This window comes from Apus apus, chromosome 4 (genome assembly GCF_020740795.1).
Source record: "Apus apus isolate bApuApu2 chromosome 4, bApuApu2.pri.cur, whole genome shotgun sequence".
NCBI lineage: Eukaryota > Metazoa > Chordata > Aves > Apodiformes > Apodidae > Apus > Apus apus.
This window is the reverse complement of record NC_067285.1, coordinates 87,213,073-87,285,161: the sequence shown is the minus strand read 5'-3', so window position 1 is coordinate 87,285,161 and position 72,089 is coordinate 87,213,073. Positions and strand designations below refer to the sequence as shown.

The 72,089-nt window shown below is 41.9% G+C and overlaps 2 protein-coding genes across 2 annotated transcripts; one reads left to right on the top strand and one right to left on the bottom strand.

The window, feature by feature from the left end:
• Positions 1 to 15,524: 15,524 nt before the first annotated feature.
• Positions 15,525 to 47,173, bottom strand: CHIC2 (cysteine rich hydrophobic domain 2). The gene is made up of 6 exons (XM_051619688.1): positions 46,855 to 47,173; positions 40,874 to 40,928; positions 40,582 to 40,737; positions 27,057 to 27,113; positions 26,831 to 26,890; positions 15,525 to 24,005 (listed from the first exon to the last, which is right to left on the bottom strand). Exons 1-6 carry the CDS (start codon positions 46,971 to 46,973, stop codon positions 23,955 to 23,957), a joined length of 498 nt encoding a protein of 165 aa, XP_051475648.1. The 5' UTR covers positions 46,974 to 47,173; the 3' UTR covers positions 15,525 to 23,954.
• An 18,373-nt stretch (positions 47,174 to 65,546) lies between these two features.
• GSX2 (GS homeobox 2) lies at positions 65,547 to 66,541 on the top strand. The gene is made up of 2 exons (XM_051619686.1): positions 65,547 to 66,012; positions 66,201 to 66,541. The coding sequence occupies exons 1-2, from the start codon at positions 65,547 to 65,549 to the stop codon at positions 66,539 to 66,541; spliced, it is 807 nt and encodes a 268-aa protein (XP_051475646.1).
• The last annotated feature ends 5,548 nt before the right edge of the window (positions 66,542 to 72,089 follow it).

Sequence of the window (72,089 nt, the reverse complement as noted above, 5' to 3'; positions counted from 1 at the left end):
TGTGACCAAAAGCTTGCTAAAGTAAGTTGAAGTAGTAAAAATATTTGCAAGTCAACCTCCTAAACAAATGTGCGATGTGTTTCTGATTACAAGTTAGCATATACACCTCACCATAAACCCGAGCCCTTAACCTGTTACCTTTGCTGCTGCCAATGTGATGAATCCCTTCCTGCTTTCTGAAAAAGAAGTGGTGCTTAGGACCAAGGTATTTTCACATCATCAGAGAAACACTCATTGCTTTGCCAGTAGATATCAGTGTACAAGGTCAGAAACTGGGCACAGGGAAAAAGAAAAACCACCCCTACCACCAGCCATTTAAAACTTCAGTCTATCCCTGAAGCAGCTGTAGAAGTGCAGGCAAGTAGCTCAGAAATGAGAAGCAGCTGGGTTCAGTTCCCCAGTCATCTTTACAGAGCAGACAAGGAGAAGGAGGGCCTCAGGGTTTTATATAATGAAGTGGGGTTGGGGATGGTGGGAAAATAAGTGATGCTGGAGGAAGGTGTAGAGTTAAAAGGCTGTCAGTGTGACAGCTGGCCAAACTGTCTAAAAGACCCTGTGGTTAGTTACTAAAAGGTTATGAAGGAGTATCCTCAGTTAAAAACAAACAAACAAACAAAAAAAAGTGTTACCCAGCAGAAGATACTGAATTTGGATGTGTGAGCAAGGCATCATTTCTCTGGAAAACACCAGCAGCAGCCTGCTGATAGTCATGAGTGCAGAAAACCACTCTGGAGGTGGATCTGCCTATTTTGTTTATTCCATCTGCGTCTTCCAGGGCACGCTGCAGATGGGGAGATAAGAAAAGATCAGAGGGATTTTTTTCTACCTGCCCTTTATCTTCCCAGCACACAGTCATGTATCTGTAGTTGCCATATGTATGGCTAATACTGCAGTTTAGAAGAAAGGGAATGGGTTGAGATGCAGTAACAGTGGGATACCCCTTTAAAAGTGAGAAGCATTTTTGCTTTTATTGTTATTTTAAATTACTATTCTGCATTATCCTTATTATTTGCTAGTGATAAGTATGCATTCAGCATTCTTATTGTGGCTACTCTTTCATAAGAATGTATCTTATGGAATCATTTAACAAAGCAGATGACATGAAGGTGCTCTCTTAAGGCAGAAGACAAATAATTTCCTGTTTCACATAAAATGAATTGGAAAAAATAGTATCATGGCCAAGACGCAGAAAGAATCAAATATCAGTTTATATGCATTATTCACAACTCATTCTTAGGGCAATGAATGAGGCAACACACTTCCCAATATGTCTTTCCTCCATGTATTTGGTTTTGCATCATTTGCAGAATCAAAACGATTAAAAAGTACTTTGCCCTCATGGTCCCTGTGGGAATTCAGATGCTCAAGTAACTCTATCCTTTCTGGAACACATTAGTTTCACAACAGGTAAGCAGGAAGTGAAGACATTGAGTAATCCAGGAAGCAATGCAACACTTCTCACTGCTGGATGGGATACATGGACTTGGTTTGAAATAAAAATATTCTACCTCTCTGTCCAAAACTATTTTCTAAAATGTTGTAAATGTACACCTGCCAGAGTTAAAACAGACATCTCCAAAAAGAGTCTCCAGCAGCTCATATTAATTATGTACTGCTTGCTAGGAAGAGAAAGCTCATACGAAAGAAAGATCATATGAACTATTATGGGTACATTCCCAACTTTTATCTCCATAGAGTATTCCTAATTTCCACTAGGCAAGGAAAAATATCCATCTGCTAGTATTTGCTATATATTCACACCATAATTGAGGCTCTTTAACTATAATGAGCTGCGGGTCATATTTTACAAAGAGACAGGAAAGTACATGCAAACCTGACCAAGTGTCTTCATTTAAAACAGCTCTGTCAAACCCAGGTCATGCAGTCTGTCATGGAAGAATACAAACTTAGAAGATCTGTTTTCCAGTCTTTGGCTTGATACAGCTGTTAGTGCTGTTGCTAAAACCTAGTATTAATCTTTGAAGATAAGCTGCCCACATGTCTTTCTGGGGTTAGCCAGGTGGTCATAGCACACTCCTGATGCACAACTGCAGTGTTAGTACAGGCTGAGTGGAACTAATGAGTGGAAGTGTGGGTGGGATGCTCAATAGCTTAAACATTTGTTTCTTTTTCTTCTTTAGATGATACTGGTGGTCCATGCAGGCTAGCAACCTTTCACTTCAATTAACCTTGTAGGTGTAGGATTCACACGTTTTTTCTTAATGAGTCGATAGTAATGGGAGCTTGCCTCACCATCAGATATGCCATACTCATAACTAATTAAATCATAACTAAAAGTGTATTTTGTACTTCACACAACAGTAAAAGCATGCTCAGATTTCTTGTATAGTTATTCTTGACATGTTTATACAGTCACTTTAGAGGGTAGATACTTTCCCAGACAGTATTGCAAACCATCATTTAATGAGGATATACTGAATATTTATTTTAAATTGTCCTACAAAATAGCTCTATATTTAAAACTTAAAAGCTATAACTTATTGGTTAACTTGGCAGTTGGACAAGAACCTTGCAATGCTTGGCACATTCCAGACTAATATCTGATTTTTGCTGTAATCGGTAAGTTACTACTATTTTTTCTAAGCTGTGTCACAGTGCTTAATGATGTTATCAACAGCCTGAGAGACAGCAACAGGGAACACAAGAGCTCTCCCAGGAGGGCAAGAGCACAGAACGCTAACAGTGAAATAAGTGAATGAGAGCCCAAACAATCTGGTTGTTTTCTGTCGGAAGCAGGCTAAAACTGACTCTTCCAAAGAAAACAAACCCAACCTTTCTGTTCCTCTGGCAGTCTGACTTGTCTATACAAAATCTGTTCACATCACACAAAGCTTCATGAAGAGAAAGAAAGCCTTCTTTACCTCCAGTAAATGTCCACTAATTTTATGAAGAAAATCTCTCTGTCTGGGTGTTTTGTAGACCTACATAAATCACTATCTTAAGCACTTTACAACTTTAGTTATCACCTCAGCACTTCAAAAATGTAAGTTTAAATACAGAAAATTTGCTCAAAATACATTTGTGGTCAATTCATATTTCATTTATTATACTACAAAATTAAACTGTAACTAAAATCATATACCCTTCATTTTGCTAGGTATTTTGTACTCTTCCACTATTTGTCTTTTAAACTTTGTCAACAGTAAGAAAAAAAAACACCTTAGACCGATTTCCTAGGAAAACAAACCATGTACAGTCACAGCAGATCTGCTTTGGCTTATGGGCTGAACCACAAGGGTTATATGCTTCATTGTCACTCATATCTTTCAGCTTATGTTTTCCAGAGTTAAATTCCTGAGTTAGACACCATAGTTCCTGCAGAAAATAATGTAACACATTGTAAAGAAAGAGTTAGGGGTACCTGAATGGGACTTGCAACTGCCAGTATGCTGTTTGGAGAGAAGCTGAAGACAATACTCTGGGAACACCAGAGAGAGAAGTATGGTTGCTATTCAGCCCTCTGTAAAACACAGGCTCTTCCACGCAATTTGAGTTCATCTCCTCTCTCTGAGGCTGAGACTTACATTCTGGAAATCCTCTTCTAGACACTGGCACCTGGGCAACATTTCTTGTTTCAAGTTTGGTAGATGAAAAGCGGTGGGACGTGGCTCTTCCAAAGGACACACAGATGTCCTTTGGGATGGCTTAAGATGATTTCTGAAAAGTAACTTTCCACTTTGATTCCACTCTTTCATCTTGCACATCTCTCTTCTGCACATAAAACCTGACTTACCAGAGCTAAGACTGTCCCCTAGCACTCCTTTGCTTTGCCACTACCCAAGCACATGGAGTACAGAGAGAGCCCATTTGCATCAGTTACTTTTTATTTCCTATGGTCCCAAAAAAACCCCATGTCACCTTTGACTACTGTAGTAACGGCAGCATTCATTATCTGTACTGTTCATTAGTAAAATGATAGTGATATTGTATTTTGTCTGTTGCCAAACTCTTTTATTCAACATGAATAATATGGCAAAAGCCTGTTGTACATTTACATAAGTGGCAACTCCATTTACTCTTTGTTTTTTATCTCTACAGCCAAAATGCCTTCAAAATCATTCCTATTGCTGATAGGAAGAGGAAAGTAACTCTTTAAACCTTCAAAACTCAGTATTTTTCTTACATTTTCCGTCTCTAGTGAACAGCACTGAAATGCTTGCTATATAACAAAACAATCTCAATTACAAAGTCTAGCAGCTTTGAAAAAATCAATGCTGTATGTATGAAAAGGTTTTGTCTTAGTTTGGATAATGAGAACCAACCACAAGTCATGGCAGCAAAGCATTCATTTTTCACATTCTCAGTAGGATGCCAACATGGGAAAGCAAATAAATCAGGGTGTCACTGTAAAGCAGGAAGGTGTCTGCCCCACCTCCTACAAGGTTTCCTTGTGACCATGGAGGTCAGTAGGTCTGCTGACGCAGGCGGTGGCCTCAGAAGACACACACTTTGCAGTCAGTAAAACCACACAGCCTGGAAACTTGAGATACAGCACTAGGATTTTACATAATTTCTTATTATTTCTGTTGCAGTTCCAATTTTTGGAAAAAAACTTCATCAAATTCATCCTTCCAGGATCATATTAATGTCAGAGGTGTTATAGCATCAATTATTTCAGTCCTGAGAAGCTAAGTAGCATTGGGCCTTAGTTATTCTAGGTACTAATGGCATTTATTAGTTCCCTGACATGCAGAAAGGTTAGAGTCTTACTCATAAAATGCCTATCACCAACTATCAGGCCTATTTGTATTTTGATCAAACAAGGAAAATGAGATGCCCATAAAAACCCACAGACACTATATGGTGCTTCCAAGCCACATTATTTATGATAATCAGCAGCTGTGAAAATGAAGTTCATGCACAGAAATATAGAAGACATCTCTCTTGGCAATTGTTCATCAGACCAGACTCTGGAGTCAGCAGAGGATTGAATGCAAATGATACACCACACAGCAGCCCACTTGTGTGCCTGTACCCTGAGGAAGGGTGGGCACAGCCCTGACTTTCAAACAGGGATACATGAACAGAGCCAAGACGCTGAAAGCCATCATTATAAAGCCTGAGACAAAACGAAACAACAAAAACAAACAGTTGGGTAACCTTTTTGAAGTGGATGTGCTGCTCTTTCACTGTTTTCTGAATCTCCTTAAATTTTGATTGGCTTTAGATTTGAAAGCAATTGGCAGACAGTCAAAATTTAAAATTGATTAAGTACAATCAGTCTGTTCATGGGACAGTTGGAAAAGAAAATAACAACCTTTCAGACAAAACTGTTCTGAGGAAGCTAAGCCACCATGTCAACAGATAAGAAAGCAAACAGTGGTACTGAAATGGCTGAAGCAAACTGTAATTAAAAGATGGTTTTGTCCTGGAGGAGTTGTGGCAAATTTAGAGGGCTCTGTATTGGGTCATATTTAGGATATTCTTTTATGCTTCCAAAACATGTTGAGAGCATAGCAAGGTCCATAGGTCATACCTAATTTGTATTAATCACATTAGTCCAGAGGAGTCACTTGAAAAACTGCAGCTCATAGTGTGAAGGAATTACATGCCCTGTATTGATCCAAGAATTAAAAAATGTCAGCATAGTCTAAAAAGATGACCCCAAACAATAAAAAGCCTACAAAATACTGTTCAGATACCTTTGGCCTGTGAACAAATTCAAAAAGGCATATAAAATATGCACAAGCTAGCCTCTCCTTGGACAGATGTGGGGCAGTGCTGCATCACCTTCTCTCTATCACTCTCCTCTGGGAAAGAAAGCAGCGAAAATAACCAGCCAGTTGCTGGGTCCTGGTTCAGTAAAGTATCTGGGCTTCTAATGCCCCCCTGGCTCCCAAGGGCAGCCTGTGAGATGTTAGTAGACTGATGAGGATCATGACTTCTGCAGTTCTGGGACTTGAATATCAAATTGTATCTACTTTTGCATCTGTTTATCTGGATGACATCTCTTTTTTTTTTTTTTTTTTACTCAAGATTTGAAAAAAGTGTGAGAGACAGAAAAACTAAAGGGTTTGTAACAGTGCCATTCAAATGGTGACCTATGTGAGGATTTGGAAAACTCCTCCTGTGTTCAACAAAGCAGACAACAAGATTTGGCCATCAGTGGGACCAGCCAGAAAAAGAGAAAATTTTTTTTACAAAGAGTTTGATAAGACACTGGAAAAAGTTGCTCAGAGAAGCTGTGGATGCCCAAACATGAGAAGTGTTCAAGGTCACATTGGACAAAACTTTGAGCAAACTGATCTAGTGAAATATGTCCCCTGCCCATGGGAGGGAGGGGTTGGACTAGAGGCTCTTTGAAGGTCCCTTCCAACCCAAACCATTCTGTGATTCAGTGACTTTTCCATGATGAAGAATTAACATAGTGGTACCTTAGTAAGAAGGGTTTAGGACCTATAGTTACATCCCGTCAGCAAATCTAGGTCTCTTCACTAGCATCTATCAAATAATACACAAGTAATTAACAGTAAAAATAGCAATAATAGCTTAATTTCCCTTCCCTGCCAAGGAGGGACCTGGACAGGCTTGATCAATGGGCCGAGGCCAATGGTATGAGTCAGGTACTGCACTGTGGCCACAACAACCTCCAGCAGCACTACAGGCTTGGGGAGGAGTAGCTGGAGAGAGCTCAGCAGAGAGGGACCCGCAGGTGCTGATTGACAGCTGGCTGAACATGAGCCAGCAGCTTGCCCAGGAGGGTCAACACCATCCGGGCCTGCATCAGGAATAGCGTGACCAGCAGGACCAAGGAGGTGATCCTGCCCGTATACTAGGCCTTGGTGAGGCCACACCTGAAGTACTGTGTGCAGTTTAGGGCACTGTGGTATAGGAAGGACAGTGAGGTGCTGGAGAGGGTGCAGAGAAGGGCGACTAAGCTGATTAGTGGTCTGGAGAACAGGTCTTATGAGGCTGAGGGAGCTGGGGCTGTTCAGCCTGCAGAGGAGGAGGCTGAGGGGGAACCTCATTGTTCTCTACAATTACCTGAAAGGAGGTTGTAGTGAGGTGGGTGTTGGCCTCTTCTCCCTAGGGACTAGTGATAGGACAAGAGGAAATGAGGTCAAGTTGCACCAGGGGAGGTTCAGATTGGATATTAGGAAAAATTTCTTCACAAGAAGAGTGGTGAGGCATTGGAACAAGCTGCCCAGGGTGGTGGTGGAGGCACTGTCCCTGCAAGTATTTAAAAAATGGGTGCACATGGTGTTTTGGGAAATGGCTTACTTGTTAGGGGCTGCAGGGTGGATGGTTGGACTTGATATTGAAGGTCTTTTCCAACCTTTTCTATGATTCCATGACAGGTAGAGGAATAAGATTTCTAAGCCTACACCAGAATAATTGATACTCCTTTTGGTCAGCCAAGTGAAAACTCCTAGGGACACCAGCTGGTGTGCCAAGGCAAAGGCTGGCCTTTTTCTAAGCAGGAAAGTAGGAGCAGGGATGGTATTAAGAATCTATTATTATGGGTTAACCAGTTGTTTGCTGGAGTAATTTGAACAGGTTGGGGCAATAATGGGAGGGCAGCAGGCAGTGTGTGGAGCTGGGATGGGGACAGAGAAATCCGTAACTAACGGGCACCTTTTCATCTTTCTCACTATGTTTCCTTTCCAGTGGTGCCCGGATAGGGGACAAATCATCCCATAAAGAGTAATCCTTTAGAAAGTACTCAAATATGGCTATTACTTACCTTCCTGATTAGTAGCAGTCGCCACCTGCTACTTCTTCACATTGTCCAGCATAATGGAAGTGTTCATTACCCTGCCTGTGAAAACGTAATGGGAGGGGAGTCCCTCTTCTCTGTTTTGGCAAAAAGAGCAACGGTCTCTCCTTTTCTCCTCTAACTAATCCCAGACCATATTTATCCAAGAAAATAAAATGCTATTTCTGCTGACAAATAGTTGGATGAGGCAGATTATGACTACTAAAAAAAACCAACCCACAAAAGCAATAATTCCAATCTCTTTGAACTAAATTAAGGGTTCCTGCAGCAGGGCATTTTTATTGCCTGGCCATGGCTTTGAGATCCCAGAAAGCACTAAGCAAAGGCAATATATTCAATATTTTTGACACCTCAAACATGCAAAGACTTTGCAAAGACTTCTGTTTTCTCCAAACCTTACTAGCTGAAGCTGCCAAGAGAGCTGCACATGTTGCCTTGAAAGACAGCTGTTAAAATAGTCTCCTTTGATCAAAATTCTTCCATGTTTATAGCAAGAGCAAGATAAAGTATTATAGGATTTTCTTATCCCAGACTAAAAATCATATAAAGAATGAAACTTGCAAAACCTGAAAAGTGCATTTGTCATGAGCGGGCATAACTTTTGAAATGTCAGTTAAAAGGAGACATCCCATGAATAGACTATGAGGATTTTCAGACCTTCTATTTCCCTAAAGTCCTCCTTTGTTTTACACTGGGAGTGGTGGTGTCTCTTCCTAGGGAAGCACAGGCAGGCAGTAGATTAGTCCTTATTTAGATGGTAAGTTCCAGCCTATTTGAATTGTATTAAGCATTCTCCTTACTACTGTGGGATTTGTCATAAATCTTGAGTAAATATACTTAGCACAATCTCAAAGACCAAAGTTTTGATTTCTCAGAGGGCTCAAATCTTTAAGCCTTAAAACTTCTCTTGTTTAAGACAGATAAAGCAAGAGAAGCTACTTGTCAAAACAAACATGGGGGGAAAACCCTCAGTACAACCCTAGACATTATCTCAATGGGAAGTGGCACTCATTCAGGGCTTTTCGGTAGCATTCTTTGCCCAGGAGTGAAATCTATTATAGGAATTAGTACTGCCCCTTAAAATGGTAGCATCACTAAGCAGCAAATGAATCCTACTCTCTTTCTCTCTGTTTTCCTATCCATTCTCCTTCTTCTAAATAGTATTCAAAGGTTTCTTCAAAGGTCTTCATCCTATCTTTGTTGCCATGGTCTCTCACAGAGTTGAAACAACATTTTCAAAACTAATGCCTGCTCTAAATGCATTGTTGATGGGATGCTGAGTCAGTTCTCTGCCAACTAGGGTGAAAAAAAAGAATTTTTGAAAATCAGTTTTAACATTGAATTAACCTAAATGGGGAAAGGCAAGACATCTATATGCTGCTGGAAAAGATGCAAAACTCTGCAGAGATGAGACGCCTTATATTTTCAGAGAAAACCAAATTGTCTTGAGGCTTTTTGGTCAGCAATCCTGGTTTTACTCTGTTTTTATTCATACCAGACCTGAGAAAGACAATCACTTCTCAGAAGGAAAAAAAAAACAAAAACCAACAAAAGCCCACAGAAGAATTCTGTTGATTAACACACACCTCCCCCCCAACTAAATCCCTGCTGGGGGGGAGGACAACAGAAGATGCTTGGTATGCATTAGCAGTGACAGGCAGGGCTAACTTTGGCACAGCTGAAACAAGTAGGGGGAAATGATGAAGAAGCACCATTATTTCTAAAGGAACTAACAAGGTATTTCACTTGTATTCAGTTTTTCTGTTTGCCTCTTTTGCTTAACTACTTGCACATACTTTGAAACAAGGTCCATCTCAACATGTATTTGTAAAGTGCATAGGAAAGAAAATTTACTGTCCTAGTTAGAACTTTTAAGCTCAACTATAAACAGGAATATCTATTTGCTATGTAAATTAGAACACTACACACTTAATATTTGCATTTCAAGAAAAGACAAGATCTTTGTTACATACTTGGTAACATCAACTTCCAATTTTTTTTATCTGCCTGGCTTCAATTTTTTATAGATCCTTCGAATATTTCTCCTTTGCCCATGGTCTGTCATGACATGCTAAATTCTGTATATTTGTTCACTATTCTTAGGGGAGGAATTTGCATGAAAATTCTGTTGGTCTCATTATATGCCTGAGCTAGAGAAACTCTATTCATATGTCTGCAGCAAATTTCACCTCTATGAAACAGATGATGACTTTGCCAGAGACTTTCTAGACATTGTAGCAACTGAAGGTTTTACAGCCTACATTTGTAATATGGCTCATAAACTGAACTAAACAGGGAAAAAAAAAAACACAACACTTTAGATCATTACAGTGCTTTTGAAAACAACCCTTCATCTTCAGGAAAAAAACACAGTTTAATGGGGAAATATGTCTGCAACAGATTATTAAGGGTAAATGCAGCCTCCTGTGCTACTTTTATCTCGACATGTTAGGGAATTCAGGTTGTGAATGAAGAAAAGCTCTACAAGGAAGGATCTGAAAACCCAGCGAAAGAGCACACTGTGGGTCTCAATCTCTGAGATTAAATGGGTGACTGAATATTGGAATATTGTGTATACTCCTCCTGCTCCTTTTTTCCTTTTTTTTCTGTGGCCACCTTGCTTTTTCTCCCCCATGGTTTCAATTCATGTAAGTCTTGCCTTTTCACCTATAAATCCTTTCCCTCCTGGTCTTTGGAATTTCCTTCCCCCCCAGTGCTATTTGTTTTACCTTGCCCAGTTTGCTAATTTTCATTAAACCTTACTTTTCCATGTTCTCCTAAATTCCACCCTCCCAAAACTTTTTTGTTCCCCTTTTCTAGCCTGTTCTTGGCTTTGAAGTCTTTTAAAATGCTTTCTATAAACTGTTGCTGGGCCTTCCATGACCTTTTTAAGGCTTCCTCTATTTATTTCCATTCTCTAATTAGCTGTATCAACCCATCAATCCTATAGCCTAATCTACCATGCAACCTTCTTCCTACTAAACCTACCTCATCCTCTGAGATAATTTCTCCAACAAATTTCCTTTTTGGGTACCAGTGCTACACATCTGCATTGATCTTTTGACTTTCCACCAGTTATTCATTTTCTGTCCAATAAACGCCTCTTCTGATGATTGAACTCTCTAAGTTTCTCACTATGTATTTCATTATCCTCATCTGCTTCCTAAATGGGCTGCCCCCTTTTTTTCCCCATTTGACCAAAATCTCCCTCTTCTCCATACCCATCATAATAGCATCAGAGATCCTGGTGACATGAATAAAATGGAGAACACTCTTCCTGCTTGCCAGCCTGGGTTTTCCCTGCCATCTTCCCTTCTTGTAGCTTGTGGACTTTCTATGAAAATGGTATTTTCTCCAGGAAGCTGTCAGTGGGATTCACAGTCAGTGGGATTCACACATCCATGAGCAGAGAAGAGCAGTGTCTCTCGTGGTGCCTGCTGGATGTACTGCAACTGCTGACTTTCATTCCCAATGGGTCACACCAGAAGAGGGAAGAGCTTTTACCCTCGTCCCTGTCTGTAAAACACAGCTCTTCATCTCTGGCAGATTCGCCAGCTGCTGTGGCACTACCTCCACCAGAAAGCAAGGCAGGATTTGGCTCCAAATCAAAGACCTCGATGATGTGTCATACAAGTTAGCACGAGAGGAGCTAGCATGAGTGCCTGTCTCTGCTTGGAAAGGGCCAAGAGCTAGAATAGCAAGGGTATTTCAGGTCAGGCCTGAGGCGAATTAGCAGACAAGTTGTGAAGCTTACACAACATGTGGCCACATTATGTGTGGCTCCAGTCAGCGCTAATAGCCTGTCATTGAGCTCCATGTTTAAACAATTTGAGCAAACAGCAAACACAGAAGATGGGAGGAGGGGAAAAAAAAAAAAAGGCCTTCGAGGAATAAGAAAGATCAGGCTACTCAGAACACTTGGCAAGCAAATATTGCAGTGGTGAGGACAGCACAGGACCTAGTAGGCAGTTAGGGACATGACCCAGTTCCTATAGTGCAAAAGTAACATAACACAAAACCAAAAAAATAGACAAGTTGTCCAATTTCAAAACTCATTCAGCCAGCAATTTTTAGAGCTACATAGGAAACTGATTGTTGGTTTAGGCTATGTCTGATCATGTCAGTTATCTAACAGAAAAAAATAAATACAATTTTGGTTTAGCAGCAAGGAAAACAAAAAAGGGTAGGAAAGGAGGAAAAAGAAAATTTTTAGTAACAACAAAAAGTAAAATTCAACCACATCTATATAAATAACATCGATGCTAGTGTTGGGAAGTAAATATAAAAACATTTTAAAATTGAGGATCTTAGAAAACATACTCCACTGTTTAGTATGAAAATAATGGCCTTTTGAGACAGTACTATTAGAGAATGTATTTAATCCAGTGCAGAACCATCCACTCTACCATGGGAATGCTTAGCTCAGTATCTGGTAGGTTGCCAGCCATTTAAAATGTTTTTGTGTTGGTTTAATGATTGTTCTCATGAGCACTGATGGTAAGGCTTGACATTAATTAAAATACTAAGTCATCAGAGCTTGCATTGTGGGGAGACGGAGAATGGGCTGGATCCAATTGTCTTCAAGGTTTCTTTGGCCTTCCACAGTTTTCTCTTAGATGCATCATACATGCCAAGTATCCTCTTAGCTGAGGTATAACAATATAAATGGACTGTCTTCGCAAATATAATCTTTTTAGGCTTTCCACACTTTCATTTAACTGATTAGAGGACACTCATTAAAATCAGCTAATCATGTAACATGGCTGTGTTCTGAATGCTAAACAAAATGCCTAAATGAAAGAGAATCTTAAAACACTGTCTCTTTTAATTTATTTCTACTGTATACTCAATGGTACTCAATACAGTAGGAATTCTGGACCCTGTCCTCATTAACCTCAAAACTCATTACCCTGTATAAAAACAGGCCCTTTCTTTAGAGCGTGTTGGAAAGGTATGAAAAAGCATATTAAAGATAATGTGTTTGGGCATACGCTCTTGACACACCATGAAGGATTTTGCTTAGAACTGTGAAATTAATACAGGATAGCACAAAATCCTGAGTAAGATCTGCTGTTAAAATGATCTTTGCATACTTTGAATAGAATACCTATCCTTACACATTTCTCTCATTTTATTAAACAACTACTTGAGATCCAGATCTTCAAAGGTACACAAACAGGAATCAGTCACTTAATATCTCCAGTCCTCAAAAGGTCATGGAGAGAATGAGTAAAGAGGCCGAGCTTTTCTACTCCTCCCATCTATTCAGCAAGCCTGAGTTCCTGCCTTACTGGCACGGGCTTAATAATGTAGAGTGAGAGTGCAAGAAGGAAACTGTATGCAACATATAATGTGATCGATAGGCTAAGAATGAAGACCTTGGGCTTGAACAACATGGAGCAATATGAAGCAGCAAGCCAAGCCTAGATAAACACAATGGGATTTTCACAGTGAGTAATATATAACATAAAGAAGACAGCTGGTCCCAAGGCAAAAGGTAGAGCAATCTTTTCTATTTTAAAATATATTTTCTCTTTTGAATCAGAAGTCAGATGATCCTGTGACTTTGGGTCACCTCCCCATCTCAGGGAAAACCAAAAACCTAAACAAGGTGCCTGAAGCCAGTTACTTTCCCAGCTCATTCACTCACACATGGCATGGGGCTCATGCCGCTTCCCTGTGACACTGAAGGGCTGCGTAACTTCCCTGCGTAACACCCAAGTTCTCATCTTTGAGTACGTGCAGTGCAACCACAAGACACTCTTTGCAAGCACAGACATGGCTCAGCAAAGGCCCCTTTACCTTCTCTGCAGATGTAGACTCAGGCCCTCTCCCAGTGGCAAGCAGGAGGCAGGTCACCAGAGGCAGGAGATTTCTGTGACAGCAAATCCTGGAAGATGGGAATGCTCTTTGATCTCAATGCCAAAGGCAGAACAACTCTACTTCAAAACACGAAGCACAGATGAGCAAAGGTTGCAGTACCTTCCTTGCAGATGCAGGCCCAGGCCTCGTCCATGCCATCCCAACATCAAGCGGGTGGGCGGGAGCTTAGATCCCTCCCCATAGGCAAGGAGATCTCTGTGGCAGCAAATCCTGGAAGTCAGGAAGGCTCTTCGACTTTTTTTGGTGTGAATGCTTTCTAAATAATCTTTTCGTATCAAAAAACCTACCAGGACTCTGAGTCCACGTTCAGAACCAGAAGTTCGTCCATGTAACATGGAAGAGTGAGGGGGTTTTGGGAGGGGGAGAGCGTTTGCTTCAAGGGCACCACGGCGCTGGAGTGGCAGAGACTAGGCCCCACGGCAGCCCCGGGACGGAAAGGGCCCCTCTCTGCCCCCAGGGGTGCTGCGGGGCCCCGGGGCCTGCTCCGTGGTGGCCGTTCGGAAGCGGCAGGGTAATCCTCGGAGACGGGCGCAGCGAGTGGGTGGTCTGGCCGGCGGGGCTGGCGGCGCGGGCTCTGCCCGCTGCCCCTGGGCCGGTCCGAGGCCGCTCCCGCAGCTGGGCCGGAGGCGGCCCGCAGACCACGGCTTCGGCACATTTCTTCATTTCTCACTTGAGTGCCCTTCTTTAGTTCCCTTTCAACTGCCCACTTTATATCGGCTTCATTACACCACCGCTCCATTTGTAATGTAAATGGGGAAACTCAGGGAAGTTTTTCTTTTGGCCTTGTCTACGGAAGAATACCGAGAGGTATTCAAAACGTATTAACACAAATCAATGGCACCAATAAAAGCAAAATCTCCTTAGCAACATAATCTTGATTGCAAAAGGAGAACTGAGAGCATTTAGCAGAACAGTGGCCCACATGGAATACGCATTTGTCTAGAAGAATGCAGCACAAAGCCTAAAAGAGAGATGCTGAAAAAATCCAAAATTAACTCACACTGAACAGTTACTCTTTTTTTCAAAAGTACACAATTGGCTACATTAAATCTATCGTGCGCTTTTCTGCTCAGCAACATTGTATCATACCGCTTTGCAAGCCCAAATTACAACACCCAGAATTCTTCACAGCGCCTAACCAGGAGCACCCTCCCCACGCACACACACTCTTATCCACGTGCATATATAACACACGTCCACATATATATACATAAAACATATATCATACACATGCCCGCACATTATAAAGAGGCTGTTAAGATTTCCATACTAGAGTAACCAAAGGGCGGTAAAACGTTTCATGCAAATAAAACTAACTGGCTGATGAGAACCAAGACTGTCCAGAGAGCACTGCAGAGCCCAGGACTCGCTTTGGTTGTTCAGGTTAGCCAACATTTCGTATCTGACCGTCTTAAAAAATACTGGGATTACATACATGGCAATGATTCTTTTCTAAGCAAATGGCGGCTGTCTTAACTAGACGGAAAGTATATATTATTTGAGTGCACTAGTGTATAAAAAAAAGCCTACAAACAGCTTCAGCGTTACTATTCAACCCTAATGGCAATACATATAAATCCTGCTACCATTAGGGCTTGAAAAGCTTAAAGAAATGCACAGACTCGATGAAAAGGCAGTTTGAAACACTTAAGGCAGGCAATGCCTCTAAATTTGTTAACTCTAGTCCTAGAGTCACTTAAATTACCAAAATAATTTTATTTCTTTTTTTTTTTTTTTTTAGTTTTTTTAGTTTTCTAATTTAGACTTAAAAGTATCAAGTGGAAATTAGAAGAGACCATTATATCCTAAAGGAGAAGCTTGTGGAATTTTTCTTTCTTTTCCTTCCCCTGCCTACCACCCCCACAACGTATTAGGTAGAGGAAAAAGAGCAAGGCTTAGTAGATAGGTTAACAATTATTTTATTAGTTTATAATACATACAACTTAAGAAATGCTTAAAAAAAATTATATTGGAGTCCATTCCAATTCTGGGTCAGGTCAGGAAAAAACAATCCTGATGTAGTAAATACTATTCTATAATTCAACAATAGATTAACTTCAGTAATTTAGCAGACACCGTTAAATACTCTTAAATATGCATATTTACAATTGTTCACCCTTAAAAATATAAAAATTAAAAAAAATCACCTTTTCTTCCTATCTTCTCCTCCCAAAGCTGCACACCTCGTGAACACAGTACTGGCCTCTAGGCTTTCAGCCTTTCACTTGGACTTAAAATATTTGAAGAGGAATGTTACAATAGTGGAAATCACAGCAACCCTATCTTTCTAAACTCTTCATGAGGAGACACCCAACAGGCAGAATTACTATCAAGTCTCTATTATATAAAGAGCAGCTTCCTTAATATCCAGTTCTAGGTTAAATTATTACTTACAGATTTTCTGCCTAACATAGTCCAAAAAATTGTTTTTTAAGTTTGCCTTCTTGAAAGACAACATCCCTTCAGTGGCTTAATTACTACCACTTCTTTGTACATTTAGCGGGTTTTTCCCAAGTACATATAGTTGATGCAATTCCCTGCAAATTCTTTTAAAGCAATATGAATTACACAGGGCTACTTTAGCACAAACATTTAGGCACTGTTTTGTAGTTTACTATTCTCTTTAAAATTTACGTTTCCAATTAGTTTCATATTCTGAGTGCCATTCTCAGTCTTTTCTGAAAACAAGAACTCAAGTTACACTTTTCACATCAGGAACTACTCTGCATTCCTCGTAATGTCACTGAACCAAACTGTTCGTTGAGAAGACAAACAAGTATGTATAACACCGCATATCCTAACAAATTAGAAAGCCTGTTGCAAGTACAGAAGGATCAGAGATAAACATTTAGAGTGGATGACTGAGACATTTATATTGGTACAATGAAATCAGTTTAAACACTGAATCACTAAAAATAGTGACTACTTTGAAAATTTTCTAAATGTAATTTTAAAAAAGAAAATACAAACCCAAGCCACTGTAACAGAAAAACTACCAAAACAAACAAACAAACAAGTATGTTTCCATAAACATTACACAATCTGCTATCTGCCCTCCAAAAGTGAGCATTTGTCAATAGTTCCCTTCTCTATAAAAGCTACAACTAAAAAAGTCTATCTTACCAGAACTTAGGTTATCTTAACTGGATCTTACTCCCGGTCCTTAGATATACTATCACATGACAGGAGCTGCCTGGACAAGTCAAGAATTTTCTTTGGAAACAATTAGCCATACATTACAGCCTCCAGCTCAGGAAAAGACTGTTTTGTAATGACTGTATAGCTCTCATCAGCCATTCCTTTTTGGCCTTGATATTTTAAACTAAGAGATGCTGAGTTTAGAAGGAAGCTTACCTCAAAATCTGCATAATAGCATAATTGTCTATTAATTATAGCATAACAAGAAATGCAATAAAACACTTGTTAAAATAAAAACATAATTAAGACAGTCTACATAATTATTGAAATGGATTGCTAGCTTTTATTTTCATTATTCAACACCATTTCATACAGCTCAAAACTATTTTCCATCACATTCAGGTAATTCCAAACATAATCCTCAAATTCAACCTTTTGGGTGTTGCTTCTCCTAATTCCTATGTTTCATCCTTTGCTTCACTAATTATTCCCTAGTGGTCTGCTGTATTCCAAGGAGTCAAGTATGCATTAATATTTTTTTTAAAGAAATAAATCTTAATGAAATACTAATGTGTTAAATGAAGTAGAATAATATTTTAAATGACATCTTCCAATAAAATAAGAATGTTTAGTTTATAAATTATGCATTATCCAGGTGTCATGTGGTTGAGATACACACACCAGGACAAGTGTCAACATACAAAGTTTCCTGCACTGACTCATTTTTTTAAATTTTAAAAAATAGTCTCTAATTCAGCTCCTGCTGAATGAAACAGCAGTGTGTAAAAAGATGAAGTTCAAAAATTAATGAACTACAAAATACTGTTACCAACACAACAACCCAAATAGGTACCTGTAACTAATGAAGAACAAATACATTTTCAGCAGTGAAAGTTTTTGCTCCTAGAGTACTTCTGCCCTGGAAACTTTTCCACTTAAGAAGAATGTTTTCTCATTACACCAGTATCCCCCAACTCACCCAGCCTACAGAGAGAACTATACAAAGAATAAACACAGGAATTAAGAAGATAGCACCATTATAAATAATCATGCTATCCAAATCAGCAAAAAAACTCATTTATCCTTATCCAACCAACTTTGACATTCAGTAGCCTAATAATACAGAGTAAAGAAAGCTCTCATAGCTGTTTATTTGTAACATTCATAATGGTCATGCATATTACAATCAGTTTTCTAGGGTGCCATTTGCAAAGTAAGCCTTCATGCAGATAGGTATTCAGGTCATTAACTCCATTTTCCTATTTCCTATTAGTCCCTGAGAAGTTAATATTTCTACCTACACTATGGCTGTTAAAGACATTATAACAATCATACACTTAGATGTCTGTGATGGAAATGCAATGTGGCTTTAGGGAGAAGCACAGAAATTATAGCAAATTAGCAGTGATGAATACAGGTCTTATTTCTAAAATGCCTTCTTTTCATAAGTAAAGTTGCTGAAGAGCAACATGAAATATTTCAGTCATGGATAGAAAACTAGCCAGTGCCACTTACCCTTAATAAGTTGCTACTATGAATCCAAGTCATTTGGGGCTCTGAGACCTCTCTAATTGAGCACTTCCTTAACATAAAATCATTTGGATTTTGACCTAATGTAGGGTCATCAGGATCCTTCTTTTAATTACTCAACAGCAGTGCTGGAAGAACTTAAAAGAACCAGGGATTTTCTTTGCTTAACAAGTCTTTTGCTTCCCAATTAACGTGATCTCTTTAAATTGTTCAGAATTCAAATGGGGATTTTTGGTGAACAATTTGCATTATTGCCAGCTGCTCAAAAACCATAAGCAATGGCTCCCAAAACAAGGGAACTGATTTAAAATTAAGACATTAGGGTGGGGGGAAGGGAATAAAGAAAAGTTCTTTTTCTACGCCTTCTGGCTTCTAAGCAGTTACAGATTGCACTTTAAAACTCTCCCCCCCTACAACCTCCATGGTTACATAATGACTTTTAGGAAAAAAAAAAAATAATGAAAATTGACTTTCAAGTAAGCATGTGTGTCAGAGTATTACATTTAAACAGCAAGATCTTGAGATTTACAAAAAAGTATAATTTAACGAATTGATTTAGAGATTATAATTTACATCTTAGTACTGTAAAAAGTTTTTACAATCTACTCTACTTGGTTTTGAATATCATGGGAAATTTCAGATTTGCCACAGAAATTTCTGGATTTGCATATATAGTTTATTAAAATTACTATTACTGAGCTATTATGAAAAAACTATTGACTTTAACTTATGGTGAAGTTTGCCAATCCCAGTATAAACTTTGAATCATAGATGTTTAAGAACAGATGAGCTCCACAGAATTCAACATGTAGGGTGCAACAGAAAGCCCTTCTCCTTCAGTACTTATTTCTATCACTGAAAGATTAAAAATAATATATTTAAATTATATGACAGTAATACAGAAATTTTTATTGGCCAGTCAAAGGTTACTACACCTAAAAATACTAATTAGTCTTCACAGGGAGTCACTGGTGCCTTTACCATTAGTTTTTCAGGCTCGAGGTGAAACAGACGTAAATTAGTATTGTCACATTGGAAACAGAGATTATCTAGAATCACAAAATCATTAAGGTTGGAAAAAACCCTAATGATCAACAAGCCTAACTGTCAGCCCTACAGCCCCTAACAAGTAAACCATTTCCCAAAACACCATGTGCACCTGTTTTTTTAATGCCTCCACCACCACCCTGGGCAGCCTGTCCCAATGCCTCACCAATCTTTCTGTGAAGAAATTTTTCCTAATATCCAATCTGAACCTTCCCTGGCACAACTTGACCCCATTTCCTCTTGTCCTATTGCTGGTCACCAGGGATAAGAGGCCAACACTCACCTCACTACAACCTTCTTTCAGGTAGTTGTAGAGAGCAACGAGGTCTCCCCTCAGTCTCCTCTTCTCCAGGCTGCCTCAGCTCCCTCAGCCTCGCCTCAAAAGACCTGCTCTCCAGATCACTAATTAGTCCTTCTCTGCACTCTCTCCAGCAACTCGATGTCCTTCCTATACTGCAGTGCCCAAAACTGCACACAGTGCTTGAAGAGCAGCCTCACCAAGGCAGAGTATAGGGGCAGTATCACCTCCTTGGTCCTGCTGGTCACACTATTTCTGATTCAGGCCAGGATGCTGTTGGCCTTATTGGCCACCTGGGCACACTGCTGGCTCATGTTCAGCCAGCTGTCAATCAGCACCCACAAGTCACTCTCTGTTGGGCTCTCTCCAGCCACTCCTCCACAAGCCTGTAGTGCTGCTGGAGGTTGTTGTGGCCAAACTGCAGTAGGAATCGCTGAGTTGCAAGAAGCTGAACAAATTAGTACAACGCAGTATTTATTTTAGCCAGAAGTAAGCTATCTCCTGAAGTCCTACTATAGTTTCTGGTATGCTCAAAATTGCAAATTCATCCTTTGCCAGCTGGACAAAAAAAAAAAAAAGCTAACATGTATCTCTCACGAGCACATAGAATAAACAGATTAAACATTTTAGAAACAAGACCAAAAGAAAATCCTGATGACTTCTACAGGCATTAAATAGTTGATTAAAGTTCCTGCCATGTTAAATTTCCATCGTTGTAATTAATTAATTGAAAGGAATTATATGAAACTCACCTTACAAGGTGCCTGTACTACCTCACCAGGAGAGTAACATTTTTGAGCAAAACTCATCTGTATATAAACACAGGGACAGGAGTTGGACTCAAAGATCCTAACGGGTTCCTTCCAACTCAGCATATTCTATGGTTTTCAGTTGAAGACATTGTTTAAATAAAAGATCAGAAATGCTTTAAAAGGCAATTAGTCTGGTCACCTTATTAAGGGATTTAACTTTTTATTTGCTCAGAGCTCTCCTTTGGATCCCTACACTAGAAGTTAAACTTCTTCTAAGTTGAAATACAGAAATGCATGCTAACCAAGCAGATGACTGCAAGTGCACCTAAAAGTAGTCAAGATCTTTACCAGCACTATGGCTTATGTGGAAGCTTTACTAATAAGATACTCTTTGTAAACCTGTAAGCCACACACTATTCACTGCTCTGGTTTCAACACATCACACACAAATTAGCTTTACTGTAGGTAGGTCTGGGTGCTGCTGTGGTAGCTGTGGTGCCACAGAACATAGCATGGAAAATGTTGGTAGTAAACTAAGGAGAACAGCTCATGCTGACTGTGGTGCTATTATGAACATATCACAAGCCATACCCAATCTGACCCTCCACACTAATGAACTACCAGTGGAAAACCGCATCCATGACACAAACCTATCTATACAGTCAACTGAGAGTTTTGACAATAAAATGTAGGCCTTGCATGATTCAATATTCATTTTGTTGAAAACTGACACTGGAAGAAATCAGTATGTATTTCTGATCATTAGTATTTATCACCAGTTATAATTTCTGTTCAATTCCAACCTCTCCCCTGTACCTCTAGCCTGCACAACTTCAGCTGCCATCAACATTAGGCCTCTGACCTCTCTTGCAAGCTGACGCTGGTCCAAGGTTATAACTAATACTTCTGGGTGAGAGGAGGAGCATTGCAAATCCAGACTTGTGCTAAAGAAGACTGAAATTTATTTTCAAAAAATTATAACCAGTTACTTTAGAGAGAAACCACTGTGGGACCCATAAGACTGAGGCTGCACAAAACTGGTATTTGTAAATGTCCTATTTTGAGCCAGGATTAAGCCAATTTTCCTTTTACTGTTGTTTTTTTTTTTTTCTGTTGTTTTTTTCTTTCCCTTCAGTAAGCTTTCTTTTAACTAGTAGCAAAGTGTTCCAACTAAGACTGATAACGGTGAAATGTTTTTCTAACTACTGGGTCTTCAAGGTCGTATCTTTGATCTGCCAGCTCAGACACTATGGGGAGATCTATGCCCCCCCCACAGGAGGCTGAATTAGACAGACAGCAAACTGGCCAGAGATATTCCATTCCATGTATCTATGTAAGCTCAGAGGAAGGTCAGAGATCACAGAAGACAACTTCCTTCCTGCTTCTTCTTCCCTTCCCTTCTGTCCATGGCCGGCGTCCATGGAGGACTCCGTCCATCCATCACCGTCAACCCCTGAGCTCGAGCTCTCCTGACCCTCATCACTCTCCGCTTTCTCCAGCAGCTCCGGGATTTCTCAGGACTGTTTCCAGCTCAGGAGATGCTGTGGGAGTTGCCAGGGATTGGGGGAGGTGAGAGGCTTTTGCACATATCTGAACATATTTGTATATAATTGTATATATCTTCTTTTATCATCAGTGTTTAATTAAAGCTGTGTAGTTCAGTTTTCCATCCAGCCAAGTCTCTTTTTCTCTCTCTCCTTCCCAACCTGGGCAGGAGGGGATTAAGAGCATTGTTGTCAAACCCGAGTCAAACGATGACAGTTATTTAAAAAATCATATTCTGTCAAGTCAAAGAAAAATACTTGTAGCCTTGTATGAAATGCACAGCTGAGCTATTTTCAAAGTAAACAGCAGGAATCCACAGACAAAAGCTGAGCAAAAGAGGAGTTTTGGAAACAGATAAAGAAGGCTTAGATTTAAGAGAACTTAAATCTTTCTAGACCACTCCCACTATCAACAATTTAGGAATAGTCACTAGAGAATATTTTACAGAGAATAAATATTTTTAAGACATAGAAAAATAGTTTACAGCATCAAGGTACCTGTAATATATTACCTTGAAATAAAACTTGTTTTCAAAAGATTAAAAAGAGAAGATGACTCTTGTAGTGGTATTCTTTTAATTCATACAAATAATAAGCAGAGTATATCTGTTTTTTCAAATATTCACATTATTGCTTGCTACCACAACTGTACAAGGAACATATTCTTAACTTACATTAATGTTCATGTACAGTAATTTTAGATACCTAAAGCAAATTTTAAAATATGACTGAGTTGCAATTAAAAAAACCCAAAACAATGTGAAAATATATGTACAACTAAGATACAAGTAGAGGAAATGGAATACAACTGTCCTGACCCAAGCATACATCGTACATCCATTTAAAAGTATTGAACTTGTGCAGAAAATAAGGTTTGTAAACCAAAATGAACAGAAGCAAGGGTGAAATAAATAATTATCTAACACATTTAAACTAACACTGTTGCCCAGCATACCCAGCTTTGATTCTCTTTAATACACAGCATCTGCATTTGCATCTGGAACTGTACTGTTTCAAGACTTTTTTTCAGCATTTTTTTCTGCTTGTGTGGCTTTAAAACAAACAAAGAAACAAAACCCTGAAAGGTCCTCTTGGACTATTAAGTTTTAGTAAAACAAGTCCTTCTGCACCCGTGTGTACAGGGTCTGGTAAACAGTAGGAATAAAGCTGATATATGGCATTAGCCTGAATTAAAACAGCTACATTATAACCTGCAATACTAAGATATATTTGTGATCTTGAGTTCTGCTAACTGGATGCATGCAATTCTCTCATTGATTCTTCTAGTCTGAGTAAAATAATTCTATTTTGGTGCTTTTTTCTTTAACCTTTAAATTAGAACTTTTTCAGAACCAGCTGACAGAATTTCTTCCTGAAAAGCGCACAGATTTCTACTAATGCAATGACATTTGGTTTCCAAGAAGCACAGTTTCAAAATGAACTTCATGTCCCTCTTTTGCTGGAAGAGGTTAGCCAATATCCCAAAAAGAAATAAAAATATTTACAACTGACTAGTCAATGACAAAAGTTTAGGAAGATCTTAGAAGGTACTCCAGCATGTAAATGAACAATTAAAAGGACTTACACAACATACAGTCAATCAGTTGTGTCATTGTGAGATTAAAAAAAATACCTGCTCACTTGTATACCATTTTCAGCTGTGTATTTATAGTAATATATATATGTACACACACGCACACATACAAAAGTCTCTGAAAATTAAGATACATTAATAAACAGAAGTAGTAAAAGTAACAATAACTTAAGCAGTAAGTAACATTTGTGTGAAATGACTGTGCAGAGTTTGACCAAATGCACTTAGAACATGCTCTTATTTAACAAAAAACAACAAAAAACCCCAACAGAACAAAACCTCAAATCAAACAAACAAAAAAAACAAAACAAAAATGAAAACACCACAAGATTCTGTAGAACCAATTCTATGTCACCACCAGGAGAGCACCAAGCAAGGCACCATTGGAAAGACAACATACTTGAATAAGTCTCTATAAATAAATCTAATGCTAATCTGGTCGAAAAATCGGCGTCTTTGGTAAAAATTCTATAAGGATGACCTGTACAAAAAGAAAACAAATATACATTAAATGGAAGATGCCAACAAACCTAGTATCTATCACAATGACAATTCACATGCACCTTTTTTGGTTTTTAAGCACATAAATGCTTTGATGACAATCAAAGATCACAGTGCTTTTCTTACTCAGGAGATCATTAAAAGGTCATGATGTTTGATATAATTGTTTTGGGATAGAAAACAAATACTCTTTAAGAGTCAAATTCAATTGAAAAAGTTTGCCTACCAATACCTAACACATCTAAACAAACTGAAACAATCTACTACATAGTTATTCTTTAATATAATTAATTTACTCCACTAGGAAAATATTATGAAAGAGATAAATGTATTCATAAAAAAAAAAAAAACACAGTGCATGCAAAATAATTCCTTTCACTTAAAAATTGTTTCCCCTTAATATAGCATTCTAAATCATATTTAGAGTTCAAAACTGGTATAGAAATATGTATCAGCCTTTGCAAAGTTCCCATACCTAACAAATCTCCAAGTAGTTAGCAAGACACTTGACTAATGCTTTTGCTTGATTATTCTTATGTTGCAATTCAAATTTAAACTATGTGTTTCTGAGCTATGTACCCATGGTAGGGCACACTCTAGAATACAGTCCAAGTATTTCTTCTACTTTAAATAGAGAGCTTAAAGTAAATGTTTACTTGTCTTTCTGAAGAGAAAAAATGCACAAGTCATAATACAGCAGCATGATTGCATCAACAAACAAATATATGCACCTGGTAATGTAACTACAGCTTTTATTTACTTGTAAGGGGATGTTACTTTTCTAAAAAATTAAAAAACAATTTCAAACTGTTTTTGATTGTAAAGGAGAAAATAACTTGTCTATTTAGAACTCTGATAGCATACTGAACATCAGAAAAGAATGAAGTCTGATTTTTTTTTTGAGGCAAACACTTGAAATAATGAATATCAAAATTAGCTGTATAAGTTTATTTTAGAAGATATTTAGAAGTTACTTATTTTCAGAAGTGATGCAAACTGCTCAAAATCCATTGCAGTCAATCACTGGATGCTGCAGAGAATATCAGAGTTTCTGATATTACAGCAAGGTTTCAAAAGGGAGGAAGAAGTAAAGCTTGAACACTGTGTTTATGCCATGAAGTAAGACTAACTTGTCTTTGTTTTGTTTCAGCATCTACAACAGTGGATTTAGAACCTTAAGTTGGCAAAGCACCAAGTTTTGGGTTCAAGACTCTAATTTAAATCACCTGTTTTGAAAACACTGAAGTTTATTATTTGAAATTAAATCATAAACACAACATGAAGGGTAGTTTTTAAAAAGGGACTCACAAATCAGTTTACTGAAAATGAGAGAAAGGTACAGAGAAGTTTTGTAAAAATCTTCTCATTAAATATATCCAGAGATAATATATTAGATGTTTAAAAAATTGAAAAGAAATTATTCCAACTGCATCCTGCAAAACTATATGCTCATGCTTACATATTATTAACGTTAACAGGCCAACTGATTTTAAATTGCGTTTAATAGAATGTGTGTTCATCTGTAAATGCTGTTGGGCCGCAGTATTTACTAATTAGCATTGCATGTTGTTTCTTCAATTGAATCTGCAGAACATTGGACACGATAAAGTTTTCCAGTACAAAACCAAAAATTTTCAGTGAAATGAGAAAAGATTCATTTAGGTAAAGAAACTTTGCAATTTGCTTTATTCAAATTTTCATTCACATCTCACACAACTAAACAAAATAAAAAATTGTAGAATAGGAGTTTAAGGAAGTCTACTTATTCAGTGAACTGAATAGGGCCATTCTGTAAAAATTGCATTTCAAACATCTTGTATTTCAGGGCTAGAAATAAGATCCAATGTAGAAACAGGAAAGAGGAAGATTAAATTAAGAGAGTCTTTAATATAATTTCCAAATATTTAATAACTTAAATTTTTAGATGCATGATAGCTTTGTTGTTTCAAAGAGCAAAGTACCATATAATGAAAAAATAACAGACAAGTTAGAACTAATACAGCAGATATTTCTGAAAGGTTAATCTTCTTTTTAAAAAAATTAACTCTTCCTATTGCTTGCTTTCTGGAGCACTAAATAAATTATGCAGATACTCATGGTAGCAGCTATTCTATGCATCTCCAAGATATTTGGAAATGAAAACACAAACAGCACCAAAAAGAGCAAGAAGGTTGCAAGCTAAACAAACTGAAATCCCACATTGGACATAACTCGTTTTAAACCCCATATAAGCTCTTCACTGTGTATTTCTAAGAAGGGCTTATGGAGTCTCAGCCAAAGACTGAATTAAAACTCCAGAGATTGACATAAAAATATTTTAGTGGCACCAACTGGAGATAAAGATACTTTCAAGACAGTTGAGGTAAGGGGCAGTTAAAAACTGAAAAGGCTAAAGGTTTCTTAAGCTCCAACAGCTTAGTTGAAAGGTCTTCTTCCATACTTTTAGACTTGATTAGCATTATATACAACAGCCATATCTGACTTGCTGCGTAACCAAAGTTGTGGTTATTCTTTATACAGCATCCAAAATTTCACACTCCATCAGCACATGTTCAAGCTATTTTATCTTGGCAATTAATTTATTATTTTTCAGAACACAGTGAAGCCTTGTTTTCAAGTCATTCATAACTTTATAAATCAGTCCTGCACATGAAACCATGCATCTGTGAACCGTAGAAAATCCTTGCACTCAGGCGATTAAGCTCCTGACACCTTTACTGATTAATAATCATGAAAAGAATAAGATCAGAAGCAAAATAAATGATCATTTAATAGAGAAACTCACAAAACAGCCCTTTAACTTACATATTCCATCATGTTATTCGTTTCACATTTCCTTTTGCTTAGTCTCCAATGCAAGCACAGCTAGACAAGGAGGAAAGAAAAAGAAGAAAAATGAGCTGTATTTTATTGCAGCACACAGACTAGCCCATTTGTCCACCTTTCATATTTTTCGTTCAACAAAAGCATCTGTTTCCATACTGTGCAATTCAAACTCCAACAGTACGAAGCTGCTCCCTGCGGCACTCACCTTGTGGTATAACCTATTGTTTTCCCATTCTAATAACTTCTCAATCGATCTTCGTGTCTGGAAGACAAATGAGAAAGAATTTTACTCTTGACTGGTTTTGGAAAAACTCTTTTGCAGCTGCTTTTGCGTGAAAAGGAGAGAGGTACAGGACAGTGACTGAGCACAGGGTGGTCTGTAGAACTATCAAAACTCTGGTATTAAACAGTAACTAGAACAGAAACAAATTTTTATGACACCTAAGTAACTTTCTTCGACAATTTTGGTACAAATACCTTTCCTATATAACTGCTATAAGAAGCAGAAAGCATCTTACTTTAACACCACAGAAATTCTGAAGCGATCTAAGTATAAAAGCAGGAACACTGCTTCCCCAGTATCAGTGGTCTTAATGCACTGCTTTTAAGAGGGTCTGCATCTAAACTGGCAAAGGTTGCAAACTATTTTGCAGTGCTGTAGGTCAAGTACAAATACACAATACTCTCAAAAGTAACAAACATTCCTCTTTCGTTATGTCCTGATTTTAGAGACTAAAAACAAATTTAGAAAGTTACAGTAAACTGCAAAAATGAATATCCTATTATTTGTATAAAGAACAAACCCAGTATTTAGGATTCTAAAGAAAAGTTTTATTGCCTATGTTGTTCACACTTGACACTTCAAATAGAAAATCCTGAAAGCTGTTCTGCATAGCTTTTTAAGATTATGTATGCTAGTATTATAGGACATTCTGTGCTGTAAAGCTTCACAACATTTTGAATATAATTATTCAGCTATATTTACATTTGAGAAATACATTCTGACATTTATGGTCATTTGACTGCCAGAATATACACTGCTTAGCTCTAAATGGGATTTGCTACTGAGTATGAATAAAAAGAGGATAATTCATGGTGCCAGGTGTTAAGATGAGACCAACAGAGCTGCAGGTGCAAAAGGACAGAGCAATGACAAGGATCAAACACAACTTAGTGCAGCTGCAGCTTCCTTACAAGGCAGAGAGGGGTGAGGGGAAGGGATGAGAAAGCATCTTGCTGTTATTACTACAAAATACAAGTACTGTAAATGAACCTTAACAAATTGAACTAAATGCTGTCACAAGAAACAAGAATGTCCGAGGAAAATAAGTTAGACAACAAATTATTCATTGCCCATCAAATATTAACACCTCAGTTTTCAAACACCAATTTCTCTCTAGTTTAATACCAAAACACAACTAAGCATTTACTGTGGTGACATGCTTAAAAATTAGATCACTGCTATCTATGAGTAATCACTACACTGATTTTTTGTTATATTTTTAAAAGCACAACTCACAAGATTTACAAGAAGGTGGATGTCCCAGAGACTAATTTATCACATCAATTGGGAATTGAGTATTTTTGGGGTTATTGTTATTATTATGTTTTTAAAGACAGTGCCCTATAACAATAATCAGTAGACCTCACTTGTTTCTTTGTAAAGATAGCCTTTTAGAGTCTGCTCTCCTTTTAAATGAAAATAGGGCAGCAGTTATGGTCACACTTTTGTTAATTTAGTTGCCAGTCAGCTCCAAATCAAAAGAAAATAAGGCTGCAGAGTGTAATTAACATTCAGTTCAGTCGTTTTGTCCCTTGTCTAGCCCCCAAGCTTTGTTAAAATTGCCATCTGAATGCTGAAGGCTGTAGGGAAATCGATTTGATTCTAATCGCACCATGAAAAGAACATGATCTAACTGCTTTCAGCCCTCCGTAAATCTGTACTAGGTCTTTAGCACAATGCAACTTCCAATTTAAAAAGCACTGAATGTCTCGTCAATGACTTTGTGAAGAAAAAAGAACAAGGAGCAGACATAAAAATTCCAATAGTTGTTTAAGCATTAAAGTTCATTTGCATCACAGCAAACCTGAAAAGGGCTGACCTCTCAAACCGCCTCTCAGGTCTATGAAGTTGTAGCCTTGACAAGCTCACATTGACAGAGCTCATTGACTCTGAAAGGCTACTCTATCAATGGTGAAAAATGGCAATAGGTTCTACTCTGAGCAGGCATCTGCCTGCCCACCCGCTGCTAAACCAATGGCAAAACTGATTCAAAACCTGAATCTACCTTGTAATCTTCCTTTCCAGGACCTTTTAATAATAGATTAAGATCACTATACAATTTAATTTCATTGTTTGCCCCAAAGAGTGTGAAAAACATCCAAGCTTTTCAAATTCCAATAAAATTACATATATAATACAATACATACACATAAGTAAGAAACTAATATAAAGTTACGTACTATTCATTGGTTTATTTAAATAAGAAGCCAGTTTGAAGTAATTTGACTAGCATAAGATAAAAACACATGCAGCCTTGAGACCACAATTATTTATGTTCCCAGAGTTACTTCCTGTAATACAATTTGGGATAGACATAGCTCCCAAATCACACCATATTATCAATACAGAGATGTTAATGAAAATTAGACTAAAATATTTCTGCAAACCTCAGAGCTTGGCATAAAAAGAAATTAATTAAACAGCATCACACAATTCACTATAGTAAGTTTTCTTCCTACTTGACAGGTGAAAAAAAAGCACGTGCACGTGCAGCTTAATTAATCACTGCTCTTGACATCTCAATGATTTACAGTGAGGAGCAGGTGAGGATATACAAAACCAGAAAGGAACACTTCATTTGAGTGTAGCATTTACAGCACACTAGGATGACAAGCCTATATATTCTATCAATGGTGTACAGAAAAACCCGTACAGCAAATTATTTGTTAGCCACAACAAAAGCACAAATTAAATGGAAGAGAGACTTGCTTATTAGGAAGATTTAATACTATCCAGGTTTTAAAATTTCTTTCTTAAAAACCCAATCCAATATTTGAGCAAGGCTAGAGCTGCAATTCAAGTACACTTTTTAGCATACCAGTGATAAGAAAGTATGCTTTGTAACATACTCTATGAAAAATGCAGATACTCTTTACTGTTATCTGCAGAGTTTTGTGAAAAACCTCTTCAATCAACTATCTACATTATATGATTAATGAAACGTTCCTGTAAAATACTGATTCCTCATACTCATGTCTGACACTGTCATCAAAAAGGCCCAATTCAGAATACATTTTCACACATATTTACTGCTCCCAATTAAGTAAAATAAAGTTTTGCCCTTAAACAAGGAAGAAAGACTACGTATGACCTTTCTATGCAGAAAAAAGTCAGTACTGCATACAAACAGTGTTACCTATACTACCCACTACAAGATCTTTCTGTTGTGTTTTTGCAGTGCTTAGTGAAGTCTGCCTACTGTTCCACATGGGCCAAAGCCCCCTCATCGCCTGCTGTAAATCAGTGAATTTACTGTAAATCAGTGAATGACTGGTACCATATCAAACAAAAGGATCTTACATGACTCCCAAATGGTGCTAATTTGAGCACCTCCCATCGTCTTTTTTAAGCAGGGAAACGACTGTGCCAGTAAACATGCTGTTCTCCACTATCAATTTATTTGTAGTTGACTAGGGACAACAGCAGAATCTGCTGCTACCTGCATTTGATCTTTGAATTTGCATCCAAAATCTCCAAGACATATGTAAATGTAGTGCAGAGTTAGTCCAATAAATAATACATGGAGATTTTCAAATTACTTCATATAAAAATTATCACAATTTAGTACTAATATTTTTAATATTGCCCTGAAAAAATACATGTTATGCTCAAATTTAAAAGTACAAGGAGACCTATTTAAGCAGACTATTTGTTGATACTCAGATGGCCAGAATTTTTATTGCACCTCCTGGAAGAAAGGCAAAGGACCCTATCAAGAGGTCTGAACTACACCATCTCTGCTCACTCTAAGAGAAAAATGATGGAAACAGGAATTTCTGTTCATTTTTCAAATAACAATATACCCACTCACAAAATTTATAGCCAAGTAAGTTAGTTATCAGCACAAACAATTGAAGTTAGAAGATAACCAAGCCACACAACTGTATGCTCAGTTTCAACATGCCAGAACATCCCCCTAGTCCATTTTGAGGCCCATATTGATGTCACAAAATGCCAAAGCTTAACTCAAAACATGCATAACTGAATTACATCTATGTTATCTGTGCTGAGAAACTCCCCACCTTGAACACTGTATCACAAATAAACCCTTTAGAAATAGTAACTTGGCAAGACTCCCTTCTTACTGAGGAATTCTCTATTTATGAAGACCAAAGATGACAAAGGTGAAACCTGAGTTTACTGCATATCCCAACATCCCAGAATACTTGTTTCAGTACATACAGTAGTTTTAGAAGTTGTCTGTTCAACCACATCAGTGTATCTTGCATCATCTTTCCTACTAGTTGCTAAGATATTTCTTACTAGAGACTCTTGCAAGGGTGCTCATCCCAAAAGCCACTGCAGTAGCTGTGGAAGAAAGTGAAACCCACATTGTACAGCTTGAAGAATATCTGGAAATGAATGTAGGATGCTGCTGCTTTTTATACAATCTTGAAATAACTGCTTTGTCCAACAGGATTATTATTGCTGTATCTTACCTTACAGTTGTGACCCCAGTGACCAAAGAACAGATCAAAGCTCCTGATCAGGCAATGAGAAATACCATCAACAGAATTCTGGAGCAGAATAACCAATGTCAAGTTGACCTCAGGATACTTCCTGTTCTAAAAGACAGCCCTGAAGATATTGTCCGATATCCTTACCAAAAAATATGTGATAAACTGACATTCTGTACAGGTCTCAACTCTGAGTTGGTACTTGTATACACCTAAAGCATAATGAAACAAATTTCATCAACTACTTTCTGGAAAGGTCTCTTCCACCAAATTGTCTGCTGATACTAAGAGAAGAGCAGCATTATTTGACATTACTGCATGTGTCAGTTTTTAATATTGAAGTCAAAGACTCAGAGACTCTGGTTACCTTGATTTTCAGACTCCTAGACTGTTTAAGAAAGTCCTAAGGCCATGAAATATGAGAAGAATGGAGGTGTACAGAAACATACGGCCCATGTACATTATCCAGGAGTACACTGGAGAATATTTCGTAGTATTATCATCAACGTATTAATTGATAGATACTGGCTGAGTATTTTGAAAAGTAGAAACGTTGCAGAGAAATTATCACAGGAAGTTCCAGAGGTTGATTACAGAAGTCTTCTATAAATGTCCTCTCAAACACAGACAAACCAAAAGACTCAAGATGCTAAGGTCATTGGATATTTTAGCTGCCCTGTAAGAGATAAGTCACTAAATAAGTGTAGCTAGCTACTTTCTTTAATGACATGACAGATACTAGAGCCAACCATTGTGGAAATTTCATACGATGGAGAATCCTTGTAGAAGTCTTGACCCTGACAAAATTAGCACAATTCCCTAGAGAAAGCCTAACTGAGATGTGGAAAAACATACTCCAAAAAAGCTCCACTCCCTCCTAACAAATTATTCAAATCTGGCCTTGACAATCTAAAGCATTCACACCTTGCTGAAGAACATTCTTGCAGAAAGGGCCACAGAAGATGAACCTGCAATATAGAATTGACCACAACAGGGATGAAAATAGGACTGAATCTCTACCAAATAACTAATCTGATTTTATCCACTCTGGGCAATTATAAACTGAACGTGGATAAAAATTTCACCTCCATAACCTTCTCTTTTAAAATTACAGAGATGTTAATTTGGGTCTCTATTTTTATTTCCAACATATCCAGTAGTATGACACAGAACATAGTTCAAGGTCCGTGCAGGTGGAGAAAGTAAAGAATCTCAGGTTACATCTCTATTAGGAAATGAAGCTGTGCCCAGAAACATTCCCATTCACTTGAAGCCAGTTGGCAGGGAACAGCTTACATCTCTATCAGTAAGTTTTCATAACCTCCGAACCACTCACAGTGCATGAGGCATTCTGCTAATTCCTGGGAACTGCTACACAGTACAGGCCCAGAGTCTGCCAGGAACCTCTCTAACAGTAAAAATTATAAAGCTCCAATTCCTAGGAATGCTCCCAACTTTAATTTATTAGTATGTAGAAAGCCTTTGACTCCAGCTGTTAGGTGTCTAAGGGCAGGGCCAAGAATGGAAGGGAAGCCACGCAGCCAGAAAGACTGAAAGGCACCACAACTTAACAAAATAACTTCAGCAGACCCTGTAAAATCCAATGCTTCACTAGTGTGCATACTGAAGAGAAAGATGCCTCTGAAAGGAACAGCATCTGTAATGCCTTTCTTACCTTGGATTGAATCAGAAAATTCCGGAATCTCAAGTAGGTTGATTGTGTAGCTGGTTAATCAATTTCAAAAAAAGTAAATCTCGGTATTTAAAAAAATATTTTCCATCACCATCAACATTACTGTTTCAAATTCAGCAATTCATTCCAAAATTCAGAAAAAAATAATTATGGGGAACAAAATGAAAAGTAACTAGTCACTTTCCACTTTACATGTATGTTTGGTATGGTAGAAACCTTATCAACTCCCTGGTCTTCTCTTTTGTAGAGGAACTGTTCTCATCATCCCAGCTGTTTTGTCAGCAGTCCTGTTACTTGAACTACTTCATTTTTGTTAAAAAACAAGTTACTTAATTTATACATAATGCTTGAGTTACTGAGAGTGCTCCATTTATGCAGAAAAACATATTTTACACTGGTTTGTTTAATACAGCAAAAAAAGTGAATACATCCCAGAGCAAGACTTTGAGAAAAAGCGAACAGGTACAGAAGTGTCACCACCTCACACTTGCAAGCAACTCATTCTAGCTTAAGGTTTGTTTTACAGTAGCAGTCTAGAAAGTTACTGTTCAGTGGAGTGCTTTCTACTTACTATCTACTTTCAGATAATTTTGCATTCTAATACATTTCTCAGCACTGTTTGTATATGGTACCTCTAGCACCATCTACAAGCTGCTAAATACAGAATCCTAAAAACAAGCCTTCTTAAACTGATTTTCAAATCTGACAACTAACTAGACCATTTCTAATGTGCTCTTTCAAAATGACTTTCAGCAAGTTTCAACTAGTTCACATTTGTTTTTTCAGAAACATGTAAATTGGACCTGAAATGCAATATAAAAAGCAGTATTAAAACCAAACCACTGAATGATATAGGGCTTCCTCTACACATCTTTCCCATCACAATGCAAAAGGCACTATAATATGAAGTGTTAATCCTATTACTTTGAATAGTATTAGAATGTTCAGATATATCATTCTAGTTACAAATGCAATTGCATTTTAAATAACATTTACAATATTCACTAGAGAAACCAAATACATGTGCTGCATTTGAGAGTAATTAAGAATACAGGATATTATAAACTGAACTTTAGAATACATGTTTTTTAAATACCAAAGTCTTTGTATTTGACCTATTAAAAAACCCTAATATTTTGCAGTTTACTGCTAATGCCCCTCCACCACCCCCCACCATGGCAGACCAGCATTATGGTATTAGAGTACCTTCAGTGCCAAGTCCCTGGCAGACAAGCACAGGAGAAAGTACCTATTTCCTTCAGTTTTGAAAATAAATGTAATGTATTCACAGCTACAATAAACTGAGCTAATATATTTTAACATCAGTATCATCCATTGACACACAAGTATCTAATAAAATTCATTCCAGCTCCTTCACATAATTAAATCAATACTTTGGAAGTTCTAATTAGCTTCCACTCTGAAGATGTTAACTTCTACCAAAGTGACAAGTAATGATGAGGCTTAAGCAGCATTCATCAGCTTTATGTGAATCCACAAACCAGCAAGCAGCTCTTGAAAGTATTAGTACAGATTGCTCTTAAATATCTCCTTCTGTTCATTTTAAGAGATTGCCCATGAACCTTCTAAAACGTGCAATTTACACATACAATACCAGCTCTTAAGAAATCTAGGCTACTGCCATTCTATCATAGCTTCCATTGTTAGCGTTTCTGTTTAAAGTATTTATCCTATTAACAGTCAGGAACTACAGCACTTAGTTAATACTGAAAGTGAGTGTCAACTCATTTGAAAAAGTGGCCTCAAATAGGCACCTCAGCCTGTAGTGCTTTTTGAATTATAATTCACTATGTCATTCTTTTTTTTTTAAAAGAACAATAACTGAAAGACTTAATGTTCACTTTTGCAATCTGGAGTTTGTCCCAGAAAGGATGGTACAATCTATGAATAAAACCACTGATTATAACCAACGATCTGGATCTGCAAACTAGGGACTTTATTTCCTGTAATTTTCTTGGAGCTTTTATTCATTACAATCAAATCAAGACCACATAAAAGGAGAGGCAATAAGATATTCAATCAAATTAAACATCTATTCTACTGGTCAAGAGTAACAGGCTTTTTCTCAAATACTTCAATGCAAAAGAGGAAAGGAAACAATACTGTACAAAAACTTCCAAAACTAGCACCGAACAAAGCACTGAAAAGACAAAATACAGTGAAGGAAAAGCCTTCATTGCATGGAAACGCATTATCACAGAATCACAGAATTTTAGGGGTTGGAAGGGGCCTCGAAAGATCTAGTCCAACCCCCCTGCCAGGCCCGGTCACCTAGAGCATATCACACAGGAATGTGTCCTGGTGGGTTTTCAATGTCTCCAGTGAAGGAGACTCCACAACCTCTCTGGGCAGCCTGTTCCAGTGCTCTGTCACCCTCACAAGAAAGAAATTTTTTCTGATGTTTACATGGAACCTCCTATGCTCCAGTTTGCACCCACTGCCCCTTGTCCTATCACTGGATGTCACTGAAAAAAGCCTGGCTCCACCGTCCTGACACTCCCCCTTAACATATTTGCAAACATTGATGAGGTCACCCCTCAGTCTCCTCTTCTCCAAACTAAAGAGACCCAGCTCCCTCAGCCTTTCCTCATAAGGGAGATGTTCCACTCCCTTAATCATCTTTGTGACTCTGCCCTGGACTCTTTCAAGCAGTTCCCTGTCCTTCTTGAACTGAGGGGCCCAGAACTGGACACAAATATTCCAGATGTGGCCTCACCAAGGCAGAATTAGAGGGGGAGGAGAACCTCCCTTGACTTACTAACCACACCCTTTCTAATGCACCCCAGGATGCCATTGGCCTTCTTGGCCACAAGGGCACATTGCTGGCTCATGGTCATCCTCCTGTCCACCAGGACCCCGAGGTCCCTTTCTCCTACACTGCTCTCCAGCAGGTCAGCCCCCAAATCCTACTGGTACATGGGCTTGTTTTTCCCCAGATGCAAGACTCTACACTTGACCTTGTTGAATTTCGTCAAGATTCTCCCCACCCAACTCTCCAGCCTGTCCAGGTCTCGCCAGCTCCCTCAGCACCCGCAGCTGTATTCCATCTGGACCCATTGATTTATGGATGTCCAGATTGCTTAACTGACCCCTAACCCAATCCTCACCTACCAAAGCAAACTCCTCCTCTATCCTGACTCCTTCTGGGGCTACAGGGATCTGGGGCTCCTGGGGAAGAGTCATGATATAATTAACAATTAAGCTTAAAAATGTCTGCGACTTAATAAATTCCAGTTTGAAGCACCTGCTGATTTAAGGAGACAAACCCATAACTTATTTTTCACTGGCACAAAACTAAGCATATGTTCCCATTATACACAAACTTTAAATAATTGTAATTCCAAACATAATTTACACTTGTGATAACATTCTTATGGCGGAATTTTAAAAGTCAACAAAAGGCAAAGAGATACAGAACACAGCAAAAGATCTAAAGAACTATTTTAACACACACTTCAACTCTGAAACTGCAGCTTCCATTTTTCTTACATGAGCCCTAAAAAAAAGTTTATCTGAAAAAGAGCTGCAAAGTAAACCAGCAATTTTAAGATCATGGAAGACTGATTAAGCCTCATTAAAAACAAACATTTCTTAATTGGTAATTTTGAGAAAAAATACTCCTCTATATTAAAAGTAAGCAATTGTATAGCTAAAACTGTTGTTTCATTTAATAAAATCTTGAACTTGATAGACACTCCCACTTCTTACATTACTGTATATGCAATTCAACAAAACAAATTTAAGTTTTCTGTTTTAGTAGAAAAGGAAAAAATTAAGGATAGTATATTTTTATTGTGCAATTAAAACACCTTCTACACAAATTTCAGTTCTACATGGAAACATTTCCATCCTGTTTTCAGAAATCAAACTCTTAAATTATATGGTCTTGGGAGTCTTTTATTATCACTGCAGCAAAGGATGTAACAGAGGCCAGTTCCATGTCACTGTTTTTTCCCTAGGAATCACTTAGGACAGGGCTGAACTGGCAAAGCTGTCTGGGCAACACTTCTCACACAAGTGCAGTTACCGTAAAATAAGTAACCTTTTCTTTATTGTTCATTTGTTATAATTGTTTTACCTTATGAGTGTCTGTGGGAAATAATCCTTTGTATCTAAAAACTGAAGGGAGAAAACAGGCACATGTCATCCTGGATCCCTTTTTCTTCAATATGTGAATCCAGGCTGTTCTGACTATACCTATGGCTGGGGTCTGGCCAGTAAAAGGGTATCTGAAGAAGCCAAAGCATGGAAGATCATCTGATCAACACAACTCTTTTCCAAGACAAAGTAAAGTCAGAGACAGACAGAAGAAAAATTCAAACGTTATTACTTCACACTGAATACATTAGCTGATGTGTCAGCAAGACTGTGGCTCTAGCAGCAAACCAAAACAGTCTACAGATTTAATGGCTTGCGTATTTTTAGTGGATGAAAATGAAATTTGCTCCCTGTCACAGTTCTTCTGGAATCTACTGAGCAAATTACAGACTGGAACCTAGATGAACCAGGCTGTATTTGCAACCGCTGTTGGTTTGCTGAGCAGCTCTATGTAACTCACATTATGCACTGTCTCTCCCCACTTCCAGGAAAACACATACAATTAGTTTCCTCCACGTGTCATAGCACTTTGACATAAACTGATGGGAAGTCCTGCACAAAAGAAAAATCTTACAAGCTTGTGAATGCAATTCAGAACTGACATCTTAAGGGGTCCAAAACCTGTAATTTCAGGTAAAAGTTATTTAAAGATTTAAACCACTTTCTACTTTCCTGATCCGGGTCTACAAAAAAATAGTTTAATCCACACGCACCTATTCAAGCAAAGCAAGTGCCAGTAACTTTTCACTGCTTTATTATGAGTAGTACCCCTGACCAGAATAATTACAAATTCTCCTGCTTGCTTCTTGTACTAGAATTTGCAAATATGTCCTTGAAAATATTCCACAGCTTTCCTTCTTGCCTCCTCTACCAGGAAAAAGGTCTTTCCCAGCCAGCTCCAGGTTAAAAGCAATAGTTTGGGAAAACATTCTTGTCCATTTCAGTTTGTCTACAAGAACACAAGTCAGCCAAGTCTTCTCTACATTGCATTCCCCAGATGCCAAATTGACACCAAGTTCTGGGGTCTCTGTCTGACAGACAGCCCTCTGAGCAGAAATTTGTTTGCTGAACTGCCAACTTGCACAAATTATGTTGCAAAAAGACCTGAAGTCTTCAGATTGACTTAAAGGATGTTCATTCTATAGGAATAACCAAACTGCCTAAACACAAGTGTTCAATGCCATCAGTGTTCACAGTGGCACAAGACACTGTCTTAAGGCATATGAATCCTACCCTCAATTTCACTAATGCTGAATATTCAAGCTTCAGACAGTTATCTAATCTTGAGTGCAGTAAATGGTCCAAAGATCCTTAAACATCTCCTGGTACCAGCTCTAAGAGGAAAAATGCAACATTTACTGACAGCCTGGGCCATACCTCTAGAATAACTTCCAGAAATTCAGCTCCAAGCTTCTGTCCTTGCTCCTGCTGTTTACTCTCTTTCTGAGACTCTTCTGTCTTTATGCAGTCTGTATATGACAGCAACAACTACATCACTAACCTCTTTCCAGCCTCCTCTCAACAGAGTAGCCATGTATTTTTTTCCAGATTTATTCTTTTGGAAGGGAGCTTACCTTAATTCCTATCCCACACAACCTTCAACAGAAGGACTTCTCTAACTGTTGCTTCACCATCCTCCCATACAGAACATTCCTCCTCAGCTTCCAGCTCTGTTTTCTGGCCCCACATCCTACAAGTCCTTGTGTTTTTCCGATTTTGTTTAACACTGGATAAAAAGTTGATTATATGGGACCCATGGTAATAAATCAAGAAACATCAGTTCAGAAGATGAGGGTTTGTGGCATCAGTCACCATCATGCTATATCCTGCTGTGATTTCCTGCTATGACAGCACACTATGTAAGAAAAATGGGTCAAACCAAAGAGCACCAGAAGCTTTCTCCTTTAGCTAGCCCTAGAATGGAAAAAGTACTCTTCTCTGCAAGCTAGCTAGGTCACCAACTTTTCTGTTTAAGCAGTAAGAAAATTCTAATTTCTCATAACAGACTTCCAGGACATGGCTATAAAATCATCCTACAGCAGACCTAGTTTGTGACAGCTTAAAGACAAAAAAACTAGGGTTTTATATAATTCACGCTGATCTCAACAAAATTTTTTTCCATCGACTCCAACATAACCAGGAGACTTTTCTACCTTGTTTTGTATACAGTTAAAACCAGTCTTAAGTAATTTCTCAAAGGAACTACGCATTAATCTTTACACAGAAAGTTAAGATAATACAAAAATATGTACAAGTTATGTTACGATCAGCGCCCCTTTTATACACTTTTTTTAGAATGCCTTCATTTACTGACCTTGTAAAATACAGACTTCAATAAAGAAAAGCATGACAATGTTCAGTGTACTGAACTGTACACCATCTGTAGCATTGAGGTATTACACAGGAGAGAATATCCACAAGCTTTGGCATGAAACAGAGAGATGAACAGTGCCATTAGTGAGCAAAGGATAGGAGGCACAGAGACTTCTGGCAATGCAGTGAGATAGGACTAGCCAAAGACAATTTTTACACACATGAAAACAGAAGAGAGGGTGGCCTACATAACTGCACTGAGGGAAGCGAGATTAAAAACAGGCACTTGCAATAAGCTTCTGTTGTGAACAATACACTAAGTGCCAAGTGTACACAGCAAGCACTACTTTCTAGTTGTTAATGGAAAAAAATATCTTACTAATCTACAGTTCGGAAGGACAGTTGAAAACAAAAACTCAGTTCACAGTGTAGTCAGAAGCTCCTCACAACAAACTACCACTCAATTGCTACCAAATTCGATAAACTCAGATGGTGTATCACAGAGAAGATACTTCAATAATAATACTTTTTAATAACTGCAACTTTCAACACAAGTGCTGTACCGTAACTAGTTCCAGCAGACATATCAGCTGTACTATCACTCATTGAGTTATAAACTCCAAGGTCTGACTAGGGTCTGTTCATAGAATCATAGAATTATTCAGGTTGGAAAAGACCCTTGGGATCACCGAGTCATAACTAGTATGACAGACAACGGATACCAAAATGGATATCAAAATGTATGAAATGAAACTGATTTAAGTAAATTCTAGCACACAGCTTTTAAAGGTGGGGGATAAAAAGAACAAAATGAGAATAAACTCTGTATGATTCTATCATAAATTATAAGGACAATTCAACTTACTCTTTTACTGAGGCAGATAACTGGCCACATACTACAACCTAAAGTGCAGCAGCAGCAAAGGCATCCACATAGTAGCCATCGTACATTGACTGGAAGGTTCTTCTTAAGACAACTGTTAACTCTACTGATGCTGGCTTTAAATTCTTCAGGTGCAACCTACAAGAGGGAAAAAAAAAACAACTAATACCACAGCAGTGCAATTGACTACTCTTAAAGTGGTCTATACCTGAAGCTCTCAATCTTGTAACAAAATCTTAACTCTAATTTCAAATGCCTATTTGCAGATACTCACCTTTCCAGTTAAAGATGAAGGAAATTCTGCTTCAAATTTGTTGCTTAGTCCAAACCTGCAAAAACAAATAAGATCATACCAAAATTATAAATAACCTCAATCCATGTAACAAGTTGTAAGCATCTCATAATAGGTCTCAGCGTTCAGATCACAACTGAATTGACTTCAGGAAAAAATAGTTGTCATTAGAAGTAACTTCTAAAATTATCCTAACAGACAAAACTACACAGTTTGAAATCCATCTTACCTATAGTCTCCTCCAGAGAGGTCCAGAACAGTTACAGGGCATGGACCTGCCCCCATCACACACCATGTTTCTCAGGTAGCTACTCTAAGAAGTTGGGGGCTACTACCTGGGACTTCACCTGTCTCCAGAAGAAACCAAAATGCTTCTGGAGATGCCTGGGAGTACTAGGCAGCTACCATGCATGGAACCACCTCCAACATTGACAGAACACCTCAGGTAGATACCTTCTTGAAGTTCTGTTGATACTGTTGACTCTTCCCCAAAATCAGCAAAATCTGTATAAGCAATTGAGGCAAGCATGAAACATGAAGACAAGCACTTAAGGGGAGAGGGGAAGGAAGTTAATGCCTCAGTTTGAATTACATCCCTCCTCCACCAGTACAGCTATATTTCGAAGAAAAGCTCATCCAGTGCTATTCCACTCAGGCTGTGCTAAATAGCCATTCTAAGCTGAATCAATACCAGCTCATTTATTCCTTTAAAAATACACTAATAAGTTTCAGAATACAAAATACTACCTAACAAAACATGATTTAAATTACAGCTAATCTGAAAGAAATGTACCAATTATGCATGTAAAGGCATGAAGCGGTTTGAGAGGAACTGGAATTACTGACTATTCTGGGTTTCAGAAGATCTGAAGATAAAGAGAGTTTTACCTTGTCTATAAAAAACCCCACTGTTTTCTGTCTTACAGTTGGCTGGCTGGGTTCATAAATCAATGAACCTCAAAAAAAAATTGAAGATTTTCTGGCATGTGTTCTGGGCCGTGATTTCTAATAGGGACTATACAGTCTAGCAAAGCCATTAATAAAACTGTTTGACTGGCTACTAATTTGGCAAACAGCAGTCACAACAAAATTTATCATTAATAACCCTCTGAATACAAAACAAAGCAGTCTTACTATCAGATACTACAAACAACACAAATTATAAGTTAAACTGCTCAATACTGGCATCAAGACCTACCACACACAACTTAGTTGCATGCAGAAACCTGAGCCTTGATAGTTCAAGAATTTAAAGGCACAGTTTGCTTTGACAGTATGTTTATTGAGCAGCTAAGAATTTCACAGGGTTGCTTGTTTTTTTTTTTTCCTAATTGAACCAAATTATCTACATGCCAATGGAGAACTTTGCCCAAGTAACCAAATGGACAATTAAGTGCTCTACCAATGGTGAACCACTCTGCAAGGACCTCACAAAACCCAGTGGATTAAAGGCAGCAGATGAGCTTCTGTGTAGATAAAAGGTGCTAAATCTTGGGAAAGGTCATCTGACACTGAACTTAAGTTCAGCTACTACAGTTAAAGAGAGAGATCTTTTATCACCACTCATTATTATCTTGCAAGCAAGCAACAGCAACCAGAAATAGCAGTACAATACTCGGCACCAGTAGGAAGGTGATTGAGAACACAAAGAGGGAATAATTTTGATTCTCCATAAAACCCTCACATACCAACTTGGTCAGTACTGGGAGAAGTTCTGGCATCCACATTTAATGGAGGACTTGGTAGAGTTAAAAGAGAGAAGGAAGATTGATATAATCAATGGAATAAAGCATCTATCTGCCTTAGGAAACGAACAAGGCTGATGCTAAGCTGGAAAAGAAGGCTGAGTGGGGTATATTATCAAAGTGCAAAGATTCAGGAAGAAAGTGCATGAGGTGAATGATTAACTGTTAATCACCAAACCCCACAACAGAGGGCACTCACTGAAATTAGTAGATTGATTTAAAACAGGTAAAAGAAATTGCTTCTGTAAACTGCAAGTCACAAACGTGTGGGTTTGTTTCCACTTGAGATTAGTGATCAGACTGTACCAACAGATTTGAAGAGAGATTACACAAATTCCCTGATAAATGGGCACTACAGGAAAGGGGATGTTGAAGTATCATCACTTCACACAACTGCAAATGCCAGAGGACAAGGACAATGGACATCAGGAGCAGCTACACCTGCATGCAACCCATAAGTAGCAATGCCTTTTGCCGCAGTTTGCAACAGCACGCTGGGCTAGTTTATTACTTTGATGCTGCAGGTGATTTTTAAATATGGCCTTAACAAAAAGTAAACATGTCAACTCTCTATCATTGACTGTAGGCAGTAGAATAATAGTTAAACCTTGACTGAAACATAGAATAATTTGGGTTAGAAGGGACCATCAAAGATCACCTAGTCTTACACACCTCTCACTAGGTGATCAGGTTGCTCAAAGACCCACCCAACTGGACCTGTCAAGGTCCCTCTGGATGGCATCCCTTCCCTCCAGCGTGTCAACCACACCACACAATTGGGTGTCATCAGCAAGCCTGCAGACGGTGCACTCTATACCACTGGCCATGTTGCTAACAAAGATATAAAACAGCACCGGTGCCAGTACAGACCCCTGAAGAACACCAGTCGTCACTGGTCTCCATCTGGACATTGAGCCACTGACCACTACTCTTTGAGTGCAACCATCCATCGAAAGATCCAATGCTCACCTCAAGCATGAGTACTTTTTTTTAACCTTCCTTGAACCTGGAAAAGCGTTTCTTGAACATGGCTCTGCTTGGAAGGTTGAGTTTCTATCCTTGTGTTCAGTAGAGAAAAAACTGTTGAGAGGTGTACTTGAAAGTACAGAAGTTTACAGTATAGGACTCAGTCAACCTGCAACCTTTCCTCAGCCTGAAGCTCAGATCTTCCCAACACATAAAACTGACACACACTATTTCCTTCCTCTGCCCCCTCTTATGGGGACACTGAACCACTTCTTCACTGCCCTCAATCATACCTTTTAGTCTTACATGTTCACCACCTTTACAAAATAAATATATATTCCACAAATCTGAACACTCTCCAACCATAATTCTCATATAGTCTGGTTTTCACTCGTCCTTGATACAAAGTAAGGGTACCAAATTTATATGCAGACTTAAGTTTAATATTAAATTAATTGACTTGGGTGGAAATGTATTTTGTGAGGTTTTTCCCCTCCAAACTGTTACCTTGCATCAACATGCAATGTGCTAAGATGCCAAACAGCACAAAAAGACATTCACTAGCACATCACAGGGGTTCTCAATCATTCCAGCACTGCAAAAGACTAATAAATCCAATATTACCAGCTAATACATTCTAGTATTTATAAGGCACATGTGTCTCAATTGGTCAAGGAACAGGAAAGCACAGAAAAACAGTAACTGAAAAACAAAATCACTTATCACAAGTATCCACTTTGGGATTTCAAACTCATTGTGTATCTCTCTTCCCATCCCAACAGAATTTTAGAAACAGATATGAAATACCTTGGACTTTCAATTCAGTTGTAAGTAAAGTTCTGTGTTTTCTCAGCTTTCAAGTTTCTTGCCATTAGAAGAGACCACCTCAAGTTATCAGAAACCAGGTCAAATTTTACTCCTGACTACAAAGCTATCTAAACTCTGCTGGTGTGAAAACAGTTGAACTCAATATTTAAAAAATATTATATTTTTTAAAAAGTTTTAGAATTGCATGAAGCATGCTCCAAACATGAGTTTAAGAAAAGTCTTAGTGCTAATCAAAGGCCACCAGCCCTGTAAAGGCAAGGCAATCATATGTTTTATTTGGATGCTATTTACCTTCCTTCCTTTAACTCCTTTTAACTACTCAGCTTACAAAGGGTCTCACACACTCCCCAGTGTCTTGTTGGATTAAATCAAGTACCAGTAAATGTCTTTCTGCCATTAATCTGCAGTCACAGAAATTACGTATTTCAAACTCAACATTATGACTCCTATGTAGGATCAGAGAGGAGATTACAATAGGCTATGAAAAGACAGCTTGTGTTTAAATACAAACACAACAGAAGCAGTCAGCAACTCTTTAAACTGCAGAGCCAGAGACAGATCAAACCAGTATCTGCTAAACTGCTGATCATTTTTGTCAGACCTTCAAAACGCTGACATGCTTTTATACTAGGAAAGACTAATTCATTGTATACCCAGGACCTGACCTATTCCTTGTATCCACCAAGGGAACATTCTGACAGTGATCTAACTTTTAATAATAAGCTTCTTGATTGATGACAAAAAAAGTTACAGGCTGTGCAAAGGTATAAGTAGCTGATGCTATTTAGCAAACTGTTTCCACTTGATGCAATAGAGAAAGTAGATCAATAGGAAATCAACTGAAGATCAATGGAGGTACACGTTTGTATTTCCTTGCTCATCCAAAACCTAAAGAACAAAGATTTAAAGGAAGATTTAAAGTAATAATGAGCTAGTGACCATTAATAAACAATTAATGAGGAAAACATCCTTCTTTAACCACATCACCCTTACTAGTCACAGACACGCTACACAAGCTTCCTCATGATTTCAATAACGGGCTTTGATCTTGTCTGGCAGAACTTACCTTCCCCTACTAGAGAAGAAACAAGTGTTTGCTGCCACTTCCGTTCTCTGCATTTTTGTATCTGCCAATATGACAACTACCCAACTGTGGTTTTTGATCTGCTTTCCAGAAACAGGCTAAGACTACCAGTTTATTTTCAGAGAAGTCATTGGATGGTAACAGCTTTTGTTCACAATAAACAGTCACATTCTGAACACTCTGGCTACGTGCTCCTGTTCCTTTATGAGGCCTTTCTCAGTCTCCTGCCCATCCATGTCCTTCTCACCCTCCAAACCTTTCTATCATGTCTCACTTCCTGTTTTTAACCAAACAGCAAACTGCACCGCCCAGTTGTTAGTACTACTTAATATCAACCAAATATTAAAGCAGTAATGTACCAACGTGCCACAAAACTACTCTAAATTTAACCCCAGATTTCTGGACAGGTCAGTATCTGAAAATCAGTATAGTTAATGGGACACAGAGCAACAGACCACAACACCTTCAACTTTTATGCTTCTATTGCAAGCCTAGTAAACAGCCTTCTAAAGGGTGAATACTAAAAAAAGTTTGCACTGCTGCATTTTATCTCCAGGCTGGTCTGAAACAGTACATCATAACTGACAACCACTACATCTCTACAGAGTGAGCCTGACTGAAATGAATGAAGGAAAGATACTCTCATCTCTGACATCACTGAGAAGTACTACACTAAATTATGTTCACTGGCTGCTACACAGTCAGGGACACCAAACATTCACAAAACTCCCAGTCACTCCCGTGTTAAACACAGTGAAACACAACGATCAATCACAACTTACTGTGATTTTACATGTACTTATCTGACTCAAAGACACCTTCTCTTTCTCAAAAGTTCTCAGAGCTGTATGAGCGGCCACATGTTAAATGGAAGGGGGGCATCAGATACATAAGCAGCCCTAAGCAATAGTCCAGCCGGTCCTGTGCTGGCACATACCTGATATACACAGGACCCAGGCACCTGACTTCCTTACAGCTCATCACTTTGGACAAATACTTTGCATTCCTCAGCCAGTCACAGCTCAACTGACCCGTTTCCTCATCGCCTCGCTAGAGGCTTGCCCCCTCTCGCGAGTGCAGGGCGGCACCCGAGTGCCCGGCGGGGCCCAGCAGAGCCTTCCCGCAGCCCCACGGACGCTGGCGGCCGGGGGAGAACACTGCCAGCCCTCCGCTTCCCGCCCGCCCCTCCGACTTGACCCAAGCTGTCACGGCGGGTTCGGCGCCCCGAGCTGCCAGCGCTCACGGCCGCTGCCCGACCCGACAGCCAGCCACCCGCACCCCGCCGCCCGGGCCTCCCCCACCGCCCGCCCCGGCCGCGCAGGCCCCGCCGCGGCCCTTACACAGTGACATGGCCGGAACCGCGCACCACCACCGGGTCGGGGGAGTACTTGAGAAGCTGCTCCTCCAGCGCCCGCTCCTCATCCTCCTCCTCCTCGTAAATCTCGTCAAAGTCAGCCATGGCCGGGCCCGGGCGTCCGCCGAGAGAGAGGAGCCCGGGCGACGCGACGGGGCCAGCCGCGGAGGCCGGCGGGAGGGGGCCGGCGGGGACGCCCCGGTGCCGGGGAGGGCAGCAACGGGGCGGCGGCGAGGCGGCGGCGGGGGAGGCAAGCGGCGGCGGCGGCGGCTGCGGGCGAGGAAGCGCCCGTCACCCTCCGCTGGGGGAGGGGGCGAGGGGCGGGGCAGGAACAACAACAACAACATCCGGCCGCGGGGCCGCTCCGCCCACCCGCCGCGCGGGGCGGGGCGGGGCCGGGGGCGCGCGGGCGGCGGTTGGGCGGCGGTTGGGGCAGCGCGGGCCGCCCCGGGGCGCGGCCCCGCCGCGGCGGTTGTTCGGCGCCTGTGCGCCGGTGCTCTCGGTTCTGCCTTTTTAGCCCCTTGTTTGCATGGGGCGCGAAGCAGGATGAAGTTGCAGACGAGCAATCCCTTTTAGGTCTGTATAGATGAAGGTTAGCCAGAAAACCCCGAAGACGAATGAGACTCTTGTTACCTCTCTGCAGTTTTGGTGTTTGTCATAACCAAACCCTAAAGCATAGGCTGAAAAATGCCAGTGTGAGCATTCTGGCCTTAGCAATGGGCAGGCCGTCGGCTGCTGTGACACAACAGGAAAAGACAACGCTTACATGGGATCTAGCAGTAGCAGGGTGACGTTTTGAGAAGGAAGAGCAGATCTTTTGTATTTGACAATGCACTGGGATCATGTGCTCATAGCGGTATTTAATGTATAAATACGACAGTTATGGGGACATGGAATACTCAAGAAAACTGCCGCTGAACCTGCTTTTCGTGAGTGTGAAGACAGCTCTGCATTCCCCTTTCCTCAGTACTTTACTCCATATATCTTAATTACAGTAGCCCCTTTCTCATATTAAAAATCTTCGCTGCTAGATCATTTTAATTCTAATTCTGAAACCTGCAGTTCTTTTTTTCCTGTCATGTTACAGTATACATACTGATCAGCTTACATTCTGGAAGACTGATACTGCTTGATCTTCGTTACTCATAAAGCTCCTTGTGGTGTATGTCACAGGAATGAAGTCTACGCAAAGATGTGGTGGTGCTTCCTGCTCCGTGTAAAACCAGGGTAGAAGCAGTGTAATTGTGAGACCATCCATGACACTATCTTTGCCACAAAGGAAAAGCGCAACATATTTTACTATCGCACTTGAGAAGCTATTTCTGTGTCATGAGTTGCTTCTAACAGGTATTTCCCAAGTAACAGAATTCTACAGAATAACCCAGAAATCCTCTGAGTAAGAGTTTGCTTTCATACTAGTATGCTTATGTGTGGTTTTTTACCTCATTACTGTTCTTACATGTGTCTCACACATAGAAATTTTAGTGGGACTGATAACTCATTGCTTCTGTCTAACAGTCCTGAAATTGAGAAAAAGGAGCAAATTTAATACTGGCAGATAATACTAGAGGAATTAATACTGGAGGAAACCCACAGATTTAAGTTAAACTATACCTCCTTGTGTTAGTTTGCTCTACAGATTAATTTGGTAACTTGTTTTCAGATGACAGTTTCACAGTAGCAGCAAAGTCATCAGAGTAAATGCTATGCAGCACCATGCTGGAAGGCTTGGAAATGACATTGAAGGGGTGGACTTACCTACATCACACTTGAGCCAGCACTGCTGCCATCCTCTTTGAGATCTGAGGTCCCTGTGCTTCATGGCATGACAAGCTTGGTTAGCTTGTTTGACGGTTTTGAGCCAAGACAAGGAAAAAGAGAGTCCCAGGACCCATGAGGAGTTCATTGCATTAGGTTACTTGCCTAACAAATGGCTGTTCCATGGTCTGCTGTTTTCAGCTGTTCAGTGTGTGGTGACCTGTAACAGAAGAAGCGCTGTGGCAGATATGAAGCTGAAGTGCTACACTTCTAGGCTGAGATGCCCGTGGTGATTCAGCATGTGCTGCGTAGCACCTGCAGTGCTCAAAGTGTTGTAACTGCTTTGGTGAGTGCAAGGTACTTTGCAGTATCAAACTTCGGGGAGAAGCACTAAAACTAGAGTACACACAGCTAGCAGCCACCTATGAAAAATTCCATTTAAGTAACATTTTTGTCATCTCACATGGACACTGTTTGTACATTATTTTTCATGCAGAAGTTAACTGCCTTAATCTTGAGACTGCCGTGTCTCTTTTGCTGACCCTTTCAAAGCTGGTCTCAGCAGTACTGAACCACATTTACAGGCAGTAATAAACTCCCCATTTTGTGCGGTTGGCATCCTACCACGCTCTGAAGAAGGTCTTACCATGGGCCTCTCTCCTCTGTGTCAAGGAGTATCACATGAGTAGTCACTCCTTCTGCACTGCTGTCACCTCACTGTCATGCGTCATGTCCTTTCTCTGAGAACAATGAGAGGAATACCAGGCTTGTGCTGACTGTGTTTTTAATCCGCTTACTCTCTTTATATCCAAATAAAATAGGGTAGGCCCAATCCCCAGCTTGAAGAGCACTGTGCTGTTGTGCCAGGTAGTAATGCCCTCCCCAGTGAATTTACTTACTACACGTAACAGTTTAGTGGATGAGAACTGGTGTCACATGCACAAGTCTCTCTGACTGTGGTACTTGATGTCCTCAGAGGTGCTCTGTAAGGACTGCATACTGTAAGCTAAAGGGGACTCTAAATAATTGTCACATTTCTTTTTCTGTAGCTCTTCATTCCAGTTCCCTCTCTTTCTCTTTTGCTGCCGGCTTTATTTATTTTCTTGTCCTCTGTTTTTTGTCCCTCCCCTTTTTCTGTGCATGTATTTCCCAGTTCCCCATTTGTCATTGTTTCCCTCTGCTTTCCTCTAACATCTCTGTTGTCACTTGCCTCATTCCTCCCACACTCTTTGGCTTGTTTCTCCCTGTCTTTTCCTTTGTTAATTAGTACTGAAGGAAACTGTTTCACACAACAGGGCGTCAAAGAACAAGCAGCAGGTGCAGGAATAACCTTGTTCTTTGAACTCCTACCACCACTTGACAGTAAAGCGAAGCTGGCAGGAACAGCTTCTCTTTTTCTTTCCCTGATTAAGAGAAGAGAGGTAGTAAGAAGGAAAGGAAGAGTGGGTGGTGACAGCAAGGGAAGAGGGCAAGCAGAGGAGGATAATAGGGTAGAGAAGCCAGAGACAGGAAGATAGAAATGGCAGACTGGAACTTAAAGTCTTTGATGTTGCAGAGGGAGTTTAACAAAGCTACAGGACTGCAGCAAACCTCCAATGATACATGAGGCTGTACTTGCTTTTTTTGCTCGGAGACCTCCTCTCACATCAGTCCCTTCCCATGACACAGAGCCTCTCATTTCTGGGTTGGCTTCTCTGTCTTGCTTAAATGTCCTATTGCTCTCAAAAAGCCTGGCTAAAGTGCTGTTGGTAGTATAAACATTCCTGCTGATGGTATCAGTCACCACCACCCCTTGATTTTCAACCAAACAAAATAAAACAAACAAACAAAAAATAAATAAAACAAAACATAAAAGCAAAATGTTGGTTATAATATTGCAGAAATCTGGAAAGGCAACATTTGAAACAGTACTTAGCTACAAATAACACAGCAGAACTTATTGTTAAAGCAACAGGTTTGCATATGTTTCTCTGACTAGTATCGTTGGATTGTTTCTTGATGATTAACTGATTATTTTGCAAAATCTCTTTAAAACCACAGGTAAACTAACCAGGGTTTTCTATGCAGAAAGCAAAGAGGAGTCTTGACACCAAACCATTACAATAAGTCAGGGTTTTGTTGCTGACATTATAATACAGAATTGAGTGAGCTCTTGGAGTAAAAAGATATGGTGAATAGCTCCAATTCACTTTGTTTTTATTAGCCTTTTTTCCTCCTGACAAGCAATTTATTTTGTTTTCCTTTCAGTCCAGCTTCCTATGTTACATTTATATGAGGTTAATGAGGAGAGTTCAAAAGATACCACTATACAGAAAACAGTAATTCTGAAACAAACTCCATAAGCCATAAGTAAAGTACAGAAAGCATAGATCTCACATAAAGAGAGAAGGAAGTATTACCTTTTCACAATGTCCTTAATATATAACAAAATGAAGAATAGAATTCCGGTAGTTTTCAGTCCGTTAAAACTGTGGATGGGTGCAGTTGGCTACTCTTGCTCTTTCAAGGACCACATGACAACATATTATTGAAGGCAGAATCTCCTAATCCACAAAGAATTTACAATATGCTTGACTTAAGAGATCTACTTGTGTTACACATAATCTACAGCCAGCATAAACTCTCAGATGTTTTTAGGCATGACACTGGGGTTTGTTTCTTGTCTTCAGTAGGACTCGCTGAGGTAGGAAATATGTATGGTCACTGGTGTCTTCCCATGAACACAAGAGTCTAATATAGCAGATTCTTTGCTTCTTTTTTTTTTTTTTTCCCTATAATTACATAAATTAAACAGAAAGACACAACACGTATCTGTTTCTCTTTTTATGGAGATGGATGTAACCCTAAAATGGATAGGAGTTTTCTATGCTGCAAGTACAAAAGTACAGTGTCCACTAAAAAAAAACATATAACAAAGTCATATAAACATACAAATGGAATGCAAGTTCTAGATTTTTCATATGTTCTTAAAATGGCAAATGTACAGTATCAAACCTTTCTTCAGAAGATCACCTTTAAGAAGTTGAGGGATGCTAAGCTCAAGAGCAGTCTTGGTTGTAGCGACCATGAAATGGTGGAGTTCAAGATCCTTAGGGCAGCAAGGAGGGCTCACAGTAAGCTTACCACCCTTAACCTCAGGAGGGCAGATTTCAGCCTCTTCAGGAAACTGCTTGAGAGATTGTCATGGAATAACATCTTGGAGGGAAGAGGGGCCCATGAAACTGGCTGATATTTAAGGATAACCTTCTCCAGGCCCAAGAACGATTCATCCCAACTAAGAGAAAGTCCAGGAGGCTGGCGTGGATAACTAAGCAGCTCCTAGAAACACTGAAGAAGGAAGCATACAGGGGGTGGAAGCAAGGGCAGGTATCCTGGGAGGATTACAAAGAGGTTATCCAAGCAGCTAGGGTTCAGGTAAGGAGAACCAAATCCTAGATGGAATTACAGCTTGCCAAGGATGTAAAGAGCAATAACAAAATGTTCTATAGGTATGTTAGGGATAAAAGGACAACCAATGATAACGCAGGCCCTCTCCTGAAGGAAACAGGAGTCCTAGCTATACAGGATATTGAGAAGACTGAGGTTCTCAATTACTTCTTTGCATCAGTCTTCTCTGGCAAGTGCTCCAGCCTCATCACAAAGGCCATGATGGGTGAAAGCAGGGACTGGGAGAATGAAGCACTGTAGGAGAAGAAAAGGTTTGTCACCTTCTAAAGAACCTGAGGGTGCACAAGTCTGTAGGACCTGATGGGGCCCATCCATGGGGCCTGAGGGGGCTGATGGATGCAGTTGCTAAGCCTCTGTCCATCATATTTGAAAGGTCATGGCAGTCTGGTGAGGTTCCCACTGATTGCAAAAAGGTAATATAGCCCCTATTTTTAAAAAAGGAAAAAAATATCACCTGGGGATCTATAGGCCAGTCAATCTCACCTCTGTGCCTGGCAAGATCATGAAACAGGTCCTCCTGGAAAATCTGCTAAGGCATATGGAAAATGAGGAGGTGATTGGTGGCAGCCAAGACGGCTTCACTAAGGGCAAATTATGCCTGACCAATCTGGTGGCCTTCTACAACAAGGCTACAGAGATGGTGGATAATGGCAGAGCAACTGACATCGTCTAACAGAATTTTTGCGAAGCATTTGACACTGTCCCACATCACATCCTGGTCTCCAAACTGACAAGACATAGATTTGACAGATGGACCACTTGGTGGTTAAGTAATTGGCTGGATGGCTGCACCCAGAGAGTTGTGGTCAATGGTTCAGTGTCCAAGTGGAGGCAAGTGACAAGTGGCATTCCTCAGTGGTCAGTACTGGGACCAATGCTGTTTAACATCTTTGTTGGAGACGTGGATTGTGGGATTGAGTGTATCCTCAGCAAATTTGCTGATGATACCAAGCTGTGTGGAGTAGTTGACACCCTAGAGGGAAGGGAGGCCATCCAGAGGGACCTTGACAGGCTGGAGAGGTGGGCCAATGCCAACCTCATGAAGTTCAGCAAGGCCAAATGCAAGGTCCTGCACCTGGGTCAGCACAACCCCAGGCACAAATACAGGCTGGGGGGAGAATGGCTGGAGAGCAGGCCCGAGGAGAAGAACTTGGGGGTGGTAGTTGATGAGAAGCTTGATATGAGCTGCCAGTGTGTGCTCTCAGCCCAGAGAGCCAACTGCATCCTGGGCTGCATCAAAAGAAGTGTGGCCAGCAGGGCCAGGGAGTGGATTCTGCCCCTCTACCCTGCTCTGTTGAGACTGAACCTGGAGTACTGCATCCAGCTCTGAAGCCCTCAGCATGGGAAAGGCATGGAGATGTTGGAGAGGGTCCAGAGAAGGGCCACGAAGATGATCAAAGGCCTGGAGCACCTCTGCTATGAAGACAGGCTTAGAGAGTCGGGGCTGTTCAACCTGGAGAAGAGAAGGCTCCAGGGAGACCTTGTAGCAGCCTTCCAGTAACTGGAGGGGCCTCAGGAAAGCTGGGGAAGGGCTTTTCACCAGAGACGGCAATGATAGGAGAAGGGGTAATGGTTTCAAACTGAAAGAGGGTAGATTTAGGTTAGACATCAGGAATAAATTCTTCACCATGGGGGTAGTAAAGTGCTGGAAGAGGTTGCCCAGGGAGGTTGTGGAAGCCCCCTCCCTGAAGGTGTTGAAGGCCTGTTTGGATGAGGCTTTGTGCAGCCTGGTCTAGTGGGAGGTGCCCCTGCTCATAGCAGGAGCATTAGAACCTGATCATCTTCAGGGTCCCTTCCAACCTTAACCATTTTATGATTTTTTGATTCTATGATTCTATAGTGTCTGTTGGAAATGCTGAAAACAAGTATCAAGGCATACTGTGTGCTGAATCCTCTCTTGTATCTGTTAGAGACACAGATGTTGTTAGTTGAGTAAAGCTGTAGTGCACATCTATGCCAAAAAAAGCCCCACAAAACAAATAAAAAAGCCAATGACAAATATGGGACTCTTCTAGGTACTGTTGGAGTGAGCAATCATACCCCCTTGAGCATCAGCAGAGATTTTAATTTAATGTCTTTATTTTTCCTTGTTCCTTTGTTTTTCCATCCTTTGATGCCTCACCTATAAACCATAGTTTATACTTATTTCAAGGACAATTCTTTTTCTTTTGGTAAATATGACTTAACTCTAAAGTGTTTACTCACCATCCTAAAGAAACAGGGAGTGATCACTTAGTGACTGCAACCGAACTGCAAGTCTCAAAGTCACCAGAATAACAAGTAGCCTTTATTTGAAGAAAGTGTTAAAAATCAGGTTTTCTAATCTGTTGTTAAGATAAAATGCCTTCATGTAACATATTTTAGAGAATTAGGCAATGCCTCTGCCTATTTTAGCCTGAAAATAGAAAGTGCCAAAGTTTTCATCCTGCTTAAAGGCAAATACCCTCTGCTATGCCACCCACATGTACCCAATCTGTTGGAAAACTAGAATTATGTATTCCTTTAGGATTGAGAACATAATTCTTTGCCTGTCAGATTATTCTGACAAATTAGATTATAATTACTTCCTCATTAATTACTGTGACAAGTGTTGATCTAAAGAGAACAGGGAAGGATGTCTTTAATTTAAAATCATCAAAATATGAACAACTGCGATTTCCTCTGAACACTTCAATGTTCATTAATATTTGGGTATGCTAATGTGTTCATTCTTATTACATACAAACAAAGAGAGATTTCTAGCATCTGTCTCTTTCAGATATGACAATTTCATTTCCTTAGGAAAAGTTTTAAATAACCTTTGCTTTTTCCAACATTTTTTTTTTCTCTCTGATGGTGTGAGACATGATCCATAATTGATCTAACAGCATGAAAAAACAGATGCTCTTGTTCTGAGAAGTTGTTTAAATCATGACAAAAGTACTTAGACAGGAATGCATTACATTCCTAGAGTATGAAGTCCTCAAGGAAGCTAAAGGACAAATAACAGCTCTGACCTCTGTCATAAAATGTGAGAGGTGGGAATAATTTGCAATATGAAAAGAAACTTACTTTCCTTTTGAAGCAAGAGGGAAAATTGAAAGGAATTGCCTCTTTTCAGGATTCAGTTCCCTCACGAAGTTCAGTTTTGATTGCTGGCAGCCTTGCCTTAAGCATCAGATCTGATGTGGCAGAGTGAAACTCTCTGCATTATGCCATCACCACATGAATGCTACAGTTTCTTGATGCATGTGTGAAAAAGCAGAAGAGGAAACAATTATATGCATGACTCAAAGGCACTTTGTGATCAGATTTATAAATCTTGTTGCAGCTTGGTTAAGATATCAGAGCGGAGTTGTTTTCTCTCCCTGAAGAGACTAGAGTAACAATTCCAGCCTGCAGCAGGGAATGAAATCAGTTAAATTTTGGGAAAAGATAAAATCATAGAATGTCTTGCGTTTTGTAGGGACCTCTAAAGGTCATCTAATCCAACCCCCCTAGCATAAGAAGGGACTTCTCCAACTAGAAGAGATTGCTCAGAGCCCCATCAAGCCCAACCTTGAATGTCTCCAGGGATGGGGCCCCCAACCACCTCTCTAGGCAACCTGTTCAATGATCCACCACCCTCATAGTAAAGAACTTTTTCCTAATGTCCAGCGTAAATCTACCCTTCTCTGGCTTGAAACCATTACCCCTTGTCCTGTTGTTACAAGCCCTAGTGAACAGGTCTTCCACAGCCTTCTCATAGGCCCCTTTCAGGTATTAGAAGGTTGCTGTAAAGTCCCCCCAGAGACTTCTCTTCTTCAGGCTGAACAACCCCAATTCCCTCAGCCTGTCTTTGTAGGAGGGGTGCTCCAGCCCTCTGATCATTTTCATTGTCCTGCTCTGGAGAGGCTCCAAGAGGTCCACATTCTTCTTGTGTTGGGGGCTCCAGAGTTGGACACAGTACTCCAGGTGAGGTCTCACCAGGGCAGAGAAGAGGGGCAGAATCACCTCTCTCGATCTGCTGGCCACACTTCTTTTGATGCAGCCCAGGATGTGGTTGGCCCTCTGGGCTGCAACTGCACATTAGTAGCTCATGTCCAGCTTTTCATCCACTAGTACCCCCAGGTCTTTTTCCACAGGGCTGCTCTCTAGCATGTCTTCACCCAGCCTGTATTCATACCTCTGGTTACCCCGGCCCAGGTGCAGGACCCTGCACTTGGCCTTGTTGAACCTCTTGAGGTTCACCTAGGCCCACTTCTTCAGCTTGTCCAGGTCCCTCTGGATGGCATCCCGTCCCTCTGGCATATCAACCACACCACCCAGCTTGGTGTCACCAGCTTGGTGATCTGTTGGTACACAATGGACAACTTGTACCAGGGTGTCCTTGTGAGTGAGATTATAACCTGTTCAAATACTTACCCACAAAGGAATGGGGAAGCTGCCTTAGGCTTGTTTTGCCCAAGGAGTTACTAAAGAGCCGCCAATTTGATTTAGCAGACTCTTTGCAGTTCTGCAAAATTCCAAAATATAGGAGATGTTGGGTCAAATCCCAGTTCCACAGCTATCTTGCTTTGGGACCTTGGACAAAATTGATTTTTTGAATCTATACACCTTTCCCATGGTGGGTGAATTACTGGCAGAACTCTCACAGATTGTGAAGTTCCCAGGGTTTTTCCCACTGGGTGATACCTTAACATGCAAGTGTTGTTTCTATGTGTGCATCTAGGAAGTGTGATCATGGCTTTTATTTTTATTTCTTTGGTACCCTTGAAAGACCTTTTGTAGCTCTGAAGAATGAGCTGACCTCTTTTGTTCCCCTAGCCTGAAAAAGGTCATATTTTGTTTAACTAACCTTTGAAAACACCAGGCCAAATTCTACTCCCATTGCACCATCCAGAATAGCTGCAGAGTAAGTCTGTCTTAAAGCTCTGTAACTGAGTAGTATTTTTACCCAAACCTTTACATCTTCTGACTTGTATCAAGTCAATTTCTCAGTATGTCTGAGGGTGCAGTCAGTGGTACCTCTTATAAAACGCAGCATTAGTTGTATTCTAGATGTTTAGGTGCTTTAATAGGAATATTAGTTCTTTGGTTCAGCTGCAGTGTAACAGAGCCTGGACTGCTAAAGTGGATATACTTGAGTCTGAGCTGCTCTTCAAGCACTGAAGTCTTTTTTCAGCTGGTGTTTTTTCATCTGGTCAATGTATAACTGTAATTAGATTTTGATTGTTCTTTAAAATTGTGACTTACACCTTCCTATTTACATCTTCTGGCAGTTTAGGTTCTAACGGATTATCCGTCTTCAGAAACTTCACACTGTATTTATTTTTCCATTTTAATATCTTTCTTTTTTGCTAGAACAGTGCTCTAAACGTTATAACCTAATTTTTGGGATGTCTGTAATTCTTTTTCCTTTACATTTGGGCATAGCCTCTACACTACAGCAGCCTGTATTTTGCTGAGACTGCTTCCTGAAACTTTTGAGATGTTCCTTTGTTTTAAACTGAGGGTACAAATACATATAGAAGCATGAAACTAAAAAAGGGCTTCTTCCAGCCACAGGCAATAGATGCTTGTTTTCATGGAACAGCTGCTTGAACAAATCTAAGACTATATTGTGAAGAGATGAAGAAATGAGATAGTAGAAGAAATGAGATGGTAGGTTTCTTTCTCAAGGAGGCTTCTAGATCATATAAAACTCAGACTGACTTCTGAAAAAACCCACATTTTGGCACACCTGGTTTTCGTCTCTCATTATCTTAACAGAAAATGTAAAAAGGAAAAAAAAGTAATCACTGTTAGTTCCTTTTGGAGCAGAGACAGTATCCAGAACACTAAGTGGGCAATGAACAAGGATGGTACAGGATAGACTGGGAAGATGCAGTAGCATGCTGCTTCCAGCCATGCTGTAGATGCTCTGTGGACCTTAGTTTCTAGGAATACCAATCCAGCATCTCTCTTAAAATACATTCCCTCAGATAATCAGCAACTCAATTTTAAGTCAGTCTTATGTCAAAATGGATAGTAAGCAGTCTTTTTGTGTACCTTCACTCCATAAAAAAATCCCATAGCTTTATGCACTGTTATATAACATCCAGAAATGTGTCAAGTGTTCTCTTAAAACTACTTCCATTTAGTACCCCTATTGGTAAAGCCCAAAATGAGTTTTAGAGCTTCACTTCTCTCAGAAGCTTATTTATTTATTTATTTGTTTGTTTACATGGTAAATTTTTACATGGCCCTATACATCTGTTCTGGTGGTGATCCTCTTCTTCAGCTCTTCTCTATTGTGTATATTTACCTCACTGGTATAAGCAACAGCCACATCACCTCTCTTTGAGTCTGTTCATGAGGGTCCATGTTCTTTTAGTACTATAGTCCTACAGTTGTTCTCTGGACCTGCTCTGATTTAGTCTTTTCTGAGATGGAAAGCTGTCTACTACTCCAGACAAAGTTTCTCCACACACAGTGCCTTTAATATTTCCAGCTGCTTAGTGGAATGACTTTGGCTGTTATGCTGATTGCATTCACCAGTCACCTAACCATGCCATGGTGATGCTTCATAAACATGGATTAATGTGCCCAGCTGCCTCAGTCACAATGTCATGTTCAGCCATGGAGCTCTGAGCTTGTCTTGGCTTTGTCATTGCACTTCCATACTCCTCAGAGAATTCACTTCTTCCAGTATGGCACTCCAGTCTCTGCAGATACTGATTTCACTTCTCTCCTATGGATAGTGCAGTCCTATTGGTTGTGCCAAGGAAACAAATAAAACTCAGTAATTCAAATTCTTCTGAGACTTATGCTTAAGGAACTCCATGAGTAACTGTATTCCTCTCTGCTTCTTGAGTCTGCTGCAGTAGCATCATCTTTCCTCTAGCAAGTTCCTTTGTCACTTTGCAGTTCTTGGGCTATCCCACAACCATACTTGGATTCCAGAAAAAAAGGAAAGAAATTATAAGCCATTTTAGGCTGGATGAGGTGAACTCAAAAGTCATACAAGATTCAGACAGTAACACAGGCAGCTCCTGTAATACGATGGTATGTCTGATGACCTCTTCATTTTTCTCACAAGTTGTATTTAATGTCTGTTCCAGTTAATCTGGCTAAAAATGTGCAGCATTTCCTCTGGCAACAAATGGTCACTGTCAGGCAGAATGCTTCAACTAAGCATGAACCCTAAGGATCAAAATGTGTGAGCATTGAATTTGAAGGATAGAAATTAAATAGGATGTTTAATACTACCCAGAATCTAACATTCGCTGCTGGATTGATGCCTCTATTACTACAAAATGTCACTCTAGTATTGAATTGTGACATATCAATGTAAAAAAACAAGACTGTTATGGCTGGCATGTTTCAGTCCACAGCAGCATTCTGAATCCTTCTGGCTCCACAGCTTGGAGTTTTAGCTCTGTCTCCCGCCATAAACCTCCACTGAAGCTGTTGCAGAGGTTTAGCCTTACCCCCTTCTAGCATACACCATCACAGCTTTCCCTCAGACACATAACCTGTAGTAGCTAACAATTTTAGCTGCTAGAGCTCTAAACAAAGGTCATTAGTGCAACCAGGGCCCAGAATGCCTGAAGTGTCAGGCCCAATGTTGCCCCATATCTAAAGAATGCTTAGAGACTTAGCAAAGCCCGGCTCAGAGAAACACCTGACAAGACTTCGGAAAACAATAATCTTACCGGACATTTCCTCCTCTGGCTCCTCCACAGGATCTCTTGTAGGAGGACAGTGCAGAAACGCTGTAGACTTTGTTATGGTGAGAAGGTGCAAACAAGGAGCTTTGTTTGCATGCAGACACTGAAAGGAACCCATCAAGGAATTAACTCTCCTTTTAAGAGGGTTGAGGATGGAGAGAACTAGGGCTTACACCCACATATTGAAGTACAGACCTGAGTCACTTAGGAAGAAACTTGCAAAGTCAATGATTAAAGTTCCCACTCAAAATAATATTATATATATATAACGTATGTATCGGAACAAGGCCTGCACTAACTCAAAAGCAAGTGATCACAGCCACCCTGAAGGACTTGTGTAGAAATTTTCTTCTAATTGGGTGCAAAAAAAGCCTGAATTAAAAGTACCAATAAGGTGAAGTGGGAGCACGGTCATCGCTCCAAGGCTGCGGAGGGGCGAGGAAGGGGGCAGGTTTCTCCCCAGCAAGAAGTGCCTGCTCACACTCTGGCGGGAACCGGGGCTGCCGCACCCGACCTCTGCACCCCACCAGCACCCCCGCTCCGCCGGTGACAGACACAGGCGGTGCGGGAGAGCCCCACGGCAAGAGGGTCTCGGCGGTCTTGGGGAAGGGAAGACAAGAGGCCTGTCCTTCTGCACGGGGGAACTCCGAATTCCCGGGCCAAGTCGAGGTGGGGTACTTTATGACCGGGGGTAGGGACAAAGAAAATCTCCCACGGAAGGAAGAACACCAGGGAGCTGCGTCTGCGGCGAAGGGGAGCAAGCAGGCTCCCCTCTCGACAACCCGCAGTCAGCCCGCAAACCCTTGGGCGGGCCCGCTGCCGGGCTACGAGCAGGTCTCCGGGAAGAGGCTCCGCTCCCCTGCCCTCCGCAGCAGAGGAGGGAAAAGCGGGTGCCCGGAGACGGGCAGAGCTTAAGAGGGGTGATGGGGTCTCAGCCTCGGCTCTTGCCTGTTCCGCCGGGCAGCGAGGAGCTGGGCCGGCAGCACTGCAGGCTCCCACCCCCAGGGCACGGCTCCCATCCTCGGCGCCTCAGTCGCCGGCCCCTGCCCTTAATGAGTTTCTTTGCAATCCAAAAAGAAACGAGTTTTAATGTTACATCCTTATCTTTGGAGGAGCTCGGTTTTCTTGCCTAGGCGACGTCGCTTGTTAAACAATCAGCGGCTGAGCCCCTGAAAGGAGAGGCATTGCACCCTTCTTGCTGAATGCACTTCTTAGTGCATATAACGCCAGGGCCTTTTGATGTCTCACAATGCGTGTTACGCCCAAAGATTGTCTCTTTGGACAGATCTACAACGCTTGGCTTCATGTTTGGAAGTTAAATGGACAGCGAGGTTGTTGAAACTCCCACGCTTCAAACTAGCGCAGACACTCGGTATATCCGTCCGTTACTTTCCATGAGTGAAAGAGGCAGGGGTGGAGGGAAGGGGCTGCGGGGCGGCCGTTCCCTGGCTTAATCCGCGCTCCGAGGCAAAGCGGGGGGAGAAACAACCCAGCCCGAACTTTTCCTCTCTTTTCTTTTCTTTACTTTATTCTTTGGCAGCCTTAAAATAAGAGCTATGTGCAAAGCGTGCGCCCTGCCTAGGTAGCTTGTGTCTCGAAGTCTCTGGCAATGTTGCTGCTCCATGAAATCAAAATTTATGATTATTCAAATGTTGGGGACTGTGAAAAGAGAGGAAGAAAGAGAGAAAATTAATATTGCAGCTGTTCTTCTGATTAATGAGAGATAATTGCTCATGAAAAGTCACCCCTGTGGCATTTTGTTGTCTCCTGGATCTTTGTTCTTTTCCACTATTATTGAGGACTTTCTTGAAGACTAAGCGGTTCTTTTCAATTTTTGGTATTCAGAAAGTGTTGCTTGGTTACAGATAATGGAGAAATCTCGGGCTATATTGGGTAAGATGTGCCACAGACAGCAATATCACAATGCCACTCTCAGAAAAGGATGGATACAAGTTAACGATGCGCTTTCAATAAAACATTAATAGACTTGTTCACGCTTTTATAATGACCTCCTTAACGGGAGCTGGGGGCAAGTCCTGTCTTTTGCTTGCCTTCAGTTCACAAACCCGTGCTTCGAGATTGCCGATCGCTTTGGAAACTAATAGGAAATCAATGTTAGATTAGCGAATAAATGCGATTACAGCGCAGGAGCCCGCGGCCCCTCGCTTATCCACGCAGGGCTTGATTCTGAGCAGGGCTTTGCCTCCTGGGGACTGACCCAGCCCGGGGCGCATCCTGCCCAGCGCCACCGCATGTCACCCTGCCCTCATGTTTGCCACCAGGGCCGCGCCGCAGAGGTTGTTTTGGGTTTTGGTTTTTTTGGTTGGTTTGGTTTGGATTTGTGTGTTTGTTGTTTTGGGTTTTTTGGGGTTTTTTTGTTTTTTTTGTTTTTTGTTTTTTTTCTGATCGAAACGTGTCCCCGGGGTGCTGCACTTTCCACGGGGGAGCTTTCCTCCAGTGAACTAGACGAAAATGCGTGCCTGAAAGCCGGTGCTTTCTGCGGGCGGGCACGGCTTTTTCTTTTGCGGGGAGATGCGGGGGTGGGGGGAGGGAAGGGAAAGCGTTGCTTTTGTCATTTAAGCCGTGAATCTCTTCTACATAAAGGTGTTAGAGACATCTGGAAGAAAAGAGGGACCAGCACCCAGTCCTGCGCTCGGCGGACCAGGGGAGCAGCTCTGATGTTCTTTTTGAACTGCTCCACTTTCAAAAGAGGGCAATTTCGTTACATTCTCATTTGTTACACTGTCTTGAACTAAAGGCAGACAAAGCTATACTCTGTCACCCCGAGCAGAATGAAGGGAATCAAAGGATTTTCCCTTAAAAGGACTAATTTTCTCCTTGAATTATGAAAGTAATGGCTAGGTAACAGCCTGTGCTCTGTACCCAACTGCTTAATACCTTCTAAATCCTTCCACGTGGCTCTCCCAGTCGTAGCAATTAGAGCTCATTATAGGCTCATAAGAGCTCTCATTTCGGGGATTACTTAATGGACAATGAAATTTTATCGGACAGAATTATTGAAAAATAAAATTGTAACGAGGCCGATGTGATGTGGGCGCACGCCTTACATCATTCCGCCTGGTTTGGGATATCTTTGCTTTCAAATGACTTATTTTCTTGCTCTGGCTTTGAAGGGTAGGTTTTTCTTTGTGGATTGTTTTGGATTTTTTTCTGTGGTGATTTTTTTCCCCCCATCCTCTCTTTTATCACTGCACTTGCTTTATTATAACGATTACAAAATGCAATTTTGATCCGACTCTCGCTCTGCCTGCCTTCCCTTACCACAGGCCGCTCACCAGATCCACTCTCACACTGCCGACAGTTTTTTCCACTCAGGTAGATGGGGACTTTTGCATTATACTTTTCCAGGATAGCACCTCTCAAAGGAAAAAACAAATAAAAATCCATCAAAACACAGCAAACAAATAAACCAACAAAAAACAAAACACAAACATTAATTCAAATATCTACCAGATTAAAGGGGGGGAGCCAGGCAAAATCTCATGCCTATGCACTGTGGCTGTGACTAAAATCTCACCGGCCCCACCGGAGTGCAGGAGGCAGAGCCCCCAGGAGGGGCTCCGGTCCCAGGCCGACGGCCGCAGTCCCCAGCGTCTCGGAGGACCCGAGGCCTCTGCTGCTGAGTGGGCTGCAGTCCTGGGGCCCCACCGCTGCCCGGGGCTCCGGGGCTTGGCTGCTCTGGGGCCTCGGCTGAGCACTCGGCAGCAGTTTGGGGAAAAGTAGGTGAGGTCGGAGCCAACCGGCCTAAACCCTGCGAGTCCCTAATTGTTGTCACAAGACGCGGGATTAGCGCATTGCTGGAATAGCTGTCTGTTTACACTCGGGAGCCCCGCCGGCCGGTAAACACTTTCTAATTGAATTCTAATCACATCCAAATAGCTCCATAACCAGCCTCAGCTGCAATTCATAAAACTTTAATTGCCATCCATAAATCCTCAGATCGCCGTGTGCGGAGTGTCCCTAAAAACGCTGTTGCATCGTTCCCACTCAGGGCTGTCGGGGATGTGGCGGAGAGGAAAAAGGGCGAACGGGTCTGGAGTCGAGCCGGCCCTTGCTCGGAGTGGGTGGGGGGTGGCACTGCCCACGGTAGTTTGGAGACAAGGACGGGACGACAGGGCAAGACCTGGTCCCTCTCTCAGCAAGGCTCGGGTGGTACCGCTGAGCCTTGGTGGTCCAAGGGGCGAGGAAATGCCGTGACTAAGAGAAGGCGGGCATCAATTTTATTTTGCTGGGTTTAAACAGAAAGGAAGTGGGTGTGCAGGAGGGCTTGTAGGATGTCCGCGTCCCGATCCGGCCCTTGTGCGCGATAACCGCCTCTAAACACGTTACGGCTATTGATGCACTCCCTCGCCTCTGCATAGCCTCTGGTAATCAGGCGTAGTCTGAGTCTGAGTTTTCTGCTTTAAAGCACAATTGTCACTTTCCTTTCCCTAGTCAAGTGGGATGGGAACCGTGGTCCGTTTTAAACGCCGCTTCGCATCTGCCAAACAAGAACGCGATCGCCCTTCTATTAATGATAAGTCTCTTCTTAAACTCCCATAAAACAAGTCATTGGAAAATCGTGTAAAATGGTGTGAGTACCTTGGCTTTTTAATGCAATCTGAAATGCTACGGAGCCACCGACCGTATTTAGCTGTTTATCCAATTTTACTTTGAATGATTGCTTCAGCAAACTTGGTGGAGATCAAAGAATCCCTCCCCGACATGTTCGCCTTTCATTAGCGCTGCTCGCTGCAGTCCTGAAGCGGTCGGGGAAGTTCACTTGGAAGTTTTCCGTTTTGATACCATTTGGCTGAGAATTGTCCAGATATTTGAAGGCTTTGTCCGTTGGAGTAATTGCCAATTTGGCAGGATTCACTTGGGGTGAAAAGGGCGAGGAAGAAAAAAAAAAAAAAACCACAACAAAAAAACAAACAAACCAAATCACAAAACCAGCAACCCATAAGACATGCATATGTATACACAGAGGCAGACACAAGTGCGATCCCTAGTTTTGTAGGGATCCCTAGACTGTATCTTCCTCTGGATTCTCTGGTCCGGGAAGGGCCTCCTGGAGGAGTCCTGCTATAAGTAGTGGACCGGAACGTGGAAAGATGCTGGCCCCGAGCCTGCATGAGGGTCACGGGCCCTCTGATGATACTTCTCCCGGGGGGCGGGGGTACAGGCATTGACCCACTTGTTTCAGCGCATCACCTGCTCCCTCTCTTCTTCCCTCTCTGCGGGGAAAGGAGCGTTCTCCTCGGGGAAAACCCCCGAGCAGAAACTCCCTCTGACTGATTTTACATCCCCTGCCCCCAACCCCCCACTGAGTCTAGTGACAGCGGGATGTGCCTGTGAGTGCGACGTGTGACGGAGACGCGGCTCAGCCCGGGGCAGCCGCCCCTCCCCGGCTTCCCCGCTCCTATAATTTATCTAGGGCGGAGACGGAGGCGAAGGACTGAAGTCATGGGGCAGCGAGCGAGCACGCACACTTTGGGGGGCCCCCCCGCTTTGCCTTCCATCCCCCCCCCCCCCTCCAGCAGCCTCTCCTGCCGGCCTGGGAAGCCAGGGAGATTTAGATCTGCGAGGCTTTCAGCCATCACGTGTTTAAATAGTTGATATAAAACCCCGGCGCAGGGGATCCAGGCGGGGGGACTTTAAGACCAGCCCTCTCCAGGGACCCTTTTGTTCAGCTCTCAAACATAAGCACCTTCTCGCCTCGCCAGGACTTCAGTGGCAACTTGGCCAAGCAGGAAAAACCCGACTTTGGGAGAGCCGCCCCCGGCTTCCGCAGCCCTCCGAAATGTCCCGCTCTTTCTATGTCGACTCCTTAATCATCAAAGACTCCTCGAGGCCGGCTCCATCCCTGCCTGAGCATCACCACGGCCAGGACTTCTTCATCCCTCTCAGCATGCCTTCTCCCCTCGTCATGTCGGTGTCGGGCCCGGGCTGCCCGTCCCGCAAGAGCGGCGCGTTCTGCGTTTGCCCGCTCTGTGTCACCTCGCACCTGCACCCCTCCCGCGGCGGCGCCGGCGGGGGTGGCGGCGGGACCATCCCCCTGCTCAAGACCCAGTTCCCCGCCGCCGCCGGCGAGGCCCAGTGCTGCCCGCGGGCCGGCCACCCTCACCATCCGCCGCAGCACCCGCCGCCCGCCGCCGCCGCCGTGCCCGCCGCTGCCGCCCTGGGGCACCCGACGCATCATCCACCTGCCTGCGCAGCCACCACCTACAGCGTCAGCGACCCCCGGAGGTTTCACTGCCTCGGCATGGGTAGGAGCCCCGCGGCCGAGGGGAGGGGGTGGACTGGGGCAGCGAGAGAAGGGGTTCATTCCCCCCAGGGTGTCCGATAGGGGTGGGGAGAGCGGCTGTCCCGGAGCGGAAAGCTGCTGTAGAATGTCTTTTCTCTCTTTTTCCCCTTTCCCCCGTCCCACTGAAGTTCTCTCTTCTCTCCCGTCCAGGAGGGTCCGATTCCAGTCAAATTCAAAACGGGAAAAGGATGAGGACTGCTTTCACCAGCACCCAGCTCTTGGAGCTGGAGAGAGAGTTCTCCTCCAACATGTACCTGTCCCGCCTTCGGAGGATCGAGATAGCCACCTACCTGAACCTGTCCGAGAAGCAGGTGAAAATCTGGTTCCAAAACAGGAGGGTGAAGCACAAGAAAGAAGGCAAAGGCACCCAGCGGAACTCGCATGGAGGCTGCAAGTGCAGCACCAGTCAGGGGCACTACCCCAGGTCGGAGGACGAAGAGTCGCTATCCCCCTCATCGGCTACGGAGGATAAAGAAATTTCCCCGTTATGAGCCCTGCCCGGAGCTCCGCTCCCGCCGCCGGGTCCCAGCCTGTAGCGGGACGGCGGCAGGGCGGCTCACCTGGCACCACTGCCCCGGGGACAGCAGCTCGCCGAGCTGCAGCGCCTTGGTGCTCGTCGGCCGGGAGGTTCATTATGATCCTTTGGCAGTAATAGAGATATATATATATACACATACATATATATGTATATATATTTGGAATGTAAATGTTTTAGTCGTGAGAGTTCAACTAAAACGTTATTTATGTAACTCCAGAAGCGGATACCTGCTCTTCCTAGCCTATTACACGGGACTGGACTCGCACGGCCCAGGGTGCCTCCTCCCGCCTTCTCCCCGCAATTTAAAGGAAAACAAAACAAAACAAAACAAAAACCCAATCAAACAAACAAACAAAAACCACCACCAAGAACAACAAACAAACAAACAAACAAACAACAAACCAAAATTGTATTTGGATCTGAAAGATGAGACATCAAAAAACTGAAATAAAACTAAAACCCGTAGGGCTGAGAACCTCCTGGACGGACTTCTTAACAAAAATAAGAAAATAAATAAAGATCAGTCTTTTGGGTTTGGGACAGCCGTCTGTGAATAGTTTTATATAAAATTTATATTTATATTTATTTAAATAAATGAGATCAGAGGAGAATTTAGGGTTTTTTTCTTATCCTCTTCTCCTCGAAGTGCCAGTCTGGTCCAAGCCGCGAAGGTGGACTGACTGGGACAGGGTGCGTTTCTCCGCAGTCCTTTGTACGGTGAAAGCATTGGTGAATATATGTCATACCGCCTTAAAGACTACAAATAAATGTCATTGGCTACTAACCCGAATATATTTTCTCTTTCCCCGTGACTCGGGCCGGCTGGGGAGGGCGGAGGAGGGTGGGGGACCCGGCTCCGGCCGAGCGGAATGCAAATGAAGCCGCTTTTCTGAGCCGAGCAGCTTTGTGCTGCTTTACAGCCGGAGCCAGCGCACGCCCTCGCTGCGGCTGACAGCTTTCTCCAGTCTGCTGGCCCAGCGTCAACGCTCCGGGGACAAGCGGCTGTCGCTGGCCTGGGGCCGCCGCTGCCGCCAGCGGGGCCAGGGCGGGGGGCTGCGCGTCGGGACACCCCGCGCCTCGTTCAGGAGATGCTGCGCGGCCCGCCTGGCACCGCCTCCACTTCTCCCACCCAGGGCACTATGCCAGCACATCAGCCCTTCACCGGGCCGAAACTCCTCTTGTGTTATCCCGGAATTATGATGATCAGAAATCAGGGATTTTTATTTTGTTTTAATTGTCATTTTCTCAGGCGCCAGGACAGCATCCAGGCTTTTCCGCGTTGGTTTGTTTCATTCCGACGCCCTGGCCGGGCTTACCAGAGCCGAGGGCAGACCTATTCTGTCAGTGCTCCAGTCTGGGCTATGCAGTGCCCGGCCACGGGCCTCATCCTGCCTCTGCCTTGGGCCGTCCGACCTGAGCTCCTTGCAAGGGAATGATGCGGAGTCAGATGGAGCTGGCGGTGGTCAGTCCCAAATGATCCTCTTAACCTCTTTCCTAGTTTCGGCAGCCCTGGCAGACAACATATAGATCAGAAGTGCCTCTTGCGTGCTGTATTTCCCACTCACACCTTTTCTTGGGTGAATAATTCACTGAACAACCCCTGTATTTCACAAGTTCGATCCTTAACCTTTGAGCTTTGGTTCAGAGTTATGTCTCAAATTTGATTTGCCTGCTCTGCTTCTAATCAGAGAACAAGTAATAAGCCTGCCTGCAGTTGCTGTTGCAGTATGAGTAACCCCAGTGCCCAGGATGCTAGAGGGAGATGCTAGTTGAGAATAGCTGCTGAGGGACATAGACACACTTGGGGAAGAGGTCTGGTGCATGGGCAGGTCTGGAAGAGGATGGAGAGAGCCTGGTGTGATCACTGCCCCATAGTCTGGACCAGCTTCAGGGCTTGGAGCAGAGGCAGTACCCAGCACACTCGCAGTGTAATAGGAGGGGAAAGGAAGGGCAAGACTGAAGTTTTCAGCCTATACTGGAAAACAAATACAAAAATCTCAAACTTCTATCACTAACTGTTCATGCAACTTTTGGTTCCCTCACTTGCCAGGCTGGGGAGACCAAGAGGCTGGTGGGCTTTATGACTTCCTCCTGGGGGACCTCATGGAGAACCGGGCTGAGGGGGCTGCCTTCTCTTACCCTAAAATCTGCTGAGGTGGGCTCTGGAGATGATTGTTCCTCTGCTGCATTTCCCCTGTGTCTAGCTTGCTCTTATAATCCCACTGGGTCTTTTTCAACCTAGAAACTTTGGGGGGAAGAGTTAACACCACAGAAATCCTGACTACTCTCTTGGCAGTGTCATCTCCATCATACAACAGGGAGGAGTCAACAGGCCTGCAACAGCCTGGGAAGGCAAAGCTCTGCTGGGGGAGAAAAAACCATCATGCTCCTTGAAATCTAAGACTGGGTGATAATTGCTGAACTCAAAAATATTTTAAAACTGCTAAGATATTCCTTGGTAAAGTGTATCCGTTCTCAGTGTAACCCTGTGGAAACATACAGCCTAGCCGATAAATGGGTACTTCCCTCTCCTTCTAGAATTCACCTTCTGCAGAGATACATGAGAAGGGATCTCTTAACTGCAGTATTGTACAGTTTGTTGAAAATTAAAGGAAAATTAAATTAGTTGCTATTTCTTGTAGTAATCAATGTTTGCATGTATCTTTCTAGGGCTGAAAATAAATAGTCATACATTATTATCACCTACCTTTGAGACAGTTGCTGTCATCACCAGACTTTTTTTTTATTATTTCAAAGTAAATGTTTCATGTTAAAGAATTTGGAAGAGGAATGATGTGATGGTTTGCCCCGACATACCACAAAAGGCTGGTACAACCAGCTTGACCTGAACCTAGCTATGGGGAGTCCAAGCTAGTGTGACAGGAGCACTGCTGGAAGTTGTACATACCCTAACTTGCAGTGAATGTATTGTAGGGTTTTGAAGTCCAGCATTCAACAGTTAGAAATTTAGACAAATTGTTTCCTGATGTTTTGATGTTTTAATATTTTGCGATTTTTCTTCTTCCCCTTCTTCTTTCTATTTTTTTTTTCTCCCACAAAGTGCAAAACGCATTTTTTCCCCTTGCTCATTCAGTGCTCAAGACTGGCAGTGTTCAGCTTGCTATTTAATATTCATCTTACTGTTAGTTTTGCAATGAAATAAGGAATATGCAGTCACTCTGCTTTTCTGTCTGTCATTTTCAATGACATTTTCTGTCATCGAAGCCCGTGTTCAATGCCAACCATCCAGCTGACACGGCAGCTCTGCGAGGGTCTCCAAATGTTGAGTTCTTACGAGTTCTGCGGAGTTTGGCAGTTGGGGACAGACCTGGGAGAAACCTCACCTGCCATCCATCAGTCTGGCAGGAGTGGGCTAACCCGTAACTGGGGGCCAGTGGGATGTCTTTTGGCCAGCAGCCTACTGGAAGAGGATGTCTACAGGTGGAACAAGATGGTATCACAGAGGCAGCCCTTGAGACAGAGGGTATGGTTATCACAGGGCTGGTAACAAAAGCTATATCGAAGGCTGAAGGGCCTGGGGGACATGGGACAGCATCCATGTAATAGCTTTTTCCTTTAACCATTCAGTGTAGTCCCAATACTTATTTATTGAAAGTGCAGTGAATAACAAACAAATGTTTCCCTCTTATTTTTCTTTGGTACTGGTCACAACGACGTTTGAGAGCACAGGAAACATGAGTGCATTTATCTTTATCACTCCCGTGGGAGCAATAAATTGGCTTCTATTTAGACGTCGAGAATGAAACCTCTGAGAGACTCAGACTGCCGCTGTGGGTTGCACAGAGATCGTCAGGCTTCATACAGCTTCCCAACCTTACTCCCGTGTTTAGCACCGCGTGTGACCTGGGCACGGTCCCGACATACTCCAGCTGCAGTTACTGCACTTAACTGCGCCTTGTCCGCCAGATATGCCGCAAATCGGGCAGTCAGGAAAAGAAGAGCATGAGCTGGCTGCCACCGCTGCTGCTGGAGCCACTCCCCGTAGCATAACGACGGCAGAGGAGCTGCCAGCTGCCTGTTCCCCGACGTACTGGTTTCAGGAAGCAATGTGTGTCCCCGGTGGCTTTCAGGTATGGGACGTCCCCAAAGGCAAAGCCCCCGCGGACCTTCTAGGCCGCTGAAACCCACGGACACCCTCCGCCCTCCTTCCCCCGGCAGGCAGGGAGCCGCGACTAGAGGGGCGCGTAATTAAATCCGTGCGTTTGCACGAGGGATGCGAGTTATGTGTGCCAGTGACCTCGCTACCGACCTTCGGTAACCTTTCGGGGCTTGAATGAGCAAGCATAGCATTCCTCCAATGAAGCTTCCCCCGCCTTAGACACTTATTTGCTTCCTTTAATTCGATTTAACTCTTTCCAATTAAAAAACTCAGAGGAGGAAAACATCCGTCCTGAAGACTTCGATCTGCACAGCCGCGATCAGATCCACGGCACGGACCTCTCCGGTTGTGAATCCCCTGTTGGAACCTGTTACCATCCTTGGACCGGACCTGTTTAACCAAGGGCAGCTCCGGCCGCTGGCTGCAGGCGCTTAGCAGAGGGAGGATCACCTCTCTCTCCCGGCTACTCTCTCCAGTCCTGCTCTGGAGTCCTCCCGGGGGCTGCAGTAACCTTTCCCCAGTATGGGAGCTCTTACCGCAGAGCCCAGCACCGGCGTCTCCCACTTCCGCAGCGAACTTGAGGAGCGCAGCTCTTGGTGGCAGTTCCTTGCTCCCATCGCGGTGTGGCCGGGGCTGCGTGGCAGGACATGTCCTGCAGGGACCCCCAGAACGGCAGGCTCAGCGGGCCCCACGGGCTGCGGATCTGCCCCGGGGTGGACAGAGCGGGCTCGGATCCCTCAGCCGGGGCCTGAGCAGCGGGGAGCAAAGTGAGGGATCAGGAAGAAGTGGGCTCACAGCGCAGGGACCCTGAGGTCCAGGACAAGGGACTGCGGGTATCTCCCTTCCTCAGTAGCTCCGGGTTTGGACCTGGGAAAGGGAAGGGGCGGCCTATCTAACCCCCCTGCATTCATCTCTAGATTGCCCTAGTTTCCGACTCCTGCTCCTCCCGCTGCCCCCATCCCGCTGGCCCACTGCCTCGGCACGGCTCCCAGGTGCCCGAAGGTGCCCCTGCGGGCACGGACGGACGAAGCGGCTACAGAACTGCCCGGTGGTTCGGCTGCTGCCCGGGGCTCTTCCCCTTTTGCGCGGTTCAGTCCGACGGCTCAGCCTCAGGAGGAAGCCATGGCCGGAGGGATCAGCCCCACTCGAAAGTTCCTCTAGTGCCCACAGGGATAAGACCTCCAGAAAGCGGAGTGTCAGGATGGCATCAGCCCGGGAACCTGGCGAGCATCCTGCCCTTAGCGCGGGGGACTCACGCACTTCCCTCCTGGATCTGAGGCGTGAAGCTGGCTGCTAGCAGTCCTTTGGGGAGAATTTCCTTCCCTCCCTCCCCCTGGAATATTTTTTAAAGTTTTCGCGGCTTGAAAATGATCTGTGGTAA

Excerpts from the sequence above, each read along its gene's own strand:
- GSX2 (XM_051619686.1), top strand. The coding sequence starts at position 65,547 with ATGTCCCGCTCTTTCTATGTCGACTCCTTAATCATCAAAGACTCCTCG. Across the intron at positions 66,013-66,200 it reads GTTTCACTGCCTCGGCATGG|GAGGGTCCGATTCCAGTCAA; the intron begins GTAGGAGCCCCG and ends TCTCCCGTCCAG.
- CHIC2 (XM_051619688.1), bottom strand. The coding sequence starts at position 46,973 with ATGGCTGACTTTGACGAGATTTACGAGGAGGAGGAGGATGAGGAGCGG. Across the intron at positions 40,929-46,854 it reads GGTTCCGGCCATGTCACTGT|GTTTGGACTAAGCAACAAAT; the intron begins GTAAGGGCCGCG and ends TTGTTTTTGCAG. Across the intron at positions 40,738-40,873 it reads CTTCATCTTTAACTGGAAAG|GTTGCACCTGAAGAATTTAA; the intron begins GTGAGTATCTGC and ends TCCCTCTTGTAG.